We start from the raw sequence: 72089 nt of genomic DNA, 5'->3' as shown, positions 1-72089 counted from the left end.
TGACTCTTACCAGCCTTTTATTGCTGCAAACTGCCACTTTCTTTCCACTGTTATGGCCGCCGCCTGCAGGTTGCTGAACTAAGCCACCACTTTGCTCCTCGCTTGTCAGATCCTTTTTCTTCTTTAGCTGCTTCTGTTTCAGGTCAGGCCACTGAAAGAGGGTGTTTCTGCTGCCTAAGTACCACTTCAGCTCTTAAAGTGAACTGTGCCGACAACGTTGTCTCTTAAAGGAAACTGTCCCAATCATTCCACATCTTAAAGGGACAACACCTTACTTTGTGCGCCAACATAAGGGCCCCAACTAAGCCTTAACCTTCAGACGGTTTTCACACCCAGGGTCTATTCTTCTAACAATTCTGGTGTGCAGAAGGTTCAACAGATTTTCAGGCTTAAACCTTTACTCTTCTGATGGAAGGCCTGCAAGTGAGCTAGCCAGTTGTATACTTGTTATTCATATATGTCTCACTTGGGGAGTGATCTCCCAGGCTGAGGGCTTTTGTTTATGCTCTTGGTCCTCCAGGACATAGGTGGCCACACTTTAAAGGGTACTTGACTGTATTGTATTGGAACTGTGTTGACTCTGTGTTTAACAGCTGACATTCAAACTGTTGCTGTCACGTACCTGGTTAGTGAGCCTGGCGAGAAGAGGAAGGCCTCTCGTACAGCTCTGTAGTAGTTAGCCAGCAACCATGAGAGCATGGTGGGGTATGAGGGCCTGTGGTCAGTCCAGTAGTAGCAGTTGTCAGCGGGTAGATGTGGCAGCAGAACAAGCTAGTGACCGATGAGCTGGCACCAGGCTGGGTTGGGGGCAGACTGTGGAAGTGCAGCAGGAGCCAGATGAAGCAGGCTGGATGAGAAGGGTGCAGGGTCAGACAAGCAGGGTCGGTAACAGACAGGCAGATCAGGCATATACGGCAGGTTGAAGAGTAGTGGGGTCACAGGCCAATATCAGCAACGGTGTCAGGAAGGGCATGCCAGCAACCAAGATGGTTGCCACAGAAGAAATCCGGAATCTTCAATTCCTGTTAGAAGAATGCCCCAGGTGCGCCTACGTGCGCCGGTGCGCACTGGTGCGCACGCACATGCGCATGCACCTTGTGACAGTTCATGGTGCCAAAATAGGCTAAACTGGGTCAGCACCCAGACTCAATGCTGTCTGCTCTACAGCTTTCCCTGTGTGTCTCTGCCTTACCAGTATCTGATATCTGTTCCTGTTGTGACCTGGCTTGTTTCCTGATGTTCCTTCCTTCTGCCTGCATCTGAACCCGGCTTGTCCTTCACTCTGCACCTGCCTACTCCTTCTGCCACCTCGCTGCCAGCCCGTTGCCGATCCAGCCGGTACCCTGACTCTGCCCCAGCCTCTGCATTAGTTCCTGACTTGTCCGCTTGTGTATGACCCGGCCTGCCTGCACCTGGCTCCTCTCCAACCCATTGGGAGCATCCATCCCACCAGCAGCTGCATCTGCTCCTCAGCCTGTGGTGTTCCAGTACTAGTCTGTTCCAGCTTCCTGCTTACCGCTGTTCCTTGACTTCCGCTGTGTCGGTGTCCCTCCACAGTCCCACTAGGAGCTCCAGTCCAGCTCTGCTGTCAGCGATCCTGCCAGGCACTCGTACGACTCTGTAGAAAAATGGTGTAACAACCGCGCTATAAGAACCAAAGACAAAATTCAGAACAAAAAAAAAAAAGTGGTGGCGAGGTGATTAATACCCAACTCAGCACTGAGGGAGCAGCGATAGATATGTACAACATCAATACACAGACAAATTGGAAAAAAGGATAAAATCGCGCTACCCTAAAAAATATTAGTGAACATGACACACATGTGTATACAAAAACTGCGTGATAAATATGGCATGTATATAAAAACCAAAGCCAGTAGCAAACAGAAAAAATTGATGTATCATGCAGGTGATCATGAAAAATAATAAAAATAATGATAATAATTAACGTATGTAATAACAAATGACCAATGCTCAATGAACTAACAATATCCAATGGTCAGTGAACAGTGAACAAATTACTGTAATAAACACCAGTGAATAATAAATTGAAGTAAAATAAAGTCCATCAAAGTATGCAAAATGGTGTGAAGAGATTGGTGAAATGATTAATATCTTCAAATAATATGTGAAATCCACCAAGTCAGCAGGAATGCGCCCTTACCGGAATACCATGATCCCCCATTACAGAGGAACAGGGAAGGCATGTGTTGTGTTATACACCGGCTCCATGAAACTGCGGGCAGACACCAGATAGTAGGAAGTCACTTACAGCGGGGAAAAGTCGTGGTACATAGGAGGAAATAAATGCTCCAATAGTGTAAAACCAATGATTGTTTATTAAAAAAAAAGGATAAAACACTTACAAGAAAATAGATGTAAAAAAAGTCCGAACGTCTGTTGCGCTGGCCAGAGCACAAAACAGACAGCCCGTTCCTGGTGGATAACGAGTGGAGTACGAGGTGACGTCAGCGCGTCGCTCCGTCCTATGCGTTTCGTAATAACTTACGTCGTCCAGGGGCCTGGACAACATAAGCTATTACGAAACGCGTTTCGTAATAATTTTTTTTACTAGTAATGGTGGTGATTTTTAGCGGCATTGCGGTGGACAGATCGGACACTTTTTTGGGGACTGGTGACATTTATACAGCGAGCAGTGCTATAAATATGCACTGATTACTGTGTAAATGTCACTGGCAAGGAAGGGGTTAACACTAGGGGGCAATCAAGGGGGTAAATGTGTGTCCTAAGGGGGTGTTTGGAACTGTGTGGGGGGAGGGGACTGACTGGGAGTAGAGAGATCGCTGTTCCTGATCACTAGGAACAGCAGATCTCTCTCTCCTCCCCTAACAGAACGGGGATCTGTCTGTGTACATTGACCGATCCCCATTCTGGCTCTCTGTGGAGCGATCGCGGGTGGCCAGCGGACATCGCGCGCCTGCTGTATCTATTACACGAACCAACGTACCAGTACAGGCGATTTGCGCAATAGAGCCGACCTGCCGCCGTATATGTACGGTGCCTGGTCGGCAAAGTGGTTAATAACCATGGAACCTCTCCACCCAAAACGGTGGTCAAATGTGAGTTCCGTCCAATGGGCTAATAGAGATTGGATCCCTTCCAGTAATAATAAGGGGAGGAAAGGTCTGATGGTAACATCCATCTCAATGTGCAATCTGCCCGTCCATCCATCCATCCATCCCACTCAGCTGTACTGTATCAATTTTTAAACCCCATCAAAATCTGTCCATACATGCTAATGTAGCACCCTCCACCTTTAGGTAGGTGCTAGAGTGAGATTCTTCTGGGTTTAAAGCTTTCAGTGTAGGCAAATTTAGCCAGGCCTGTGCTTTAGGCTGGGCCTGTTTGTTTTCATTTGGGACTGGGAGTGTTTGGTGTAGTGGTGGGTGTGACCACCTGTGCTCTGGCCCAGAGGCGCCTCCCCTGCTTTCAGGAAGATTCTTCTGGAAGAGAGGTTGGACCTGAGGTTTGATTGGCAGGCAGCTCATGTGAGGAGCCCTGGCCAATCACCCTTTGGTATTGGCAGGGGGCAGGCCTCCCATATAAGCTGAGGTCACATGCTGCCAGGGAGGAAGGAATAATGGAGTTTTAGGAGTTACCGCAGGGCGGCCCCACGTGGGGGTGCGCCGGGCGCGGAGTAGGGATGGAGGAGCCGCCAGGAAGTAATCTGGAGTAAAGATCTTCATCATGGAATTGGTGTAAAGCTGCTGTGATCGGGGGAACACAGGACTTGTACACAGGAGAAGATCGGTAAAGGAGAAGCAGCAGTAAAGCGGAGGAGCGTAGATCTGGGTTCTGTGGCCGGGGAACACAGAACTTGTACACAGGAGAAGATCGGTAAAGGAGAAGTAGCAGTAAAGCAGAGGAGCGTAGATCAGCGTTCTGTGGCCGGGGAACACAGAACTTGCATTTTGGAGAAAGGTCAGTGTGAGAGAAACGAAGAAGGAGAAGTTATTGAGAGTAGTGCAGAATGCTGTGGCCGGGGAACGCAGCATTAACAGCAATGGACTGGCTGGGAACAGTAGTCCGCCTATTACCATGTGTCAGGCCGTCGGGGGGGGGACCGAGTATCTCTGGCCTGGTGAAGAGCATTGGTAATACCTTCCAAAAGACTGTGTGGCTATCACCTTTATGGTCTGCAAGCCGGGGTTATTCAGAGTGATCGCTTCTTGTTTCAATGGAAGTGAAGTAATAGTAATCTAGGAGTTTTGCAGTGGAGGATTTGTACAAGAGAAGTGATATTCTGCAGGATTCAGTGCAGAGGAGGAATAGTCTGCAGAGGAGATAAAGCAGAGGAAATAGACTGTGAATGTTAGAGATGCTTCATTTCAAGACTAAAGCTGCTAATTAATGTCCTATCAATGTGAGGACAATTATCCAAGAACCATGGGCATCCCATATCTTCCTTTACCCCACCCAAGTTGTATCCTGCAATAAACGTAACAAAACTACGCAAATGACTGCTCATTGTCTCAAATGATAGATGGGGGTCTGGCGGCAGGGTGATTGGCGGATTGTTTGTCAGGAGTGCTCGTCACCATGGCTACACTACTTTATTATTCTTATTATTCTTATTGTTAATATACAGAATTTATATAACACCAACTTTACGAGATTAAGGGGTACAGTGCGATTACAATGCAGTTCAATATACGAGGAATAGGAGGGCCCGGCTCATGGAGCTTACAATCTAAAGGGAGGGGAGAGGTGGTACAAAAGGCAAAAGCTACGGGGGGTGGGGGGTCTGATAGAGGTGACTCGGGGACAGTTGTTAGGTGGGGTGTGGGATAGACTTCCCTGAATTAATGAGTTTTCAGGGATCTCCTAAAGGTGGACAGGTTAGGAGCTGACCGGACATCAGGCCTGTACTGGCCATCGGGACTACAGAGAGTTTCCCGGTGGGCCGATGGCTCAGTGGGCTGGTTTCAGTGACAGCCTGTCAAAGTAATGGCTTTCTTGGTTCGCCCTCAACTTCACACAGTGATGTGAGAAAGATGAGAAAAATACAGAGGAGAATAAGTGAAATAGTAAAAGAGGTTAGTGAGGACGCCTTATGTTATGCTACTTATGTTTTTTTTGCACAATTGCGTATAGTTTATATACTGTTTTTGTGCTTGTTTGCACAAATAAAGTGGGCCGGTCTGGATGAAGTCCAGGGCCAAATTTTTATCCCAGTCCAGCCCTGCCGGACATACTGGGGTGGGAAGTTCCAGAGGATGGGAGAGGCTCTGGAGAAGTCCTGGAGGTGAACACGGGAGGAGGAGACAAGGGAGCTAGAGAGCAGGAGGTCCTGGGAGGAACATCGGAAACCCCTTAAAGGGCCAGGAGGCCCCGGCACTAAGGGGTTAAACCACAGCTCCCAACTGTCCCTGATTTGGAGCAATGTCCCTCTGTCCCTCTTTCCTCCTCATTTGTCCCTCATTTTGATCTGATCCATATAGTTGTATATAAAATGCACCTTTTATCTTTCAAAAGTGTTTCCCAACGCTAAACCTTTCATCCGATTTCTAAATTGCTGCATTTGTAAATTTCAAAAGCCAATTTAGTAGTGGTAAAAAAAAAAACTTCTGGGTTTAACAAATCGTTTTTTTGTTGTATAATTCTCCTTTAAGAGGCGTGCCAGGGGGTGTGTCCTATCCCTACATATATTTGCTGATAGGTGTCCCTCGTTCCCATCTCAAAAGGTTGGGAGGTGGGGTTAAACTGCATTCTATTTTTAATCTGATACAAAATATAACTTGTAAAAACACAAAGAGACTTCATGCAGAAAATAAAGAGCAGGCAATAAGGAAATGAACAGGAGAAACAAAGGAAATAAATTGTGCTTCACTCTGAATGAAGGAGCAATAAAAAGCACCTTTGGACAGCACCATTGTCAATCTGGGGGGGGGGGGGGGTGTTAGATGTACTAGCAGACTTCTATGCATGAAGCTAAAAATAAAACTTCTGTATTCAGCAGCCCCCCCCCCCCCCCCATACTTACCTGAGCCCCATCTCCATCCAGCAATGCGCATGGGAGCCTCGGCTCTACCTCCTCATTGGCTGAGACAGCCATTGGCTCCCGCTACTGTCCATCACTGCCAGTGAACCAATGAGGAGAGAGCAGGGGGGGCGGGGCTGAACCACGCTTTGTGTGTATAAATGGACACACAGAGCAGCGGCTTGGGAGTGCGCCTGCTCAGGTGCCCCCCCCCCCCATAGCAAGCTGTGGGCACTCGGCAGGAGGGAGGGGCCAGGAAGCACCGGTGAGGAACTTGAGAAGAGAATCGGGGGCTGCTCTGTGCAAAACCATTAGACAGAGCTGGTAAGTTTAACATGTTTGTTATTTTTAAAGAGAGAAAAAAAAACGAGACTTTAGTATCACTTTAACCACTTAAGGACCGGTCCTATTTTTCTAACTTGTTGTTTACAAGTTAAAATCATTTTTTTTTTGCTAGAAAATTACTTAGAACCCCAAAACTTTATATATATATTTTTCACACACCCTAGAGAATAAAATGGAGGTTGTTGCAATACGTTATGTCACACCGTATGCGCACAGCGGTATTACAAACACAATTTTTGGGGGAAAAATACACTTTTTTAAAATTAAAAAATAAGAAAACAGCAAAGTTAGCCCTATTTTTTTTTCTATAATGTAATAAATGATGTTACGCAGAGCAAAATTTATACCCAACATGTTACGCTTCAAAATTGCGCCCACTGGTGGAATGGCAACAAACTTTGACACTAAAAAATCTCCATAGGCGAAGTTTAAAAATTTCTACAGGTTACATGTTTAGAGTTACAGAGGAGGTCTGGAGATAGAATTATTGCTCTCGCTCTACCGATCGCGGCGATACCTCACATGTGTGGTTTGAACACCGTTTTCATATGCGGGCGCTACTCACTGCGTTTGCTTCTGCGCGTGAGCTCGGCGGGACGGGGTGCTATGATTTCTCTTTTTTTTCTAATTTATTTTACTTTTTATTTTTACATTGCCCCCTTAAAAAAAAGTTTTGGGTCACTTTTAATCTTATTACAAGGAATGTGAACGTCCCTTGTAATATAAAAAAAGCATGACAGGTCCTCTTATATATGAGATCCGGGGGGTCAAAAAGACGTCACATCTCATATTTACACTAAAATGCAATAACAAAAAAAAAACTCAACTCACAGCCTCAGAGGGGAAAGGATCCGATCATCGCCGCTGCTACCGATGGCTCCCGAAAGCGGCTGAGATGACCGTAATGCGCCAGGAGGGGGGGCGGGGGGGCCCACTTATCCCACTGTGGATAAAAGTGATTTTGCGGCGAATCCGCCACAGAGACCGCTTTTATCTTAAAGAGGACCGCCCGCCGTTTCAGAAAATATTGAAGCCAAACTCCCGCTCACATTTTATAATCAGTTACAGTAACAGTTTTCTTTTTTTTTTTTTCCTGTTGGGGATAAAAGGTTTCACATCAGTAAAAGCTGATCATTGTAAGCACCCCTGTCAGTGGCAAATGGTTTGTCCCATCCCTGTAACCGATACATTCTGCAGGAGGGTTTGTTCTTTTTAGAAAAAACAGACTTACTCTCAGGATCACCAGATGGAAAAATAGAAGAAGGAAAGCCTTAAAAAAAGAAAACGAATGCGGCCGCCACATCTAAGAATTGGTGAGCCGCAATATTTTGGGTTAAAAAGTAAAGATTTCCTGTGTGTGGTCTGTAAATATTAAACGTTGTATCGTGGTGTATCGTGTATCATGTTTCGTGTATCGTTTATCGTGTATCGCGTTTCGTGTATTGTCTTGCGGGTGATTGGAGCCGCATTGAATAATGTCCGGTATTGTATTTTTAGGAATATTCGGAGGGTCTTTCCTCTTCTTCTCGAACCTCAAACCAAGCAGATTAGAAAAAGGGGCACAGAGAGGAGGGGGGGGGGACACCCCAACATATAACTTTTATCAGCTCATTCCCCACAGTTATAACCTTTTGTACCACCTGCCCCGCCCTATTAGATTGTAAGCTCTTCTGAACAGAGCCCTCTTAATCCTCTTGTATTTTATTGTATTGTCTCCCTTGTATATTGTAAAGCGCTGTGTAAACTGTTGGCGCCAAATAAATCCTGTATAATGATCAAAAAAGTACAAACAAAAAAAAGTATCACCGTCAGAGAACTCGGTTACAATGTATCATGTAAAATTGTAGCGCACAGTCTTCCATTAGTTCCGGGGCTCAGCACCTTGTGAGTTCACTGTATTGATGGACTACAAGTCCCAGCGGGAGATGCCATTCCTTGTAATTCCTCATCAGCTGGGGAGCCAAGATTGCTCTCTACTTGATTCTGCAGCCTTTCATTTATTAGAGGTGGAGGAAACCGGCCAAAAGGGTTTTAATTTATTTCAGTGGAACTTTGCCACCACCTAGTGGTGAAATATGAGAACTGCACATGACTAGAGTTTGGTGTGTACACTGTGGGATCAGATGGAGCAGACATCTGTTTTTTTGTTTTTGTATTTATACAATCTGAACATCCCCAGAAGTTTTATTCTATATGAACTCCTCATCTTCATCTCTTTGGCATCAACCTATACCATGGCGGCGCCGGCGATGGAGAACGGAGCGAGGGGTATACAGCAGTGGCGGCTGGTGCTCAAAATGTTGGGGGGGGGGCGCAACAAATGCTGCCCATCAAATGCAGCCACTGTGCCCATTAAACGCTGCCAGTGTGCCCATTAAACGCTACCACTGTGCCCATTAAACGCTACCACTGTGCCCATTAAACGCTACCACTGTGCCCATCAAATGCAGCCACTGTGCCCATTAAACGCTGCCAGTGTGCCCATTAAACGCTACCACTGTGCCCATTAAACGCTACCACTGTGCCCATTAAACGCTACCACTGTGCCCATCAAATGCAGCCACTGTGCCCATTAAACGCTGCCAGTGTGCCCATTAAACGCTACCACTGTGCCCATTAAACGCTACCACTGTGCCCATTAAACGCTACCACTGTGTCATCAAACGCTGCCAGTGTGCCCATCATATGGTGCCACTGTGCCCATCAAACACTACCACTGTGCCCATCAAACACTACCACTGTGCCCATCAAATGCTGCCACTGTGCCCATTAAACGCTACCACTGTGCCCATTAAACGCTACCACTGTGCCCATTAAACGCTGCCAGTGTGCCCATCAAATGCTGCCAGTGTGCCCTTGAATGCCCCCAGTATGACCCCCGCCCGCTCGCCGTCTGCCTGGCACTTACCCTGTCTTGGTGGGGCAGCGGGTGAAGGCGACGAGCGAGGTCCTCCGTGAGTCTCCTGCCATCCTCATCTCCCCTCCTCTCCTCCTGATAGGCGTCCAATAGCGGTTCCTGTTTTTTCAGTACTCCTTTGGTGTGTCTCCAGCACGATTTTGGCCCCACAAACTTCAATAGAAAAGCACCAAAAATGCTGGGGCGGCCCGTCCATACAGAGCGCAGGGGCGCTACTCCCACCCCCCCCCAATCCATGCGCCCAGCCCCTAATCTACATGCGGGGCGCTGGACACATGGATTTCAATAGTTTTTTTTTTTTTGAAGCACATGATTAGAGCCTGAGGCTCTAATAGTCTTCAAAAAAAGGTGGGCTAGGGGTGCAGAGCACTGCGTCCTGAGCCCACCCAGTAGTGTGACAATAGCGAATTAATATTCGCTAATGTCTTCCTGTTTCTTCTCCCGGCCAATCAGGAAGCAGGGCCTGAGACCCCATTGGTTGGGAGTCTTAGAGCAGGCCGGGGAGATGAAGAAGGCTACGAGCAGAGCAAGAACAACAGGTGCAAACTCGGTATCAAGAAGCCTTAGGAGCTGAGGTCCTTGAGGCTGAGCATCAACGCCAGAGAGAGGAGGAAGATGCATGATGAACGATGCCTTTGACAGCCTCCGGTCCGTCATCCCCTATGCCCACAGCCCATCCGTCTGAAAACACTCCAAGGTTGCCAGCTGCCTGTTTGCTCAGGAGGAGAAGCCCCGACTCTCCTCCCGGAGCAGCTAGAGCGAGGAGCCTCCTTATGGCATGGCCTCTGATCTCTGCCATCAGGGGGGGTGGTGGGTGGTGGCAAAGGTGTGAGTAAGGGGGGAGGTTTGTTTGCCGCCCCCCCCCCCCACCAAATATTGAGCACCAATCGCCACCGCAAAAATGAATATACTGTATATTGTCAAAAGTATTGGGACACCTGCCTTTACACACACATGAACTTTAATGGCCTCCCAGTCTTAGTCCGTAGGGTTCGATATTGAGTTGGCTCCACCCTTTGCAGCTATAACAGCTTCAACTCTTCTGGGAAGGTTTCCACAAGGTTTAGGAGGGTGTCTATGGGAATGTTTGACCATTCTTCCAGAAGAGCATTTGTGAGGTCAGGCACTGATGTTGGACGAGAAGGCCTGGCTCGCAGTCTCCACTCTAATTCATCCCAAAGGTGTTCTATAGGGTTGAGGTCAGGACTCTATGCAGGCCAGTCAAGTTGCTCCACCCCAAACTCTCTCATCCATGTCTTTATGGACCTTGCATTGTGCACTGGTGGGCAGTCATGTTGGAACAGGAAGAGGCCGTCCCCAAACTGTTCCCACAAAGTTGGGAGCATGAAATTGTCCAAACTGATGCCTTAAGAGTTCCCTTCACTGGAACTAAGGGGCCAAGCCCAACCCCTGAAAATCAACCCCCACCATAATCCCCCCTCCACCAAATGACTTGGACCAGTGCACAAAGCAAGGTTCATTGATGGAGGTGGAGAGGGAAGGCTCATTGATGAAGGTGGGGAGGGAAGGCTCATTGATGAAGGTGGGGAGGGAAGGCTCATTGATGAAGGTGGGGAGGGAAGGCTCATTGATGGAGGTGGGGACGGAAGGCTCATTGATGGAGGTGGGGAGGGAAGGCTCATTGATGGAGGTGGGGGAGGGAAGGCTCATTGATGGAGGTGGGGAGGGAAGGCTCATTGATGGAGGTGGGGGAGGAATGCTCATTGATGGGGGTGGGGAGGGAAGGCTCATTGATGGAGGTGGGGAGGGAAGGCTCATTGATGGAGGTGGGGGAGGAATGCTCATTGATGGGGGTGGGGGAGGGAAGGCTCATTGATGGAGGTGGGGAGGGAAGGCTCATTGATGGAGGTGGGGGAGGGAAGGCTCATTGATGGAGGTGGGGAGGGAAGGCTCATTGATGGAGGTGGGGGAGGAATGCTCATTGATGGGGGTGGGGGAGGGAAGGCTCATTGATGGAGGTGGGGAGGGAAGGCTCATTGATGGAGATGGGGGGAAGGATCAATGATGGAGGTGGGGAGTGAAGGCTCATTGATGGAGGTGGGGGAGGAATGCTCATTGATGGAGGTGGGGGAGGGAAGGCTCATTGATGGAGGTGGGGAGGGAAGGCTCATTGATGGAGGTGGGGGAGGGAAGGCTCATTGATGGAGGTGGGGAGGGAAGGCTCATTGATGGAGGTGGGGGAGGGAAGGCTCATTGATGGAGGTGGGGAGGGAAGGCTCATTGATGGAGGTGGGGAGGGAAGGCTCATTGATGGAGGTGGGGGGAAGGATCAATGATGGAGGTGGGGAGTGAAGGCTCATTGATGGAGGTGGGGGAGGAATGCTCATTGATGGAGGTGGGGGAGGGAAGGCTCATTGATGGAGGTGGGGAGGGAAGGCTCATTGATGGAGGTGGGGGAGGGAAGGCTCATTGATAGAGGTGGGGAGGGAAGGCTCATTGATGGAGGTGGGGGAGGAATGCTCATTGATGGGGGTGGGGAGGGAAGGCTCATTGATGGAGGTGGGGGAGGGAAGGCTCATTGATGGGGGTGGGGAGGGAAGGCTCATTGATGGAGGTGGGGAGGGAAGGCTCATTGATGGAGGCGGGGAGGGAAGGCTCATTGAGGGAGGTGGGGAGGGAAGGCTCATTGATGGAGGTGGGGAGGGAAGGCTCATTGATGGAGGCGGGGAGGGAAGGCTCATTGAGGGAGGTGGGGAGGGAAGGCTCATTGATGGAGGCGGGGAGGGAAGGCTCATTGATGGAGGTGGGGAGGGAAGGCTCATTGATGGAGGCGGGGAGGGAAGGCTCATTGATGAAGGTGGGGAGGGAAGGCTCATTGATGGAGGCGGGGAGGGAAGGCTCATTGAGGGAGGTGGGGAGGGAAGGCTCATTGATGGAGGTGGGGAGGGAAGGCTCATTGATGGAGGTGGGGGAGGGAAGGCTCATTGATGGGGATGGGGAGGGAAGGCTCATTGATGGAGGTGGGGAGGGAAGGCTCATTGATGGAGGCGGGGAGGGAAGGCTCATTGAGGGAGGTGGGGAGGGAAGGCTCATTGATGGAGGTGGGGAGGGAAGGCTCATTGATGGAGGTGGGGAGGGAAGGCTTATTGATGGAGCTGGGGAGGGAAGGCTCATTGATGGAGGTGGGAAGGGAAGGCTCATTGATGGAGGTGGGGAGGGAAGGCTCATTGATGGAGGTGGGAAGGGAAGGCTCATTGATGGAGGTGGGGAAGGGAAGGCTCATTGATGGAGGTGGGGGAGGAATGCTCATTGATGGAGGTGGGGGAGGGAAGGCTCATTGATGGAGGTGGGGAGGGAAGGCTCATTGATGGAGGTGGAGAGGGAAAGCACATTGATAGAGCTGGGGAGGGAAGGCTTATTGATGAAGGTGGGGAGGGAAGGCTCATTGATGGAGGTGGGGAGGGAAGGCTCATTGATGGAGGTGGGGAGGGAAGGATCATTGATGGAGATGGGGAGGGAAGGCTCATTGATGGAGGTGGGGGAGGGAAGGCTCATTGATGGAGGTGAGGAGGGAAGGCTCATTGATGGAGGTGGGGAGGGAAGGATCATTGATGGAGATGGGGAGGGAAGGCTCATTGATGGAGGTGGGGGAGGGAAGGCTCATTGATGGAGGTGGAGAGGGAAGGCTTATTGATGGAGGTGGGGAGGGAAGGCTTATTGATGGAGGTGGGGAGGGAAGGCTTATTGATGGAGGTGGGGGGAGGCTCATTGATGGAGGTTACATAGTTACATAGTTAGTCAGGTTGAAAAAAGACACAAGTCCATCCAGTTCAACCTTAAAAACAATAAATAAATAAAATAAAAAATATTGTACAATCCAATATACCCAATTGTATACCCTCAGTTGATCCAGAGGAAGGCAAAAAACCCCAGCAGAGCATGCTCCAATTTGCTACAGCAGGGGAAAAAATTCCTTCCTGATCCCCCAAGAGGCAATCGGATTTTCCCTGGATCAACTTTACCTATTAATGTCAGTACCCCGTTATATTATGCACATTTAAGAAAGAATCCAGGCCTTTCTTAAAGCAATCTACTGAGCTGGCCAGATCCACCTCTGGAGGGAGTCTATTCCACATTTTCACAGCTCTTGCTGTGAAGAAACCTTTCCTTATTTGGAGATGAGATCTCTTTTCCTCTAGACGTAAAGAGTGCCCCCTTGTCCTCTGGGTTGACCGTAAAGAGAATTACTCAACATCAAGTTCACTATATGGACCCCTTATATATTTGAACATGTTGATCATATCCCCCCTTATTCTCCTCTTCTCAAGAGTGACTAAATTCAGCTCCTCTAATCTTTCCTCATAGCTGAGCTCCTCCATGCCTCTTATCAGTTTGGTTGCCCTTCTCTGCACTTTCTCCAGTTCCCCGATATCCTTTTTGAGAACTGGAGCCCAAAACTGAACTGCATATTCCAGATGAGGTCTTACTAATGATTTGTAGAGGGGCAAAATTATCTCTCTCTCTGGAGTCCATACCTCTCTTATACAAGACTATATAGTCTTGTATAAGTCTTATAGACTATATAGACTATATATACAGGACTTTGCTCGCTTTGGAAACCGCAGCTTGGCATTGCATGTTATTATTGAGCTTATGATCTACCAAAACCCCCAGAACCTTCTCCACTATGGATCCCCCCAGATCCTTCTCCACTATGGATCCCCCCCAGATCCTTCTCCACTATGGATTCCCCCAGATCCTTCTCCACCATGGACTCCCCCAGTTGTACTCCCCCTAGTATGTATGATGCATATTCTTAGCCCCCAAGTGCAGAACTTTACATTTATCAACATTAAACCTCATCTGCCACATAGTCGCCCAATTAGACAGAGCATTGAGGTTGGCTTGTAAATTGGAGACATCCTGTAAGGACGTTATTCCACTGCATAGCTTGGTGTCATCTGCAAAGACTGAAATGTTACTTTTGATCCCAGACCCAATATCATTTATAAAGATATTAAAAAGTAAGGGTCCCAGCACTGAACCTTGGGGTACACCACTGATAACCTTAGACCATTCAGAGTAAGAATCATTAACCACAACTCTCTGAATTGTCTTTTAGCCAGTTTTCTATCCATTTACAAACTGATATTTCCAGGCCTGTAGAGTTTACCTTACACATGAGCCATGTGTGAGGAACTGTGTCGAACGCTTTTGCAAAATCCAAGTATACCACGTCCACAGCCATCCCTGTGTCCAAGTATACCACGTCCACAGCCTCCCCTCTGTCCAAGTATACCACGTCCACAGCCTCCCCTCTGTCCAAGTATACCACGTCCACAGCCACCCCTCTGTCCAAGTATACCACGTCCACAGCCTCCCCTCTGTCCAAGTATACCACGTCCACAGCCACCCCTCTGTCCAAGATTTTACTTACCTCTTCATAAAAAGAAATCAGGTTTGTCTGACAACTTCTGTCTTTCATGAATCCTTGCTGTCTGTTGCTTAAAATGTTTTTTTCCAGCAAGAACTCATCTATGTGGTCTTTTATTAAACGCTCCAGTATCCTCCCGACTATAGAAGTTAAACTAACAGGTCTATAGTTACTTAGTAACGACTTTGATCCCTTTTTAAATATAGGCACCATGTTCACCCTGCGCCAATCCAGTGGCACTGTTCCCGTCATTAATGAGTCCCTAAAAATTAGATACAATGGCTTTGAAACTACAGAACTCAATTCTTTTAGGATCCGTGGGTGGATGCCATCGGGTCCAGGTGCTTTATCCACCTTTATTCTGTCTAAATAATTCTGGACCATATCACTTTTGAGCCATTGTGGATCATTCGGGGCTGTGTCACTACCACCCCCATTATGGACATGAGCTCCCCCATGCTCCTTTGTATACACAGAGCTGAAAAAAGTATTTAATAAATTTGCCTTCTCTTTGTCCCCAGTCACCACCTCTAGATTATTTTGTAAAGGGCCTACATGCTCAGACCTGACCTTTTTACTATTAATATATTTGAAGAATTTTTTGGGGTTTGTCCTACTATCTTTTGCAATCTGTCGTTCGTTTTGAATTTTTGCACCCTTGATTTCCTTTTTACATGTTCTGCTAAATTCTTTGTAACATTTAAACGACACTAGTGTTCCTTCATTTTTATATTTTTTAAAAGCTCTTTTCTTATTGTTTATAGCTTCTTTAACTTTGGCCGTGAGCCACATTGGTTTTGTTTTTAGCCTTTTAAACTTGTTACCCATGGGAATATACTTTGCAGAGAGGTCCCAAACAGTCTTTTTGAAGAATTCCCATTTCTGTTGTGTGTTTATCAATGCAAATATTCCCTCCCAGTCTAAATCCTGGAGAGCAGCCCTCATCCTTGGAAAATTTGCTCTCTTGAAGTTAAGTGTTTTTATCTTTCCCGTATGTATTTCAGGTGGAGGTGGGGAGGGAAGGCTCATTGATGGAGGTGGGGGTGGAAGGCTCAGTGATGAAGGTGGGGAGGGAAGGCTCATTGATGGAGGTGGGGCAGGAAGGCTCACTGATGGAGGTGGGGGAGGGACGATTCATTGATTGAGGTGAGAAGGGAAGGCTCATTTATGGAGGTGGGGGGGAGGCTCATTGATGGAGGTGGGAAGGGAAGGCTCATTGATGGAGGTGGGGAGGGAGGGCTCATTGATTGAGGTGAGAAGAGAAGGCTCATTTATGGAGGTGGGTTAAAGGCTCATTGATGGTGGTGGGGAGGGAAGGCTCATTGATGGAGGTGGGAAGTGAAGGCTCATTGATGGAGGTGGGGAGGGAAGGCTCATTGATGGAGGTGGGGAGGGAAGGCTCATTGATGGAGGTGGGGGAAAGGCTCATTGATGGAGGTGGGGAAGGAAGGCTCATTGATGGAGGTGGGGGGAAGGCTCATTGATGGAGGTGGGGAGGGAAGGCTCATTGATGGAGGTGGGAAGTGAAGGCTCATTGATGGAGGTGGGAAGTGAAGGCTCATTGATGGAGGTGGGGAGGGAAGGCTCATTGATGGAGGTGGGGAGGGAAGGCTCATTGATGGAGGTGGGGGAAAGGCTCATTGATGGAGGTGGGGAGGGAAGGCTCATTGATGGAGGTGGGGAGGGAAGGCTCATTGATGGAGGTGGGGAGGGAAGGCTCATTGATGGAGGTGGGGAGGGAAGGCTCATTGATGGAGGTGGGGGAAAGGCTCATTGATGGAGGTGGGGAGGGAAGGCTCATTGATGGAGGTGGGGGGAAGGCTCATTGATGGAGGTGGGGAGGGAAGGCTCAGTGATGGAGGTGGGAAGTGAAGGCTCATTGATGGAGGTGGGAAGTGAAGGCTCATTGATGGAGGTGGGGAGGGAAGGCTCATTGATGGAGGTGAGGGAGGGAAGGCTCATTGATGGAGGTGAGGGAGGGAAGGCTCATTGATGGAGGTGGGGAGGGAAGGCTCATTGATGGAGGTGGGGGGAGGGAAGGCTCATTGATGGAGGTGGAGGGGAGGCTCATTGATGGAGGTGGGGAGGGAAGGCTCATTGATGGAGGTGGGGAGGGAAGGCTCATTGATGGAGGTGGAGGGGAGGCTCATTGATAGCGGTGGGGAGGGAAGGCTCATTAATGGAGGTGGGGAGGGAAGGCTCATTGATGGAGGTGGGGAGGGAAGGCTCATTGATGGAAGTGAGGAGGGAAAGCTCATTGATGGAGGTGGGAAGGGAAGACTCATTGATGGAGGTGGGGAAGGAAGGCTCATTGATGGAGGTGTGGAAGGAAGACTCATTGATGGAGGTGGGGAGGGAAGGCTCATTGATGAAGGTGGGGAGGGAAGGCTCATTGATGGAGGTGGGGAGGGAAGGCTCATTGATGGAGGTGAAGAGGGAAGGCTCATTGATGGAGGTGGAGGGAAGGTTCATTGATGGAGGTGGAGGGAAGGCTCATTGATGTAGGTGGGGAGGTAAGGCCGGTCTTTGTATTCTGATCCAATAAAAGGACTACTGGAGCACAAATTGGTGAAAAAGGTGAATGCTGGTTCTAAAGAAAAGAAGTGAGGACACAGAGCATCGCAGTGTGTTGTATATGGGGCTGTGTAGCCGCAGACCAGTCTGGGTGTCCATGCTGACCCGTGTCCACAGCCAAAAGTGCTTACAATGGGCACGTGAGAATCAGAACTGAACCACAGAGCAATGGAAGAAGGTGGCCTGGTCTAATGAATGACGGTTTCCTTAACATCATATGGATAGTCGGGTGCGTCACTTACCTGGGAGGAGATTGCACCAGGATGCAGTATTGGAAGAAGACAAGCCGGCAGAGGTAGTGTGATGCTTTGGGCAATGTTCTGCTGGTAAACCTTGGCTCCTGCCATTCATGTAGATGTTACTTGATGTCCATGCCTCAGTGGGTCAGAGCTGTTTTGCTGGCAAAAGGGAGACCTACTCAACATTAGGTGGGTAGTCATATTGTTAGGGTCATAATGTTTGGGTGATTGGTGTATATCTCTATGGGCACCCTAAATATATATGCAAACCTACTCTCAATCAAACCAATACCCCATAACTTACAACACCAAGCTGCAAGCTAACATGACCAGTTGCCATGATAGTACATACTGCTGTGGTTGCTGCAAAATTTATACAAGAGGACATGTTTGGTGGGCAATACTGCCATTAAAGGTGACCCACTTGGCTGAGCCATTGTAGCATGGTATAAGTTGGTCAACCCTTCCTTTAGCACCAGTGAGTAGAGCTGCAATGTAGGACCCCTCTGCCCGATACAGCCCAACAGCCCGGGTCACAGTCTGGAGAATAAGAGCTTCATCGTCCTGAAAGGAATTCACTTCCACAGACCGATGTGCCATCCGAGGAGGAATATAAAGTACCTGATGCTGAGTAATGAGATGTCTACAGGAACATTTTCTGATGAGTAAGGGAACATTAATGTTGGCGGAGTCTGCCGTATAAGGAGCCCCTGCGGGAGGACACACATTAAATATTAACCCTTATGCTGCTGCAAGGTCTCATCTTCTTCACTTAATACTCTACAGAGAGAACAATGAGTACTAATCCTTTGTGACACTGGACGCATGACTGGCCTACACCCCGGCCTCGGGCCTTCCTTCATCTCTTCACGTCTCAGCTATTCTCTTCATTTCAAATGTTTAATGAGTGGCGGCAACATCAAAGGAAACCTGAGACCAAGATTTGTGTTTAATAAATATCAATTAGTACCAAAACAGCAATTACCATGAGTGGAATCACCAGACAAGCTATCGGTGACGACTTTCTCCAGCCTGCTTGTTGTAACAAGTTTGGTGAATGAAAGTCATCTCTATAATTTAGTTAAAATTGGAGCGTACAGTAAGCCGGCGGTGAAGAATACATATCAAGACAACCGGGAGACATGAGGTGTGCATTCTGAGAGTAGAGCCTGGGGAAGAGTGCAAGACATTGTATATAGACAGAGGACTATAGAAATGATACATTGTATATATACAGAGGACTATAGAAAGGATACATTGTATATATACAGAGGACTATAGAAAGGATACATTGTATATATACAGAGGACTATAGAAAGGATACATTGTATATATACAGAGGACTATAGAAATCATACATTGTATATATACAGATGATTATAGAAAGGATACATTGTATATATACAGATGATTATAGAAATTATACATTGTATATATACAGAAGACTATAAAAAGGATACATTGTATATATACAGAGGACTATAGAAAGGATACATTGTATATATACAGAGGACTATAGAAAGGATACATTGTATATATACAGAGGACTATAGAAATGATACATTGTATATATACAGAGGACTATAGAAAGGATACATTGTATATATACAGATGATTATAGAAATTATACATTGTATATATACAGAAGACTATAAAAAGGATACATTGTATATATACAGAGGACTATAGAAATGATACATTGTATATATACAGAGGACTATAGAAATCATACATTGTTTATAGGCAGATAACAATAGAAAGGATACATTGTATAATACAGAGGACTATAGAAATCATACATTGTATATATACAGATGATTATAGAAATTATACATTGTATATATACAGAAGACTATAGAAAGGATACATTGTATATATACAGAGGACTATAGAAATGATACATTGTATATATACAGAGGACTATAGAAATGATACATTGTATATATACAGAGGACTATAGAAATGATACATTGTATATATACAGAGGAATATAGAAAGGATACATTGTATATATACAGAGGACTATAGAAAGGATACATTGTATATAGGTAGATGACCATAGAAAGGATACATTGTGCAGTATATAGTCAGATAAATATAGAAAGGATACATTGTTTACAGAGAGATGACTATAAAAAGGATACATTGCATATAGACAGATGATTATAGAAAATATACATTGTATATAAACAGATGCCTATAGAAAGGTTACATTGTGTATAAACAGATGCCTATAGAAAGGATACATTGTATATAGGCAGATGATTATAGAAAATATACATTGTCTATAGACAGATGCCTATAGAAAGGCTACATTGTCTATAGACAGATGACTATAGAATTGATACATTGTATATAAACAGATGCCTATAGAAAGGATACATTGTATATAGGTAGATGACCATAGAAAGGATACATTGTACAGTATATAGTCAGATAACTATAGGAAGGATGCATTGTATATAAACAGATGGATATAGAAAGGATACATTGTATATAGGCAGATGACTATAAAAAGGATACATTGTATATAAACAGATGAAAGAAATGATACATTATATATAGGTAGATGACTATAGAAAGGATACATTGTATATAAACAGATGACTATAGAATTGATACATTGTATATAAACAGATGAATATTTAAAGGATAAATTGTATTTCGGTAGATGACTATAGAAAGGATACATTGTACAGTATATATAAATATAAAGTGATCAGCGCAACTTCTTAATCATAAACATCAATAATAATGAAAAACCAATACAAATATTGAATAACAGTGACACACTAGATGTTACAAACAATATGGTGCAAAGTAATTAATCTATAGTGCAAAAAGTTCTTCCAAGTGTTCCCGTGACTTCACACAATTGCTTAGTGTTCACAGAACTCTCACCTCTGTGTAATGTTGAATCAGCCTTAAAAGTATCTATGGTGGTGGCGGGCTTCCACTTCCAGACTCCTGATTACCAGGTCGCTCAAAGTTCCTGGTGTCATGTGAGAATAAAATAAATGCCTCCCATAGCGTAAAAACATTTAAATAACCAAAGATTTGTTGAAAAGCCAAATGGAATCTTACATAGATAAAATATTAAAAGCGCATATAAAGTGCAACAATGGAGTTCCACATGCCTCTTACGTCACTTCCGGTCCGTTCTGCACTTCCGGCCATGCCCTACGCGTTACATCACATGACTTCATCATAACCATTTGGCTTTTTAATACATTTTTGGTTGTTTAAACATTTTTACACTATGGGAGGCATTTATTTTATTCTCTCATGGTACCCGGAACTTTGAGTGACCTGGTAATCAGGAGTCTGGAGATGGAAACCCGTCACCACCATAGATACCCATAAGGCTGATTCAACATTACACAGAGGTGAGAGTTCTGTGAGCACTAAGCAATTGTGTGAAATCACGGGAACATTGTTTGTTTGCAGGAAAATTTTATTGGAAGGACCGTCTTATAGACACTTGGAAGAACTTTTTGTACTATAGATTAATTACTTTGCACCATATTGTTTGTGAAATCTAGTACGTCACTGTTATTCCATATTTGTATTTGTTTTTCATTATTATTGAAGTTTATGATTAAGAAGTTGTGCTGATCACTTTATATTTACATTTATCTTTGTGCATTGTGTACACTATAGGTCTAGCAGCAGTTTCATTTTTATCATTTTTTTGTTTTATTCACTTTGTAGCACAAGGGACCTCACTTTTCATTGTACAGTATATAGTCAGATGCCTATAGAAAGGGTACATTGTAATTAAACAGATGCCTATAGAAAGGATACATTGTAATTAAACAGATTCCTATAGAAAGGATACATTGTATATAAACAGATGACTATAGAAGGATACATTGTATATAAACAGATGACTATAGAAGGATACATTGTATATAAACAGATGACTATAGAAAGGATACATTGTATATAAACAGATGCCTATAGAAAGGATACATTGTATATAGACAGATGACCATAGAAAGGATACATTGTATATAAACAGATGCCTATAGAAAGGATACATTGTAACAAATTGTATAATAACTCTCCAGAGAGATTCTGACATTTCACAGAGTATGTAGAGGGATCTTCAGCCATTGAAGGAATTTGATGCACAGAATCTCCAAAGGATCAAATCTCCCCAGCACATCCGATGTGCAAAGCGCTGTTCTCCATTTGGTTGCCGGGGCGGGCTAAATTTTAAGGCTTGATATGTTTGGTAGATATTTACTTGACTCCACCTCATATTTTATTTTTTACCAAAAAGGTGGAATTATAATGAGTTGGAGAGCACTAAAATTAATTTCCACGTATCCTTACCCAAATATGATGAATTTGACCACATGTGCAAATATGATGCAATTTTTTTTTTTAAATACAACCTCCAGCATTGTTTACTACAGGGCCTCTGCCCTTTGGAAAATATAGATTTATTTGGGGGGGGTGTTAAGTTTTTAGCAAAAAATGTCGATTTTTTTAAACTCGTGTAAATAAATTAAAAAGTTGCTCTGGATGTGAAGTGGTTTATATGCTGTTTTCCCGGCCGTCATGCTGAGCCCATTGCTTCAACACTTTGAATGGCTGACCTGGAACAAATATGCATGGAAGGATTTCTATCCTTTGTATGACTCCTGATCTGCATACAGTCATATTTCCTACGTGACAAGTTCACTTTAAAATCGAGAAACCACTCTCGGCTGGCAGCACAAGATGGCGGACTCTAAGGCCAAGGCTAAGGCTCCACCAAAAGCCAAGGTCACACCAAAGGGCAAAGGAAAGACCCCTGGCACAGATCAAGAAGATACCTTCAGAACTAACCAAGGGAGGTCTTCCAGGATTCTACAAGAACTTGATGATGATGATTAGGGATGAGCTTCGTGTTCGAGTCGAACCCATGTTCGACTCGAACATCGGCTGTTCGATCGTTCGCCGAATTGCGAAAGATATGGGCTGTTCGCGCCAAATTCGTGTGGCGCGTCACGGCCCATAATTCACTGTGGCATCGCAGTGCATTGCTTGCTGATGATTGGCCAAGCATGCACTATGACCCGCATGCTTGGCCAATCACAGCACCGCCTTAACAGAGAGCCATAATTGGCCAAAGCCAAGGAGGCTTTGGCCAATTATGGCTCAGGGGATTTAGTACACGCCCCACACTATATAAGGCTGCCTGCACGGCGGCCCTGTGCAGTGTGTTCCGGTGTGCTTAGAGAGAGAGAGAGACAGTGTCATTTCATTTGAGTTAGCTAGATTAGGCAGGACAGTCAGTCAGTTAGCTGCACTTAAAGTGTATTGTGTATATATATGCATCCCAGGTGTTGCATATATATATATATACACTGTATTCAGTTTAGCTAGATCCATTCCTGTTATCTTCTAGACTATTTACATTTAGTGCAGTGCGTCCTGCTCACAGTGTTCAGCTAGATCCGTTCCTGTTATCTTCTTACTGACAGGCAGGCTTGTCTTGTTACAGTATTTTGAAGAAAATTACTGGTGTTCTTTTCATCCTATTAGTACCACAGTCAGGCAGCTAGACTATTTACAGTTAGTGCAGTGCGTCCTGCTCACAGTGTTCAGCTAAACCTACAAGTTAGTGGGGTGCGTCCACCTCACAGTGTTCAGCTAAACCTACAAGCTAGTGGGGTGCGTCCTGCTCACAGTGTTCAGCTAGATCCGTTTCTGTTATCTTCTTACTGACAGGCAGGCTTGTCTTGTTACAGTAAATACAGCTACGTGAAGAAAATTGCTGGTGTTCTTTTGATCCTATTAGTACCACAGTCAGGCAGCTAGACTATTTACAGTTAATGCAGTGCGTCCTGCTCACAGTGTTCAGCTAGATCCATTTCTGTTATCTTCTTACTGACAGGCAGGCTTGTCTTGTTACAGTAAATACAGCTACCTGAAGAAAATTGCTGGTGTTCTTTTGATCCTATTAGTACCACAGTCAGGCAGCTAGACTATTTACAGTTAGTGCAGTGCGTCCTGCTCACAGTGTTCTGCTAAACCTACAAGTTAGTGGGGTGCGTCCTGCTCACAGTGTTCAGCTAAACCTACAAGTTAGTGGGGTGCGTCCACCTCACAGTGTTCAGCTAAACCTACAAGCTAGTGGGGTGCGTCCTGCTCACAGTGTTCAGCTAGATCCGTTTCTGTTATCTTCTTACTGACAGGCAGGCTTGTCTTGTTACAGTAAATACAGCTACCTGAAGAAAATTGCTGGTGTTCTTTTGATCCTATTAGTACCACAGTCAGGCAACTAGACTATTTACAGTTAGTGCAGTGCGTCCTGCTCACAGTGTTCTGCTAAACCTACAAGTTAGTGGGGTGCGTCCTGCTCACAGTGTTCTGCTAAACCTACAAGTTAGTGGGGTGCGTCCACCTCACAGTGTTCAGCTAAAGCTACCTGTAGAAGGTTGGTGGTGTTCTCATACTACAGGCAGGCAGTTGATTTTGCTAGCTGCAGTATCAGTACATATATATATATATATATATATATATATACCCCAGCTTAGTGCAGCTACAGGCCATTAGTATGTCTGGAAGGCCAAGAAGGAGAGGCAGACAGTCACAAGCCAATAAGAGAGGGCAAGCAGGCTCTGTGTCTAGTGCTGGTCATGGAGACGGTGCATCCTCATCAGCACGTGGCCATGGGACACGCTTGGCCTTTTTTTCGGCAGCTGGCCATGTTGAGCCGCAACATGCGGAAGACTTGGTCGAGTGGATGACCAAGCCGTCCTCATCCTCCTCATCCTCTCTCACCCATGCCCAGGGTACTTTGTCTGGCAAAGCAGCGGCCTCTTCCCTCGGCTCAATGTCATCAGTGACTCCTTCCCTAGCCCCACCATGTCCTCCTGAGGAGTCCCTCGAACTGTTTGACCACAGTGTTGGGTACATGCTCCAGGAGGATGCCCAGCGTTTGGAAGGCTCTGATGATGATACTGAGCTCGATGAAGGCAGTAACACGAGCACGGACAGAGGGGGTGCCCAAGAAGGACAGCAATCTGGCAGTCATGCTCCCCCTGCTGCAGCATACTGCCAGGTTTGCTCCAGTGATGAGGAGGGAGGGGATGATGAGGTCACTGACTCAACGTGGGTGCTTGATAGGAGAGAGGAGGAGGAGGAGGAGGAGGAGGAGGAGGCGGCACATCACCAACGAGGCAGGATGCCCTCCAGGGGCCAGCCTAAGGGCAGCACATTGACTGCATCACACCCCAAAGCTCCACATGTGCAGGGCGCTGCAGTCTCTGCGCGTTATTCAAAAAGTTCTTTGGTGTGGGCCTTTTTTGAGACGAGTGCATCAGATCGCACCGCTGCTATTTGCAACATATGTCTCAAGCGTATCTCGCGTGGCCAAAACATCTCCCGCTTGGGTACCACATGCTTGACCAGACATATGTTGACCTGCCATGCAGTTCGTTGGCAAGCGTATCTAAAAGACCCACACCAAAGAACAAAGAGGACCTCTGCTTGCTCCTCATCAGCTGAGATTTCCAACCCCACTAGACCTTCAGTCCTCTCTGAGACCTGCACTGAGAGGAATGAAGGTGTAGAATTAGGTGTGTCACAGCCACGTACTTGTGGGCAATCTGATTTTGGTACACCGACGTCAGATTGTACCAGGCAAATTTCCCTGCCCCAGCTGCTGCACCGCCGAAAGAAGTTTGCTCCCAGCCATCCACATGCCCAACGGTTGAATGCTAGCTTGGCAAAATTGCTAGCACTTCAACTGCTGCCTTTTCAGTTGGTAGACTCTGCCCCCTTCCGTGAGTTTGTGGAATGTGCGGTTCCTCAGTGGCAGGTACCTGTAAAGAACATAGCACATATCATGAGGGACTCCATTTTAGTTTTAAGACACCATTTTAGTTTTACAGGAAAATTGAGAAAACTCAAATGTGAGTTTTAACTGAAACCAATATTATCTTTAAGCTGTTATCTATAGAAAACCTTCTCAAGGTTGCCTATACATTTTAGCTAGAATATGGAGTTTGGCCTAGCTCATGTTTGTTCTTGATAAGATTAGTGTGTCCTTCACTTGTTAAGAAATACATATATAGTAGAAATGATGCAAGATTTTGTCTTATAACACCAGCTAATAGTTAAATATTAACTGAACCTATTTTCATTTTAATGACATGTATAAGGTTAGTAAAACTCCTCCCATCCCTCAAACTGCATAAATACTGTCCCTTTTGACCAATACAGATTAGATGTCATAAAGTGGCTAAGCAAACCTGTCTCCTGTGTCACTTTATTGATATCTCCAGGCCTGGGGGTCAACGGAGGTCTTCCTGCATTACCTGAACCTATCTGGGTGGTCTTAGAAGCCGTAATCTCCTAACAGAACTGGGGGCTCGTCCTTTGGGAAAAAAAAAGCCAAAAAATCATCTGAAGGTAAGTCTCTATTTTGTCTTTATTGACGAAATATTTCTTGCCTCAGCTCTGATTAAAGCTTTTTAGACCCGTAAATTAGTAGGGGATAAGAACCACGCCAGAGGTTAATATTAGAGGGTTTTTGGGAAACCCACAAAGATAAGCAGTACTGCATACACATATATAGAGACATTCCTTTTGGGAAGGGATATGAAGTGGTTAATGAGGAAATAGACTCCGGTGACCCCAAAATCCTTTGCTTTTTCTTATCTATCGCATTAGAAGTTATAAGATAATCTGTTGTGTGTGTGTGGGTCAGAAGACTGGGTGGTAAGAACAGTCGACTCCCACTGTCAATATGGGTCAGAAACAAGGTAAAGAAGATCCTCCCCCTCTTCCCAATCCAGGAGAAACGTGTAAGGATTTTGTAGCCAGAATTTGTGGTACTAATTATGAATTCATAGTCCCATGGGTTTCAAATTTAGCGGGATGGACCGAAGCCATACACAGTGTAGACCCCTTTCCCCGGGATGGCGCTAATGATGAATTTCACATAGATATGATAAAAGGATTGTGTTTAGGAGATAAGAGAGCTTTCCCTTGGTACCCCGGGGATCCTCAATGGGATATGGATTATATGGAAAAGGGAGGAGAGAACTGGTTAAAATACGCCCCATATTGGTTTCAGAGGGATAATAAGAAACAGAAAAAGCCCACCAAATGTTTAAGTAAGGAAGATTATGCCCAGAAACATAGAGAAGAAGCCGATAAAAAGAGATTTGTCCCTGACCCAATAGCCTCACCCCTGCCAATAGTCAGTCATCCTCCACCCGCATATGTACATGTCTATCCAAGTTTAAGAAAGGAAGATATTGATCTTCTGGCTGGACATTATGCAACCAGACAACGGCAGGTCCCCCCCGCTCCACAACCACAACAGCAGATGCCTCCCGCTCCACAACAAGATAGACAGCACCCACAGAGGGCCCGAGTCGAGGTAGGGGAACCAGAAGATGATCAGGGGGCTATAGGAGGGGTAGTTTCACCACCTGGCCAAGAGCAGGAGGAAGAAGACGTTAAAGGGGATAGAATACTTAGTCCCCCTAAAACAAAGAGTGGAACTGTATATAGTAACACTAACCTTCAAACACCTTTCATGACCATTGGAAATGAATTATTAAAAAAGGTAATAGACATTGAGGACATTGACAGGATAGTAAAACATTGCCCCAAACCCACCGCCTCTGCAGGTGGCACTTTAACTTACTTAAAAAAGGCCTGTAAGGGTAGAAATTACACACAGGAAGACATGCGTCTTATCATTGATGGTATCATAGGACACACCAGTTCCTGGAACTGGACAAATGTTCCAAGTATAAACACTATTGACACTGGAAACGCGGGAGCATATGGGCTAAACACAGTACCAGGTAGGGACGCCATGTGGACAGAATTAGAGACTGAAATGATGAGAGTATTTAAAAATAAAAGTTCCCTCCCTACTGCCATAGCATGCAAACAAAAGTCAGGAGAAACTGTAGTTGAATTCTGGAAAAGGTTTCATGAAAATTGGACAACAGAAGCTGGATTAGCTACAACTACTGATGTGGGAGCTTTGTTTATTCAAACTTTTATGAATAATCTAAAACCCCAGTTCGCCTTGGTGGTGAAACAGATGATATCTGAATGGACCACACAGACGATTGACCAATTTCAGGAAACTTTAATACAGAAAGAAGCAGCAGGGTGTTTTGATGTAATAAAAGAGAAAGCAGTGAGTAGCCTTTATCAGGGTGGAGTGCAAACTCAGCCTCCCCAAGATAATGGTGGACAATGGGGCAGTGGAAACAGAGGCAGAGGAAGAGGAAGAACAAAAGGGAGAGGGCATGGTTTTTCCAGACCACCCCAGCAGTCCCGCACATGTTGTTTTAACTGTGGACAACAGGGTCACTGGAGAAATCAATGTCCTTATGAATGGAATAACCCAAATACTCAAGATCAAGATCAAATGCGTACACAGGGACCCCAATCTAGCCAACCGAATCAAGTTGCCCCAAAGCAACAGGGTCCCCGATTCCCTATACAGTGGAATCAACAGCAACTAAAATGATGGTTTAGATCTGTTACATTGGTTAGCAGACAATGGTCACAAGGTTTCTAAGAAAAAGCTACAATGGTGTCAGGAAACTGTTGAATACCTTGGTTTTGTACTCTCCAAAGGAGAAAGGAAGATCAGTCACAAGAGAGCTGCGGCTCTCGTGGGTCTGCCCCGCCCACTTACTAAGAAGGACATGCTATCCTTTCTTGGAATGATTGGTTACTGCCGCCAATGGATACCTGATTGTTCCTACTATGATAATCTCCTGAGGCAAGCCACAGGTACTGACATGCCAGATTGTGTGAAATGGAATGATGAAATGTACAATGCTTTTGTGTATCTTAAAACTGCAATGGTCACATCTCCTGGACTTGGACTACCTGAATATGGTAAAATGTTTCACTTGTTTGCAAGGGACAACTGTAAAACAATGGCGGGGGTCCTGGCTCAGGAGCATGGGGGGAAACTCCGCCCAATTGCGTTTTTTTCAAAAGTTGTGCCGATGCCAGTACAGGGCATGCCGGCGTGTCTCAGAGCTCTGGCATCCTGTGCGATGGTGGTGGAAATGGCTACATCATTCACTCTAGGGCATGCCACCACACTACACACCACTCACAATGTATCCATTCTACTAAAAAACATCCATACCCAGCACATGTCAGCCCAGAGGCTGAGCGGTTATGAAGTAATTTTACTTTCTAACCCAAAACTTGAGATCAAATATGCCTCTCCCACTTCTGGCCCAGCTCCAATCCTGAATGCCTTGCTAGGCTTGAAAGGTGAAGAAGATGAGGTAGTGCCTCAACATGAATGCATGGACCTCATCCACCAAGACACATCCCCGAGACCAGACATGTCTTCAACTGCTCTCCCTGGAGCACAGAATGTCTTTGTGGATGGGTCTTGTTCAAGACCAAATGATAACACATACCATGCAGGGTATGCTGTTGTACAGCTGCCTGATAAAATACTGGAAGCAAACCCTGTCCCATTCCAATCAGCACAAGCTGCAGAACTTATAGCCCTTACTCGAGCTTGTCAGCTTTTTGAAGGGCAGGATGTAAACATTTACACAGACTCCAAGTACGCGTACGGTGTCGCGCATGATTTTGGAGTCATATGGAAAAGGCGGGGCTACATAGCAGCAGACGGTAAATCCATCTCACATTCCACGCTTGTCACAAGTCTGTTAGAAGCTATACAATTACCAAGGTCCATAGCTATACTACACTGTAGGGCACATACAGGGCAACAGGATGACATAGCCAAAGGCAACGCCTTAGCTGACAAAGCAGCAAAAGAAGCAGCATCCACACAGCCTGCAAACATACAAATGCCATTACTCTCACCAGAAATTCCTCTTTTGGATCAAACATTGCGTGATCTCCAAGCATATGCCACAGACCAAGACATCCAGCAATGGAACTCAATAGGTGTGCAGACAAACCCAGAAACTGACCTTGTCTGCCAAGAGGGGAGACCATGTATCCCTGTAGCCAGTGCACCCATTTTTATTTCACAATACCATGGGATAGGTCACAGAGGGTGGAAAGTCACATGTGAACTTTTGGATAAGGATTTTTACATTCCAGGTCTTCCCTCTCTCGTTAAGGCATATGTTTCCAGATGCATCACATGCATTCGGAATAACCCTAGCAACCCTCACAAAGCAAAACACGAACATCTGATATATCCATCTACACCATTCACTCATCTGCAGATAGATTTTACACACATGCCCAAACTAGGTAAAAGACAGGAATATTTGCTAATAATAGTGGACATGTTCTCAAGATGGATAGAATTGTTTGTAACTACAAAGGAAGATGCACAAACAGTAGTGAGGATTCTGATACAAGAAATTATCCCAAGGTGGGGTTGCCCACTACAGATCAACTCTGACAATGGTCCTGCATTTGTGGCCAAAGTTTGTCAAGACCTGGTAAAAACACTGAAAATAGAATGGAAGTTTCATATTCCTTACCACCCCCAGAGTTCAGGTATAGTGGAAAGGATGAACAGAACCATTAAAGATAAGATCAGGAAGGCCACTGGAGGTACGTATGCAAATTGGAAGAAGGTCCTACCAGCTGTACTAGCCGAGGTAAGAATGACACCCTCTAAAAAGACAGGATACTCTCCTTTTGAAGTCTTAATGGGTAGGCCATTCCCCACCCCATGGGCCAGACAGCCACTTATGTTAGAAAGAGGGGACCTAGATCTTATTCAGGAAGAATATGTAAAAAAACTTATTGAAACTTTGGATAAAGTTGAAAGGAATGTTGCTCGCACCTCTCCTTCTTCTTCACAGGAACCTACACACCCTTTCCAGGTGGGTGACACCGTGGTGGTCCAGAGATTGAATCGCACCAAGAAACAAGAGTTTCCCTTCGGACCCCCAACCACAGTGATCGCAGTCACCCGCACAGCTATTTTGGTAGAAGGACAACAGGCCTGGATTCATGCAAGTTGCGTAAAGAAGGTCAACCAGGACCCTAAGAAGCAAGGCAAAGATAAAGCACAGAGAGGTGAAGCAGGTGATATAAATCCTCGAAAACAGAGTGAAGCAGGTGGTCAAGACTCTGAACAAGATGACGTCGCTTATTTCACCACGGACTTCTGGGAAAGCCTTGTGCCTCCTATGCTGGGCTGCCCTGATTGTGTTCCTGCCAACTTGGCTGATAACTAACTGTATTTATTATTCTGAAGATTTGGGACTCATAAAGGGTATTTGTGGGGCCTCTAACACTCTACAACAGAATAATACACATGACAGACACAAGAGAAATGAAAACTCAGAAAGTTTTACAGATAAAATGTTATTATTGAAGTTTAAATATAGCTACGCCCAGAAATCTGGATTTGAAAAATGTTGGATATGTAGTAAACTCCATCCTAGCACTGCTAGAATCCCCTTAATGGCAGTACCTCTAAACTTCACCCCACTCCTTAATGGCACACCTCCTGTCGTCCTCACAGAAGTCATAAGAACACTTTCAAATAATACCCTTACTTTCCAAATTACTGGTAGAAGTCATTCCCCAGACTGGTGTTTTAGGCTGGGAAACTCCACAAATGGAGCTGAAGTTTGCCAACAAGCTAATATTAACTTTTCAATGACTTCAATTGAAAGCCCTTTCTTTCATACTTCAGAACCTGCCCTAAACACCACTCTAATAAACTTTCTTAACTCCAGTTCCACTTCCACAGTAGGACAATTATTGTCGAGTTTAACTTTTTCCAGTTTTTCTGATGAAATGATGACAATATTCAACAAACGATCCTTAGCTCTAGGAAACAGTATTTATATTTGTTGTGGAAAAATCTGTCACCCTTGGATCCCCACCGAACCCCAAGGATGGTGTTATCTTGCATCCCTAGTCCCCATCATGGGCGTAGTAGGAGATAGCAAGGGAAGACACCTCCTTGAAGCTAGCATACATCCTAGGTACCCTCTCAAACACCGTAATACAAGGGAGTTATTTCTTACAAAAGATATGGCATGGGCTTGGTTCCCCTCATGGACTGGGTGGGGAATAGACTTAATGAAAAGGTTGAATAATTACACTGGAATCATTGATGAAATAATGGAAAAGAATTCTGATGATATTACTAAATTAAATATAGAAACTAGGGCAATTAGAAAACAATTAGAACTACACGAGTTAGCCATAGAAAGCATGAGTGCTGCCTTAACTGGGTTATGTGAAAACACAGAAGATTATGAGTGTTGTACCTGGTTTCATAACATAAGTATGGAGGTACCAGATTATTATGATATAATTGCACAACACCGGAAAGAAGTAAACAAATTACAAGATGAAGCTAGAAACATTGCTAAGACATGGGATCCTTTTGCAAACCTAAGTTCTGGGATAGGAATTTTGGCATGGATAAAGAGTGCTGCCATAACTATAATTATGATTGCTCTTTTTGTTTTGTTCCTATATGCCTGTTATAAGCTTATAATGTGTATAATTGTTAAGGCATCCCGAACCCCTGATCCTGCTGCTGCGAATAGAATTTATCTGAGTATGTATTATGATAGAAGAAAATTTACATAACTGTGAAAGATAGTGAGCCATATAAATGATGTCTCAAAGAGGGGATTGTAAAGAACATAGCACATATCATGAGGGACTCCATTTTAGTTTTAAGACACCATTTTAGTTTTACAGGAAAATTGAGAAAACTCAAATGTGAGTTTTAACTGAAACCAATATTATCTTTAAGCTGTTATCTATAGAAAACCTTCTCAAGGTTGCCTATACATTTTAGCTAGAATATGGAGTTTGGCCTAGCTCATGTTTGTTCTTGATAAGATTAGTGTGTCCTTCACTTGTTAAGAAATACATATATAGTAGAAATGATGCAAGATTTTGTCTTATAACACCAGCTAATAGTTAAATATTAACTGAACCTATTTTCATTTTAATGACATGTATAAGGTTAGTAAAACTCCTCCCATCCCTCAAACTGCATAAATACTGTCCCTTTTGACCAATACAGATTAGATGTCATAAAGTGGCTAAGCAAACCTGTCTCCTGTGTCACTTTATTGATATCTCCAGGCCTGGGGGTCAACGGAGGTCTTCCTGCATTACCTGAACCTATCTGGGTGGTCTTAGAAGCCGTAATCTCCTAACAGTACCCAAACGCCACTTTTTCTCACAGAAGGCGATTCCGGCTCTCTACCAGCATGTGGAAGGCAATGTCCATGCCTCGCTGGACAGGGCGGTCAGCGGTAAGGTGCATATTACCGCTGACTCATGGTCCAGCAGGCATGGACAGGGACGTTACCTAAGTTTCACGGCGCATTGGGTGACTCTGCTGGCAGCTGGGAAGGATGCAGGACAAGGTGCAGTAGTGTTGGAGGTTGTTCCGCCACCACGCCTCCAAAATGCTAATGATTGTGACACACCTCTCTCCTCCACCCCCTCCTCTTCTTCTTCCTCCATGGCCTCTTCCTCGGAACCAGCGGTGCTCCGTAGTCGTTCAAGGGGCTACGCAAGTACGCAGGCCAAAAGATGCCATGCGGTGCTTGAGCTGGTGTGCTTGGGGGACAGGAGCCACACTGGGGCAGAGGTTCTGTCAGCTCTGCAGGGGCAGGTTCAGAGGTGGTTGACGCCACACCAACTTAAGGCAGGAATGGTGGTTTGCGACAATGGCACCAACCTCCTCTCTGCCCTCCGACAGGGACAAATGACCCATGTGCCCTGTTTGGCTCACGTCCTTAACTTGGTGGTGCAGCGGTTCTTGGGCAGGTACCCGGGCTTACAGGATGTCCTGAGGCAGGCCAGGAAAGTCTGTGTGCATTTCCGCCGGTCATATAATGCCAGTGCTCGGCTGACGGACCTCCAAAAGGAGTTTAACCTGCCCAAGAACCGCCTAATCTGTGACATGCCCACCAGGTGGAACTCAACGTTGGCCATGCTGCAGCGGCTGCACACGCAGCAGAGGGCCATCAATGAGTACCTGTGTGACTATGGCACCAGGACAGGGTCAGGGGAGCTTGGTTTTTTTTCCCCACGCCAGTGGGCCATGATCAGGGATGCATGCACTGTCCTGTCACCATTTGAGGAGGCCATGAGGATGGTGAGCAGTGACAGTGCATGCATCAGTGACACTGTCCCCCTTGTCCACCTGTTGGAGCACACGCTGCGTGGAATAATGGACAGGGCACTTGAGGCAGAACAGAGGCAGGAAGAGGAGGACTTCCTTAGCTCTCAAGGCCCCCTTTATCCAGACAGTGTTCCTGCGTGCCCGCCGATCACACAGGAAGAGGACGAGGAGGAAGAGGAGGAGGAGGAGGAGGAGGAAGATTGTGTCAGTATGGAGGTGGAGCCTGGCACTCAGCATCAGCAGCAGTCTTTAAGGGATCAGTCCCAAGAAACACATGGACTTGTACGTGGCTGGGAGGAGGTGGCTGCGGACCATGTCGTCCTTAGTGACCCAGAGGACTCCGGACCGAATGCCTCAGCAAACCTACGCTGCATGGCCTCCCTGATCCTGCAAAGCCTGCGTAAGGATCCTCGTATTCGTGGTATCAAGGAGAAGGACCAATACTGGCTGGCAACCCTCCTTGATCCACGTTACAAGGGTAAGGTTGCGGACCTTATCTTGCCATCGCAGAGGGAGCAGAGGATGAAACATCTTCGGGAGGCCTTGCAGAAAGGTCTGTGCAACGCGTTCCCAGAGACTGGGAGGTTACAAACTCCTGTTTCTGGACAACGTGTTGCTGAGGCTTCGGTCAGTCAAAGAAGGAGCGGTGGAGAAGGTGGCCGTCTGACCGATGCGTTCAGACAATTTTTTGGTCCGCAGCCCCAAGGTATGATTGGTTCCAGCAACCATCGCCAGCGTCTGTTTTACATGGTGCAGGAATACCTAGGGGCAAGATCAGACTTGGACACCTTTCCCACCGAAAATCCTCTGGGTTACTGGGTCTTGAGGATGGATCACTGGCCAGAGCTTGCACAGTATGCAATTGAGCTACTGGCCTGTCCTGCATCCAGCGTTCTTTCGGAACGCACATTCAGTGCTGCTGGAGGCGTGGTAACCGATCACAGGGTGCGTCTGTCCACTGACTCGGTCGATCGACTGACCTTCATAAAAATGAATGAGTCTTGGATCACCACCAGCTACCAAACACCTGATGCTGATGTAACCGAATAATTTTTTTTGAAATCTCAGATCCCTTCAAAGACTGCCTATGCTGATGCTGAGTGACTATCCCTGAGTAATTATCCTCTTCCTCCTCAATCATCACGCTGATAGCGTGTAAGAACATTTTTGGTTCTGGGTGCCACCACCAGTGCCTAAGGCACAATTTTTCAGCCCCTGTTTAACAGGGGCGTGTAATTACGATTTTTGATGTAATACTTTGCAGCAGGGCTCGTTCCTGCATTCCAACTAGAGTGTCTGTGAGGGGTTGCAGTGTTGTGGCACCAGCACCAGTGCCTAAGGCCCAATTTTTCAGCCCTCGTTTAACAGGGGCGTGTAATTACAATTTTTGATGCAATACTTTGCAGCAGGGCTCGTTCCTGCATTCCAACTAGAGTGTCTGTGAGGGGTTGCAGTGTTGTGGCACCAGCACCAGTGCCTAAGGCCTAATTTTTCAGCTCCTGTTCAACAGGGGCATGTAATTACAATTCTTGATCTAATATTTCACAGCAGAGCCCTGTGAGGGCTTACAGTGTTGTGGCCACAGCAACACCTAAGGCCCAAATTTCTGCTGAGTATATAGGGCAGGACCCTACTTTCAAACAACTAACTTACAAACGACTCCTACTTGCAAACGGAAGGAGACAACAGGAAGTGAGAATAAATCTACCCCTAGGAAGGGAAATTCTCTCCTGTAAGAGTTAATATGGGAAAAACATTTCTCCTTTCCACTGATGCTTTCCAATCCATTGGGACAAAAAGTGAGGTGAAATCTTCTGAAGAGGAGGAAAGACAGCAAAACAAATGTCACAGGGGTGATAACCCTTCCCTATGTTTTCCAAAAAGCTTAAAAAAGATTTTTTGGCTGGAGCTAAACACGTTAAAAATGTACTCGTTCTAAATTACAAAGAGATTCTACTTAACAACAAACCTACAGCCTGTATACTGCTGTTCAGAGTATATAGGGCCTGGTGGCCCCACACCTTTCCTTATTTTAATTTGGGTGCGGAGTTCCCCTTAATATCCATACAAGACCCAAAGGGCCTGGTAATGGACTGGGGGGTACCCATGCCGTTTGTCTCACTGATTTTCATCCATATTGCCAGGACCCGACATTACATTAAACCCGCAAGCAGTTTTAAATGAGATTTTTTCCTTTAAAAATGACATTTGGTGCAGGGACTGTTCTAAACACGGGAAACACGCGTCACTTTACAGGCATACTATAGACACCCCTGACTCGGTTGAATTGATGATAGGCAACTCCTATCCTCATATTGATTAGTGGTTCCAAATTAATAATAACTACTGCAGTAGGGAACAGACACAAAAGATACGCTCAGCATCTTTCCAAATTACTGTTCTGCTTTATTATGACGCAATTGAAGGTTTTTATGCACATGATTACGTAGGTATCACATTAATATTACAATTGTACATTTATGGTAACAAGGGGAGATACATAGGCAGGCTTATTCTAATCAGGACTCGAAAGAATGTAAACATTTACTGAAAACATTATTAGTGCTGTTGCACAGTGAGGGCAGTGTGCAATACATACAAAATACAATACAATTATATACAGAACTTACAAATTTCCATTACAGTCTCCCCTCTTTTGATCAATATTTTGATCACTAACCATACCTGCTATCACCTTTAACCTGGAACCTCCACACGCTTAGGTAGAGGTAGTCCTGGCCAAAGAGGCAAAAAACTCCATTGTGGAGAAAATAATAGCTGAGCAACTTTTTCATTACAAAATGACTTTTCATTGTGAAAAACAAATGATTGATAAGACATATTTACAGAGTACTGGCTGTACACTCCTGTGGCCAGAATGGCCTTCTAGCTGAATTGTGGACATGCTGACTTATCAGCACATGTAAACACAGACAATTCTACATGAAATGGAAGACGCACAAAAGACAAATATGACTTCAACTTGGCTGAACTACTTTTCAAATATATATATATATATCCCTTACAATTAAAGTAATTGAATAAAAAAGTACCCTAGACTGTGATCACAAGAGGGAAACAAATCAAACACAGAGATTTCTTTAATTAAGTCATTTTTGCAGTGTCTGGTGTGGATCCAGGTGACTTTTCCTTCAAGTTTTGCAAAAACTGTACATGAAATAGATGCTGTATTGAGTCTCCAAACATTTCCTTATATATAAATGTCTCTTAACAATCCAAAAGTCACCTGGCTTTAGTTTTAGATCCTTCCAAACTTTTAGGATCTGGAATTAGGGAGAAAACACATAAATGAGTTTGTAAAAAACCTTAAAAGATCATCAGCATTCTCCGTGAGATCCGAATGGAGGACTTCAGCTGCTGAGACAAAATATAAGCAAGTGAGTAACACACTCCCAAACCAAATCCCATAGGGAGAGAGTCCAACATCCCCCTTAGGGGCTTCATAAAATATAAGAAAACATTCAGGCAAAAGTTTTCTAGTTTCTTACTCTACTTTGTCTGATACATTGTAGACAGTAGGGGGTGTAAAAATAAAACCTCAAAACTTCTAGTAAGGACTCTCCTATAAAAAATTATTTCCTCTGTTACTCTCTGTACTTTCTGCACCCTATACTTACAAACTACTTCTGATAACACTTTTTACTGTGGCCTTTGCAGTAGCATTTGCCACTGGACATCCACAAAACATGTCCATACAGACAAAATGCATACTTGTAAGATCCTAACTTGGGCATCTGGATTTATCTTTTTTGTAATCTCTGGAAGGGATGTTCAGCTTTTGGTAACACCTTTGGTAACAGGTAAAACAAGAAGTGGTGTGTTATAAAAACAACTGCGGAGAACCCTGGCTCTATCCCATGCTCATTTACTAAGGCAGCCATAACTTCTTGTGACTGATGACACGGTCCATGTGTCAAGCTGAAGGGAAAAGAGTGGCTGACAGACATAAATGATCACCTTTTCCAAAGTCCTGTTTCATAAGAAGTTGCCCCCTGTGGACCACTTGTTCTTCTCGTTCTGGGGTCCTTAAAGTTGAATTATTAATCCCAGCTATACTGGGCCAGAACTAGGGTGGAATCTGTGAGTTGCACAGACCCATCAAGTGTCCGGGGCTGTAAATGCAGCATCCTTAGAGTCACCTGGTCTGCTTCCATGTGTGAAAGTTAATATGGCTACCTCAGCAAGAACCTGGAAGGCTGAAAACAGCCAATCAAATTAACTTGGCATGCTTGGTTGGTTTACCTGCCGAAGTAAAAACAAACTTCTGGCCCTTCAAATGGAACCAAAAGCTCTCTATATCTTGACTATCTATATAAATATACACTCTTTTTATAGCTCACAGGCTTTGCTAAAACATGGAGCTCTGTTTCTTGAGCTGGGGAAAAAGGATCCAATGACTCTGAATACAGAGTATCCTTCTGGGTGATAAACTGCATACTCAAATCTACAAAAAATGTAATATCTGGGTCTTCAGGGAGTGTGTCCTGCACTGGGCTCACAGCAGCTGATTCCCACATCAATTTAACACATGTGTCTTTTCCTTTCTTTTGAATAAATGTACGCATTTTTCATTGTTAGATTTGTACATAAACTCATATTTTAAACCTTTCATTAAACAAACATTTAGTTAGCTGTATATTTGCTGCACAGAATGTCGGACCATTAAAAATTAAATGTTTGACCAAAACAATATCTAACTTTGTCTAATAGCACCTTTGCATAAACCTGCAGCTCTGATATATCAGGATGAACCTTTCATTACTGGGTCCAGCTTCCATAAATATATTACAATGGCTTGTTTTCTATCACGCTATTTGTGTAAGAACTCCAGTCTCATGTTTCAAAAGACAACTTTTTCCTGGCAATATTATAATAAATGATAACAATACCCTGCGGTCATGCAGAGATGCCCATAAATCCAAAATATTCTTCTGCTTATACCACTGTACTTACAAGAAAAAGGGGCGCATCATTTCACAATCCACACATTCTGCTTTGGATTTCAAAAATAAAAATAAATAAAAACAAAAGGATCAACAATCTGTATGATGGACCAGAAAGCATCAAAAACTATAAAACAACTGGCTGCAGGTGCCGTCTATCCTAACAGGGTGTGTGGACTTGATGTGATGGGTCTGTTATATTTAAATTTTATTTATAACAACTCTCACATCATGGACTGACATCAAGTTATTATCAAGAACCTTGAAATTTCATTTTTGTAGAAAAACTTCTTATGTATTCCATCCATCTTGGCTTTGTTAAATATTATGGCAGCTTTATTCAAAATAACAACCTCATCTTAATCTTTTTTTTCTCTCAATAAGGGCTTATTGAATAAATGTAAAATTGCAAAATTGTTATCTTAATCTAAACTAATCCCATTCATTACAAATTTCCCCATTAACCTGGATTTCATTTCCAACCAAAGGTTGTCTAAACCAGTTTCAATATATCTATATTATTAATAAAATTGTTAAACTCATATTAGAAATTAATACTCATTATTACTTAATTTTACTTAATTTCCCTTTTTTAAATGCACTGTTTCCACTATCAAAGGATATTCAATTTGTGTAATACATGGTTAAATGTAACCTTCATTTTACCATGTTTGGAAAACAGATTCAAAATAATTGTGATCACATTGTTTACCATTAGATTCGTTAACCCGGCACATTTTGTTATAAATGTTTTGTCTAAAAAACAGAAATTGGCATGGTGTCCTTCCAGCTTATCACTGACCTCTCATCCCAGCCACATTTCTTTCAGGAGAGCACAAAGGAGGGGGTCACATCTGCGTACATGACACACACAAGCAATAGAACTAAAGGTCCCAGCATTCGCACACACATACACCAATATCTCTCTAAAATCGCTTACATTTTTCCCATTTGTACACAACACATGCATATCATTCTCTCACTTTCTTTTAACTCTTTAATATTTCCCTGCCTAAATTCTGCTTTCCTTATTTTGTTTAAATAACTTTTATATCTAGCTTCTATGATTCTATGATCAGATGGGGAGCCACAGTGCTCATCCCATCTTCCCTCTCTGACAACATATAAAGTATTCTGTTTTACCTCTCATTTCTCTGTTTCTGACTCTAATAGTTGTAGTGCCTGACCCCAAATTCATCCCACAACTTAACATGAAAATGTCCCTTTCTGTCTAGTGTTAATGTCACCCTTGATCCATCCTGCTCACATAGATAGCTGTTTCTCTAGCTGTTTACTCTGCATGATTCTTAGTCCCTGTGGACCTTGGTAACCCAGTTACCCATTGTGGACCCATGTCCACTCTAACCATTAATCTAGGGGCTCAGTATAGGCGGAACCGCACCTTCAGTTCATATATAGCGCTCCTCTTCGCTGGGCATTTTTGAGGGTCTGTTACCCTTCATTCCCTTACTTAATTCAATGCCCATAATGACTGGCCAGTCTTCTCTCTTCTCTACGTGTGTCTATACCCTCTTGCCTCTAAACTACTTTATCTAGCAGATGTACTACATATACCTGTGAACAGCACTATTCTTCCCTTTCTTATCTATAACACTCCGATGGACAATAGACAGGGACAACATAACATATAACCACCAATCAATACAGTTCGATTAAGGGGAGTAAAATAGGTACCCTTTGTCCCGAAAATGCCTTACCGATCAAGGAAGTCTGATAACTCAAATGTAAGCAAAAGGCTTACCTCAGCCGGCTGATTATCAGAAATTCCCGGATCGTCTCAAGCTCCTCGTTTCGGAAACTCAGGGTCACCTGGAATCCCCTCCTAAGGCAAAGCTCGCCATGCTGACACGGTTAAATTGATGATAGGCAACTCCTATCCTCATATTGATTAGTGGTTCCAAATTAATAATAACTACTGCAGTAGGGAACAGACACAAAAGATACGCTCCGCATCTTTCCAAATTACTGTTCTGCTTTATTATGACGCAATTGAAGATTTTTATACACATGATTATGTAGGTATCACATTAATATTACAATTGTACATTTATGGTAACAAGGGGCGTTACATAAGCAGGCTTATTCTAATCAGGACTCGAAAGAATGTAAACATTTACTGAAAACATTATTAGTGCCGTCTGCACAGTGAGGGCAGTGTGCGATACATACAAAATACAATACAATTATATACAGAACTTACAAATTTCCATTACACCCCTCAGGTACGATATTTAAAGGAATATTTCACTTTTTTTTTTTTTTTACTTTAAGCATCATTAAAATCACTGCTCCCGAAAAAACGGACGTTTTTAAAACTTTTTTTTGCATTGATACATGTCCCCTGGGGTAGGACCCGGGTCCCCAAACCCTTTTTAGGACAATACCATGCAAATTAGCCTTTAAAATGAGCACTTTTGATTTCGAACGTTCGAGTCCCATAGACGTCAATGGGGTTCTAACGTTCGTGCGAACTTTCGGTCCGTTCGCAGGTTCTGGTGCGAACCGAACCGGGGGGTGTTCGGCTCATCCCTAATGATGATGATGGGTGATGGGTTCAAGGCTCCAAGTCATGTTCTGGTCCTAGATGGCAGATCACATCTCCTTGGTCAGCTCACCACCATTGTTGCTAAGCAAGTTTTGCTTGGATGTAAAGTGGCTGTTGTGAGATGTGAAGGTATCAACATTTCTGGCAGCCTTTACCACAATAAACTCAAATACCTTACTTTCCTGCGTAAACGAAGCAACACAAACCCTTCCCGTGGTCTATACCACTTCAGAGCACCTAGCCGCATCTTCTGGAGGACTTTAAGAGATATACTGCCACACAAGACTAAGTGAGGACAGGCCGCTCTGGAGCGACTGAAGGTCTTTGATGGTATCCCACCTCCTTATGATAAGAGGAAGCGTATGGTGGTCTCTGCTGCCCTGAAGATTGTGTGCTTGAAGCCAATGCGTGAGTTTGCTCTCCTCAGCTGCCCTTGCCCATGAGGTTGGCTGGAAGTACCAGGCAGTCACTGCCACCCTGGAGGAGAAAAGGAAAGTAAAGGCCAAGCTGCACTATAACAAAAAGAGGCTGGTCATGAAACTGAAGAAGCAAGCAGCAAAGAATGTTGAAAGTAAAATTGCAAAGTACACAGATGTCCTCAAGAAATATGGTGTCCTCACTTAAACATGCCCACAGACCTGGAATAAAATATTTGGAAAAAGTAAAAAAAATGTAAAAAACTGTTTATTTACCAGATTTAATTGTAATAATCTGAAGCCCGAGATGACCCCACTACTGGCTCAGAACATTTCTGTGTGCACAATGGCTGACATTATAAGGGTTGGCGTTCGTAAAATAAAATGTAAAGTCAAAGTTTTAAAGCTTCTTGTGAGGCTGATGAATTATTAAGAGAAAGAAACTCCTACGTGTGTCTGGGAAGGAAGGCTGACAGTGACAAGGATCGGTTCTTCTGTGTCTTCTGCACTAAGGAACAATAGCAGAGGAGGTTTGCAACATAAAGAATATAAAACAGCAAGACTGAAAAAGAGAAAAAGGAGGAAACATTCACATTGTAGATTTTTCGTTTTCATTTCCAATATCAGTACCGGATTCTGACCAATGGCCGCAATGGAAAGCCAAGCTCCGCCTTCATTTATGTCTTTTACAAGAAACAGACCAACCTCCGGACTTCATTCCTTGCAATGAAGAATCCAGTTATAACAAAATCTCCACAGATGGATTTTATAAAATATAACAAATGTATGTGGGGTATCAATAAAAGATAAATTGTCTATTAGGTCTTAGATGTCACCCCCCCCCCCCCCAATTAAATAAAAGGGCCCTTGTGGGCCACTGAGGCAGCCTGGCGGGACTAAGTCATTGAATCGTATCTCCAGGCAAAAGCTTTGATTTTAGTTTTGGAGGGAGGGAGAATGGTTAGACCCTCTGTCAATGTTTTATTGTTGTGCATGTCCCCCATTGAGAAGATCCCATTGGTATCCAGTTGAGGACACTGGACATGCTACACACGCCCCCCCCCCCCCCCCAAAAAAAAAGTCCTCAAAGTACACAGGCTGTGTGTAGTGTGACCAGTCCTTCTGCTCCTCGACTGCACCCCCCTTCCCCCCATCCCCCACCCATATTGCTGGCAATTTTCAGCTCTGACAATGAAGCCAAGAGTTGCTGTGTACATACTGCAGCTGTCAAAAAAATGACCATCTGACTCAACACAGTTCAGACAGGAGATAGAGAGATACAAAGTAACATTGTTTATAAACATTGATCAGATGAGAGATACAAAGTAACATTGTTTATAAACATTCATCAGACAGGAGATAAAAAGGGACATTGTTTATAAACATTCATCAGACAGGAGAGAGAGATACAAAGTAACATTGTTTATAAACATTATTCAGAGGGGAGATAGAGAGATACAAAGCAACATTGTTTATAAACATTGATCAGACAGGAGATAGAGATAAAAAAGCTACATTGTTTATAAACATTGATAAGACAGGAGATAGAGAGATACAAAGTAACATTGTTTATAAACATTGATCAGACAGGAGATAGAGAGATACAAAGTAGCATTGTTTATAAACATTGATCAGACAGGACATCTGTTTCTATATACAGCAATATAGAATAGAATTGCCCTTATAGAATAGTTCTCACCTCCTCGTTGATTTGGAATGCTGTGTTTGTACAAATGCTCCCCCATTGGTTTGTCCATGGTTTAGGTCAGACATGGTAGTAATATTCACCCAAGCCAGAAAGATTAGGAGGTTGTGCATCTCTCTATGGGATTCAGAAGGCCGGCATACAGAATACACACCTAATTCCAGCAGACGCTCCGTATTCTATGTTCATCTTTACAAATATCAGGCTGAGGAAAGGAGTTGCGGTAAGTCGGAGATACAGGAGAAGAGGGATTTTCTCTGGAGAGGAAGATAATGAAAGGTGGGATGTCTGCAGGAGACAAACTATTAGAGAACTTCTGATTCTATATTCAACAAATCTCCTTAAGCTCCCCTAATACTGGCACGATGGGGAATTGGGGTGAGACATTGTTTTTTCACTGCACCATAAAACTGGAAATACAGCCGATTCCACGAGGAATTTATATCTTTTCTGTGATATTGCTCAGAATGTCTTGGACTGTTCCTGCTGTCCCAAGGGAATAAACGATGAGATGTTCCTTACAAAGAGATACGTGTGCCTCTCCTTTACTTGGATGTATTTCTTCCTTTTTTCAACACAGAAAAGCCACATAGTGAGTCAGTGGTAGGGATGAGCGGAACATACCGGGGTTCAGCTTGTGGGAGGTTCACCAAACCGTGCCAAAATTCTGAACCCCATCAAAGTCAAAGGGAGACAAATATTTCAAATCAGTTCTGACTATAGGTGTGCGCAGCCTATTGCATTAGGATGTGCACCCCAAAACTCAAACACACATGAGTGTGGCTATGTGTGTATATATATATATAGAGAGAGAGAGAGAGAGAGAGAGAGAGAGAGAGAGAGAGAGAGAGAGAGAGAGAGACAGAGAGAGACAGAGAGAGAGAGAGAAACTCTTTTAAAGAAATGTAAACAAACATTTTGAAATGTATAAAAACATGTTTTTAATGTTTTAATACTTTTTACATCTTATGGCAGAGCCAGTCAGAGGGAGAGAGAGAGAGAGAGAGAGAGAGAGAGAGGGATGAGAGAGATGTGGAGAGAGGAGAAGAGGGGGGAGAGGGGGTGAGAGAGAGAGGGAGGAGGGAGAGAGAGGGGGTGAGAGAGACATGGAGAGAGGAGAAGAGGGGAGAGAGGGAAAGGAGAGAGAGGGGCGGTCAGAGAGATAAGCAGATGAGAGAGGGGTGTGTGTGTGAGAGAGAGAAAGAGAGAGAGAGCAGTGGCGTCTCCAGCTTTCATATTTAGGGGGGGCACATGGGGGGACAGGAACTAAAGTAGGGGGCAACTATAAAATGCAATTATATATTATATATATATATATATTATATATATATATATATATATATATATATATATATATATATATATATATATATATATATATATATATATATATATATATATCCTGGGGCCCTTTACTACAATCCCACAACAGCCCTTTCACATGTTCTGCGGTGAGCTCCCTTCCTACTGTATTGGGGCCCCCCAGGGTGGCAGAAAACAAGAGATATATGTCACCAGCATACCAAGAAAATATAAGGGTCCAAAGCAGTGGGAGAACTATCAGGGTTGCAAAGGTTCTCTTGCCACCGGGCCCTGGTGTTCTGCCACTGTGGGGTTCCCCAGCCTCCTCTTGCTGTCCTGCCTCTGCTATTGACAGCACTGGTCTGGCATCTCTTGGAATTTATAGGCTGGTTCTCCTTTCCTAAGGACGGGAGAAATCAGTCTGTTTTTTCAGTAACTGAGAGTCCTGGTGGAGTCCTTCCTGCAACTCGCTCTTCTCCCTGCCAATGAGGATGCAGGGGAAGGAGCAGATCGGGCGGCCGTGGTTGTGTGAGCGCTCGCATTATGCAGTGTCAGCGAGCAGAGGGAGGGGGGAGGAATCACCCGCAGGAGCTGACTGGGGACGCTCTCCCTCTTAGACATTACCTTTTTGTAAAAAAAAAAAAAAAAATGTTTTTTTAATTGGAGGGGCACATGGTGGGGCACAGCATAATGTTGGGGGGTCAGGGCCCCCTCTGGCCCCCCTAGGGACGCCATTGAGAGAGAGAGGGGGTGACAGAGAGAGAGAGACACCAAGAGAGAAGAAGAGGGGAGAGAGGGGGGTTAGAGAGAGGGGGAGGTCAGAGAGAGAGGAGGATTTGAGAGGGGGGGTGAGAGAGAGAGGGAGGAGAGAGAAGAAGGTGGGAGAGATGGGGGTGAGAGAGAATGCGGGTGAGAGAGACATGGAGAGAAGGAGAGGGGGGTGAGAGAGACAGGGGTGAGAGAGAGAGGAGGATTTGAGAGGGGGGGTGAGAGAGAGAGGGAGGAGAGAGAAGAAGGTGGGAGAGAGATGGGAGTGAGAGAGAATGCGGGTGAGAGAGACATGGAGAGAAGGAGAGGGGGGGGGGGAATGAGAGAGGAGGGGGGAGAGGGGTGAGGGGGTCAAAGAAAGAGAGAGGAGGGTTAATGAGAGGGGGGGAGGGAGAGAGAGGGGAGGGGTGAGAGAGAGAAGGTGTTCAATATGACTGCAAGTTACAATTATGGCCCAGGCCCGAGTGCTTTCCCACTGGAGCGGTGCGCTTGCAGGACGATAAAAAAAAGTCCTGCAAGCCGCATCTTTGCAGCGCTGTAGAAGCGGTGTATACACCACTCCTAAAGTGCCCCTGCCCATTGAAAACGATGGAGGAGTGACGCCAAACCGCCGGCATAGCGCTGCAGCAGCGTTTTGTGTGCGGTTTTAACCCTTTTTCGGCTGCTAGCGGGGGTTAAAACCGCTCCGCTAGCGGCTGAATAGCGCCCCTAAAAATGACGGCAAATCGGCGCTAAAAATAGCACCGCTTTACCCCTGATGCCCCCAATGCCCCAGTGTGAAAGTAGCTTTATTTTCCTCTCCTTAGGCTCTTTTCTTCTGTTTCTTTTGTCCTTTTTGCTCTCTTTCTCTTTATATATCCCCCCTTTTTTTCTGTCTGTTCTCCTTCCCTCCTCCCCCCTTTCTTATCTCCTTTTTGCCGCCATTAATCTTTATCTGTTTACACTTTCCTGTGTCCTCCATTACTTCTTGGTCTGCCTTTTCTCGTTTACCCGTTTTCCTTCTGTGTCTCCTTTCCTTGTATGCACTCCCGATCTGATGGCTTCACTTCTCTCTGCATTTTACACTCACGTTTGCCGTCTCCTTCTCTCCTCTTGGTTTTTTGAATGGACGTAATCTGCCTAGGTGGGCGGGGTCTCCTGACGTCATACGTTTCCATGACATCAGCAAGCCCCAGCCCTGGCAGCGTCCCCCGTTGCCTAGCTATCGCCGACCGCAGTGCGTGTGCGTGGATAGCGATCGCTGTTTTAATTGGATCCGACCTGCTGCCTAGCAACCAAGGATCCCTGCACTCACAGCTGTCAGCGTTCAGATCTCCGGCTCCTCCTCCTGCTCTGCTGATAGATGACATCTGGGAGGAGAGCCTGGAGAGGAGACACAGGCACGACCGCAAAGTGGGAGGTGAGCGGCGACCGCGGCCTGTGTTAACCCTATCCAGGCTGTGTTCGCCGCTTACCTCCTGCTGTGTGGCCCGGTCATCAACATGCATCGGATCGCGGCCCCGAGGTTGAGCCCAGCTGTTCTGCCGAGAAAGTTCCGCTCGGCGTATAAGTTCCCCCCTCTACTGCACCTGCGCAGTAGGTATCAGCGGAAATAGCCGAAGCAGAAAAGCCGTACACGGCGCCTGTAAGAGGGCCCCTCGCGGGCTCGCTTCGCTCGCCATGCTTCGCTCGCCATGCTTCGGGCACGGCCTCGCTGCGCTCGGCACTTTTAGATTCCCCCTCTAGGTACACTTGGATGGTGGGGAAGGAACCTGGACCCAGAGCGCAGGCGCTGTGTACAGCTGATTGAAGCATTTGAGCTTCGGCTATCTCCGGCGGCTGAGAGTAGTATGTACTGCGCAGGCGCTGCGCCTGCGCAGTACAAGGGGGGAACTTATCCGCCGAGGGAACATTCTCGGCAAGACACCGGCCCACCAGGCAAATGCCCGGTGTGCCCTATGGCCAGTCCAGGCTTGGTCTAGGTAGATATGGAGAATCATGGAGTAGCATCTAGAAATAAAGCCCTTGAACTTAGACACCCCAGCCATATATTGGAATGTGGGGGTCGGAGATAGATTCCACGGAGTCCCGCTTGGCTGTGCCGCGACCGCATGTTGCAGCTGCAGATAGTAAAAAATCATCGACTGCGGGAGGCGAAATTGCTCCCTTATTGAAGAAAAAGAGCACAGTTTTCCAGAGGGTGCGTAGCCCCATGCCTCCTCCACCGAGCCCCGCACTCCAATGACTGCAGCTCCTCATAATAGCCATTGACCCAAATCGGGCTATAACTGGTAAAGCCATCGACCGCCTGCAGCTGTCTGAGCTTATTCCACACTTTTTGCATAACGACATATGTCGGGAATCGTTTATTGGATTTAGCGTAGGCCAGGGCCTCCAATTCCATAGCTACATCGGTAGTCCCAGTGGCATGGCACATAAAGGCCCTAATGGGGTCTAGGTCTCCATTCCCCTCTCCCTTTCCTGGCACCTCTGGCATGGTCCGGGCAATATGCTGCAGCTGAGCCGCTAAATAGTTTTATTTTATTCGATAGTCTAATTTCTGGCACCTTTAAAGTCCCACCCTCATGCAAGGTATTTAGTACAGTATTTTCATCATTACCATTTTTTTTTTTTTTTTGGTAGTAAATTATGGTTTCATCTTTTATTGAGAAAAGATTGGCCAGGACATTGGAAAGCCCAGGGACCAAGCAGCTCTGTGCCATGGATCCTAGAATGAGCTCTGAAAGACAGATGATGCTGTCCCCAATCCTCCCCGATCCTCCAGTCCCAGTTGGGAATATTCTGTAGGTGATCCTAATGCCGCGTACACACGGTCGGACTTTTCATCTACAAAAGTCCAACGGACGCTGACGGACTAAAGCTGGCTGGTAATCCGATCGTGTGTGGGCTTCTCCGGACTTTCAGCAGACTTTTTCAGCCTCAAATCCGACGGACTTTAGATTTGAAACATGCTTCAAATCTTTACGTCGTAACTACGACGGACCCCGAAATCCGCTCGTCTGTGTGCTAGTCCGACGGACAAAAACCCACACTAGGGCAGCTATTGGCTACTGGCTATGAACTTCCTTATTTTAGTCCGGTGTACGTCATCACGTACGAATCCGTCGGACTTTTGTGTGGTCGTGTGTAGGCAAGTCCGTTCGTTAGAAAGTCTGCTGCAAGTCCGCCGAAAGTCCGCCGGAAGTCCGCCGGAAGTCTGTCGGACAGGCTGTCGGACTTTTGTAGACGAAAAGTCCGACCGTGTGTACGCGGCATAAGACAAGAATTGTTGAAGGTCTACATTGTAAGCTATTCCTACGATGTATGACTTCAATGATAACCATTTGCTGCCCTCTAGTGTCAAAGGAAACAAACTGAGGGAGTATAGGAACTATTCATAAAAGTTGGGAATTGGGGCGATAATTTTACTCGGGTAGAAATACATGTCTATGGTAAACGTACTTCTGTGCTGTGCACTCTACAAATTGTGGACAAAAACAAGTTCCTTTAGGAGCAAAAGCCACAATGCAAAACATCAAAAATGATAATTTACAAAACGAAAATTATGTACAATGACAGTAGCAATGACTCGCCTGGTGAAAGTTCCAGACATTTGTCGCCTGGTAAACGTAACTCCGGCAGTGTTAAAATAAGAAAGGGGGAGACGAAATCCATATTTGGTGGTCCTGTCCCCCGCTTTGATTGAATTCTGTTTTTTGGGGCTTCTGTTCACCCTTTTCCACATACCCATCCGCAAGGACACCAGTCTAGCATTGCTTCATTGTCCGATCGCGGGCCTCTTTTCCGATCAGCAGAAATTGGCCACCTACCTATTCATAGCTGCTAAACATACAATAGTGAGGGCCTGGAAGAAACCGTCTGTTTCGTTTGCAGAGGTGAAGAGCACTTTGACGACCCTCATGATCCACAAAAAAATGTCAAGTATCCTCCAATGATACTCATGCTAAATACCTTAAAGTGTGGAATCCATGGTGGTCTTACGTCCTTCCAACCCTGTGCCCAACCACCCTAGGCCTGCCAAACCAATCCTCCTCAACCCCCAACCTGGGGGAACTCCCCTCCCTTTCCTATGCTAATCTGTCTCTCATCGCTCCCCTTTTCCTCTCTGGACTCCCTGTCCGCCACTCTATATTTCTTTTATTCTATTTGCCTCCTGCTTTACTTAACAGTCCCCCCCCCCCTTTTTTTTTCTTTTTTAATTTATTTATTTCTATTAGTATTATTTTTTTTTTTTTTAATTCATTCATTCATTTCCTTTTTGTTTTGGTTTTGGTTATCCCATTTTTGCCGTACACGTCTGCTCCCTTTGCTTACCTTAGGCCCTGAGTCTTACAGCTCAGGCATTATGCATTGGTCCCTGAAATGGGATTCAGCAGTAATTGCCACATTATTTAATGCGGTAATTTACCGCATTTCGCTGGTTGTTAAGGAGCGGGCCGGGAAGCCGGCCGCTGCGTCCTTAACAACGGATGACTCATCAGCTGTCAGCGGGTTTACGGATGACTCATCAGCTGTCAGCGGGTTTACGGATGACTCATCAGCTGTCAGTGGGTTTACGGATGACTCATCAGCTGTCAGCGGGTTTACGGATGACTCATCAGCTGTCAGCGGGTTTACGGATGACTCATCAGCTGTCAGTGGGTTTACGGATGACTCATCAGCTGTCAGCGGGTTGTCCATCAGAGGACAGCAGGAGAACACTGCCAGGAGTTCCACGGAGGCAGCCAGGTGGGCTGGTGAATGACACACAGTCAGGAGGACTGGGAGGTTGCAGTCTGAGATGGGTGCGGAGCCAGTGGAGTGGACTGTGGTGGCAAGGGCAGTGGAGAGAGGCAGCTGCAGCCAGGAGGGCTGGCAGGGCTTGAAGATGTGGTGCTGGGATCCAGTAGCCATGTGGACAGCTAGCACTAGGACTACCTACATTTTTGCTACACCAAAGGGGGCTGCAGTCCCTGCCTGCAAAGGGCATTTGCTAAGGGCAGGCCTAAACTTTAGTGCTAGTTGGTCCTGGAAGTGAGATCAGTAGTCAAGTGATGGTCTGGAGCTGGAAGTGAGGAGGTGTATATACAAAGAGTGTATATAGTTGAAGTCCCAATTCTTTATTTCTTCAATCGACTGGGCATCCCATACTTACCCTTACCCCATCCAAGTTTAATTTCCCTCAATAAAACATAGAAAAACAAAGTACAAGGACTGCTTCTTGACTCCTGAGTGTCTGAAGATTGTGTGCCTGGCTGTGCAGGGTGAGAGACGGACCTACGGGGGTACCGCTACCAGTATACGAGTGGATAATACCGCATCTTTCCATGAGAGATTGGTTGGCTTGAGGGTTTATTTTGTGGAGAGCATTCTGAACAGCTCATTATCCCCGGATCATTTCAGATCTGGGTAGATTCAGCATTTCCACCTATCCAGTGGCTGTAGGAAAAAAAAAATAGAGATTCCTGGGTCTATTTGGTATTACCTCCATGATAAAGCAAAGAAGAGGATAAGAGGCATTTCCTTCTTTTGTTCCTTGTTGACCACTAGTCCTGCGATGATCGAAGATATTGACATGTTAAAATGGGAAAAGGGTTTTTTCCACAAACTTTCCCTTTAGATCAATGGAGAAAGGCTAGCTGCTTAAGCTTTAAGGCCTCATCATGTATCGACCATTGGAATATATATTTGGGGGGCCTTCACCCCGCCCATTGGGTCATCAGGTCAGATCGGGTCCAAAGGCGGCCGGTGGAAATATTTTTTTTGGGGGGGGGGCAAACAGTATGTCACCCGCCCCCCCCGGGTCAATTGGTCGGTAGGACTTACCCCATTACCAGCTGCTTCTCCTGCTGTTCTCCTGCCGCCTCTTGTTCTCCGGGTCATCACGGCGGTGGCAGCGGCTTCCGTTTCCTCCCTTTTTGGCCAGTCGGAAAACGTGTCTCACACCTGCTTCTGTTTGGCCGGGTTGAGGATCAGTGTTTCAACAGCGAATATTCATTTGCTGTTGTAACACAGCTGGGTGGGATCGGATTGCATCCTCAGCGTAGCCTATTGGAGCCTCTGGCTCTAATCAGGGGCTTAAAAAAAAAAAAAAAACACCCCGCCCCTGTAATTCGTGCACCCGGTGCCCTGAAAGGGGCCGGACACATGAATAGGGGGTGGGCGTGGCGGCCATGGATTGATTCATGCCATGCATGAATCTATCCATTGCATATGGTGGGGTGGAGTGGAGAGAGGGGGCGGTGCCCGGGCGCCCCTAATGGACGGGCCGCCACTGGTTGGGTCGGTAGGTGCACTTACCCCATCCATGGCGGACAATCACGGCTTCCCTGGCTCCCCTCCGTGGGCATCATGAGCAGCTTCTCCTTCCCCTGCTCGGCCTCTGGCTCTAATCGGTGCTTCAAAAAAAAAAACAACCCCCCCGTATTGGAATCCATGTGCCCGGCAAAAAAGGGACCAGGACGCAAGGATAGGGGGGTGGCGGCGATGGATAGGGGAGGCGGCGCCCTCTATGGACGGGCCGCCCCTGGTAGCAGAGCTGCATGATGATGTAACTGGTAACAATTCTCCTATTACGCCAGAGATGGCGCTTCTCAATCTAGGACTTGCGATACAGGGGAACTGCGGTTAACGAACGGCTCGAAAGACGAGCAACTTTTTTTTTTTTAATCCTGACTCAGTTTGCGAGTGTTGTCTCGCAAAACGAGCAGAATTCAAGCTAAAGGGGCGTGCAGTACTGCATTTGACCAGAGGTGCAGGGGGCGCCGGTGACACTCGGAACAGTTCGGAGCCATTCGGAAATACTCGGAACCACTCGGAAATACTCAGAAACACTTGGAAATACTCCACTCCCGAGTGTTTCCGAGCCTTTCCGAGGGTTTCCGAGTTCAGCCGAGCTGCCCCCGAGTATTTCCGAGGCTCTCTGGCACCCCCCCACTTCTGCCCACATGCGGTATTGCATGCAATAGAAGTCAATGCGGAAGGAATTATCTTCGTTTCCATTGACTTCTATGGGGAAAGTCGCTTTGATATGCGAGTGCTTTGGATTACAAGCATTCTCCTGGAAGGGATTATCCTCGTAATCCAAGGTTCCACTGTATATCCCATGCCCCAAAAACCAGCAGTCACTCCTGCATTATTTGCAGCCCGAATTATTATTACTATCCACTGGAAATCTCCTAAACCTCCTGAGCTGAATGATGTTGTAGCACGTTTAACTGTACAATGTCAACATGGAAAACTATTGGCCTATAAAAATTTTAAAATATCTCCCTTCCATAAAAAAATTGATAATTTGGTTATTCACTTGCCAGCCGTATAACATGTACGGCTCTCCTGTGCTGGATCACATACTAGGTAAATGATGCGGCATTTCTGGGTAGGGGTCGTGCGCCCGCTGGCTTCAACCCGGCTGTGCTGTGATCAGTGCAGGCCGCTCCATATGGGGTGCAGGGGCACCGCCCCCCCCCCCCCCAATCCATGCACCCGGCCCCCAATCTACATGCAGGGCACCGGACACATGGATTTCTATGGATCTTTATTTTTTTTTAAGCACATGATTAGAGCCAGAGGCTTTAACTGGCTTCAAAAAAGGGCGGGCTTGGGGCGCAGAGCACTGCCCTCCAGCCCACCCACTTGTGTGACAATAGAGAATTAAAGGGGTTGTAAACCTTCGTGCATCCTATGCATTAGGGTGAAATAACACCTGGCAGTGACCAGCCCCCCCCCCCCCCCACCCCCGTTTTACTTACCTGAGCCCTGGAATTTCACCTGGCAGATACGTTCTTCCTCTGCCCAGGCTTCTCAGCTCTTGATTGGATAGATTGATAGCAGCACAGCCATTGGCTCCCGATGCTGTCCATCAAATCCAATGACGGGGGCGCCAGGGGGCGGGGCCGAGTCAAGCATTCGTGTCTATGCACGAAAATGCTGGACTCGGGAGCGTGCCCATGAGGTAACCCCCTCGGGGGGAGGGCTTCCCCTAGGGGGTTATCTGATAAGAGGAGGCCGCCGGGGGACCCCAGAAGAGCAGGTTCGGGGCTACTCTGTGCAAAACGAGCTGCACAGTGGAGGTAAGCATGATATGTTTGTTATTTAAAAAAAAAAAAAACCTTTACAATCACTTTAATATTCGCTATTGTCTTCCTGCTTCTCCTCTCGGCCAATCAAGAAGCGGGTCAGAAGACCTGATTGGATGAGAGGAGAAGCGGCCGTATTGGCTGGAAGCGGGGGGGGGGGAGGAGCGCCGAGGAGGAGATGCAGGTGGGGGGGCCACCGAAGCTGCTTGCAGCCTGGATGGGGTAAGGGCTGATAGACGGACGGATGATCGACCAAGCGACGGGGGGGGGGGGGGGAGTTGACCGACCAAGTGAATAATGGGGGGGGTGCTGGGTTTGGCCGAGCAACAGGGGGGCCCAAAAAATGAGAGCACCAGCCGCCACTGGCTGTGATTATATACAGCAGATGACGGTGAGTTGGTGGCATTCAATGGATGAGCGCCGGCACCTGCAGATCGTTGGGAAGACACACAGGACAGAGATCTTCTTATGTAAACAAGGCAGAGTTCTGTCCTATCAGCGGGGAAGTCATGGATTTGTTCCCACCCCCCCAAAGCAGGGAATAAAATCCAGCACATCGCTTGGCAAAAGCAACACACGCAGTACACAAAAACACTGGCTAGGCACACGTTTAACCCTTTGATCGCCTTAGATGTTTAACCCCACTCCCAGCCAGTGTCATTAGTACAGTGACAGTGCATATTTTTAGCACTGATCACTGCATTAGTGTCACTGGTTCCCACAAAGTGTCAGTTTGGTGTCTGATTTGTCGGCCGCAGTATCACAGTCCTGCTGATCACCGCCACTACTACAGGTAGTAAAAAATAAATAAATACATAAATAAATAAATAAAAATTCCAGTATTTATCCCGTAGTTTGTAGACGATATAACTTTTGTGCAAACCAATCAATATACACTTATTGGAATTTTTTTTTTTTTTACCAAAAATACGTAGCAGAATACATATTGGTCGAAATTTATGAAGAAATTTCATTTTTTAATTATTTTTTTTTATTTCATTGGATTTGGTTTATAGCAAAAAGTAAAAAAATATTGTTTTTGTTTTTCAAAATTGTCGCTCTTTTTTTTGTTTATAGCGCAAAAAAAATAAAAAGCCTCAGAGGTGATCAAATACCACCAAAAGAAAGCTCTATTTGTGGGGAAAAAAAAGGGACATCAATTTTATTTGTCTACCGCGCAATTGTCAGTTAAAGTAACGCAGTGCCGTATCGACAAAAAGTGGCCTGGTCATGAAGGGGGGTAAATCTTCTGGAGGGCAAATGGTTAAACAATTCTAAAGCCTCTAAACGTCTCAGAGAATAATGCAGTGAACAAATCTCCTCTATTTGTTGTGGGATGTACAGCATGAATAGTTGGCTATGTATTGTAGAGCAAACCGTAAAGGGTACTAAGATTGTGGAACCCGTTTTGTGCTCATTTCATATAAAGTCTTACTAAATCCACACCAGTAAAATCAGTCTGTATATGCAGTAAAGCATGCTTGTTATAATCACTGTGGCACCTAAGGGGTTAATCATCTGCATTGTGTAAAAAGGCTGTTTGATCCTGTCTTTTCTGATCCTCCTCTTCTTCCACTGTCCCCAATCCATCTTCTAATAGTAGAGAACCTTGGGGGCACTCTGCACATGCTCAGTTTGTCGTTGCTAGAGAGTTTTTTTGTTTTTTTTGGGGGGGAGGGTGCATGTGATCAGCACTGTCCAGACAGAGAGTCAGGGGTCCTGCAGCCTCATAGGACAGTCATAGAATAATAAAAACTCCTCCTACAAGCTTTAACCAGACACTTATAGAAGTCACAAGACTGCTATATACTGCTGATGAGAAAAGCTATTTAGCAGTTTATATTTACTAAAATAATCACATTTTCATGTTCTGTGTACTGTGGGAGATCAGATATAGTGAATGCAGAGTCCTGGGGAGGGCAGATATAGTGAATGCAGAGTCCTGGGGAGAGCAGATATAGTGAATGCAGAGTCCTGGGGAGAGCAGATATAGTGACTGCAGGGTCCTGGGGAGGGCAGATATAGTGAATGCAGAGTCCTGGGGAGAGCAGATATAGTGAATGCAGGTTCCTGGGGAGACCAGATATAGTGACTGCAGGGTCCTGGGGAGGGCAGATATAATGAATGCAGGGTCCTGGGGAGAGCAGATATAGTGAATGCAGGTTCCTGGGGAGACCAGATATAGTGAATGCAGGGTCCTGGGGAGGGCAGATATAGTGACTGCAGGCTCCTGGGGAGATCAGATATAGTGAATGCAGGGTCCTGGGGAGATCAGATATAGTGAATGCAGGGTCCTGGGGAGGGCAGATATAGTGAATGCAGGCTCCTGGGGAGATCAGATATAGTGAGTGCAGGCTCCTGGGAAGATCAGATATAGTGACTGCAGGGTCCTGGGGAGGGCAGATATAATGAATGCAGGGTCCTGGGGAGAGCAGATATAGTGAATGCAGGTTCCTGGGGAGACCAGATATAGTGAATGCAGGGTCCTGGGGAGGGCAGATATAGTGACTGCAGGCTCCTGGGGAGATCAGATATAGTGAATGCAGGGTCCTGGGGAGATCAGATATAGTGAATGCAGGGTCCTGGGGAGATCAGATATAGTGAATGCAGGGTCCTGGGGAGGGCAGATATAATGAATGCAGGGTCCTGGGGAGAGCAGATATAGTGAATGCAGGTTCCTGGGGAGACCAGATATAGTGAATGCAGGGTCCTGGGGAGTGCAGATATAGTGACTGCAGGCTCCTGGGGAGATCAGATATAGTGAATGCAGGCTCCTGGGGAGATCAGATATAATGAATGCAGGGTCCTGGGGAGGGCAGATATAGTGAATGCAGGCTCCTGGGGAGATCAGATATAGTGACTGCAGAGTCCTGGGGAGATCAGATGTAGTGACTGCAGTGCCCTGGGGAGGGCAGATATAGTGAATGCAGGCTCCTGGGGAGAGCAGTTATAGTGAATGCAGGGTCCTAGGGAGAGCAGATATAGTGAATGCATGGTCCTGGGGAGGGCAGATATAGTGAATGCAGAGTCCTGGGGAGAGCAGATATAGTGACTGCAGGGTCCTGGGGAGGGCAGATATAGTGAATGCAGAGTCCTGGGGAGAGCAGATATAGTGACTGCAGGCTCCTGGGGAGATCAGATATAGTGAATGCAGAGTCCTGGGGAGATCACATATAGTGAATGCAGAGTCCTGGGGAGAGCAGATATAGTGAATGCAGAGTCCTGGGGAGATCAGATATAGTGAATGCAGAGTCCTGGGGAGATCAGATATAGTGAATGCAAGGTCCTGGGGAGGGCAGATATAGTGAATGCAGAGTCCTGGGGAGAGCAGATATAGTGACTGCAGGCTCCTGGGGAGGGCAGATATAGTGAATGCAGAGTCCTGGGAAGATCAGATATAGTGAGTGCAGGCTCCTGGGAAGATCAGATATAGTGACTGCAGGGTCCTGGGGAGGGCAGATATAATGAATGCAGGGTCCTGGGGAGAGCAGATATAGTGAATGCAGGTACCTGGGGAGACCAGATATAGTGAATGCAGGGTCCTGGGGAGGGCAGATATAGTGACTGCAGGCTCCTGGGGAGATCAGATATAGTGAATGCAGGGTCCTGGGGAGATCAGATATAGTGAATGCAGGGTCCTGGGGAGGGCAGATATAGTGAATGCAGGGTCCTGGGGAGATCAGATATAGTGAATGCAGGCTCCTGGGGAGATCAGATATAGTGACTGCAGGCTCCTGGGAAGATCAGATATAGTGACTGCAGAGTCCTGGGGAGATCAGATGTAGTGACTGCAGTGCCCTGGGGAGGGCAGATATAGTGAATGCAGGCTCCTGGGGAGAGCAGATATAGTGAATGCAGGGTCCTAGGGAGAGCAGATATAGTGAATGCATGGTCCTGGGGAGGGCAGATATAGTGAATGCAGAGTCCTGGGGAGAGCAGATATAGTGACTGCAGGGTCCTGGGGAGGGCAGATATAGTGAATGCAGAGTCCTGGGGAGAGCAGATATAGTGACTGCAGGCTCCTGGGGAGATCAGATATAGTGAATGCAGGGTCCTGGGGAGGGCAGATATAGTGAATGCAGGGTCCTGGGGTAGGGTTGCCACATCATCCCTTTAATCCAGGACACATATTAATTACACAGGTTCTGAGGCTGATTTAATGCAGATAGGGCACCAAGTGAGTTTAATTACCACCTTAATCAGCCACAAAACCTGTGTAATTAATGCGTGTCCTGGTTTAAAGGGATGATATGGCAACCCTATCCTGGGGAGATCAGATATAGTGAATGCAGAGTCCTGGGGAGACCAGATATAGTGACTACAGGGTCCTGGGGAGAGCAGATATAGTGAATGCAGGCTCCTGGGGAGACCAGATATAGTGAATGCAGGCTCCTGGGAAGTCCAGATATAATGAATGCAGGCTCCTGGGGAGATCAGATATAGTGAATGCAGGCTCCTGGGGAGAGCAGATATAGTGAATGCAGGCTTATGGGGAGATCAGATATAGTGAATGCAGAGTCCTGGGGAGACCAGATATAGTGAATGTAGGCTCCTGGGGAGATCAGATATAGTGAATGCAGGCTCCTGGGGAGATCAGATATAGTGAATGCAGAGTCCTGGGGAGATCAGATATAGTGAATGCAGAGTCCTGGGGAGATCAGATATAGTGAATGCAGGCTCCTGGGGACATCAGATATAGTGAATGCAGAGTCCTGTGGAGATCAGATATAGTGAATGCAGAGTCCTGGGGAGAGCAGATATAGTGAATGCAGAGTCCTGGGGAGAGCAGATATAGTGAATGCAGGGTCCTGGGGAGATCAGATATAATGAATGCAGGCTCCTGGCGAGAGCAGATATAGTGAATGCAGAGTCCTGGGGAGATCAGATATAGTGAATGCAGAGTCCTGGGGAGATCAGATATAGTGAATGCAGAGTCCTGGGGAGATCACATATAGTGAATGCAGAGTCCTGGGGAGAGCAGATATAGTGAATGCAGAGTCCTGGGGAGATCAGATATAGTGAATGCAGAGCAGAGTCCTGGGGAGATCAGATATAGTGAATGCAGAGTCCTGGGGAGATCACATATAGTGAATGCAGAGTCCTGGGGAGAGCAGATATAGTGAATGCAGAGTCCTGGGGAGATCAGATATAGTGAATGCAAGGTCCTGGGGAGGGCAGATATAGTGAATGCAGAGTCCTGGGGAGAGCAGATATAGTGACTGCAGGCTCCTGGGGAGGGCAGATATAGTGAATGCAGAGTCCTGGGAAGATCAGATATAGTGAGTGCAGGCTCCTGGGAAGATCAGATATAGTGACTGCAGGGTCCTGGGGAGGGCAGATATAATGAATGCAGGGTCCTGGGGAGAGCAGATATAGTGAATGCAGGTTCCTGGGGAGACCAGATATAGTGAATGCAGGGTCCTGGGGAGGGCAGATATAGTGACTGCAGGCTCCTGGGGAGATCAGATATAGTGAATGCAGGGTCCTGGGGAGATCAGATATAGTGAATGCAGGGTCCTGGGGAGGGCAGATATAGTGAATGCAGGGTCCTGGGGAGATCAGATATAGTGAATGCAGGCTCCTGGGGAGATCAGATATAGTGACTGCAGGCTCCTGGGAAGATCAGATATAGTGACTGCAGAGTCCTGGGGAGATCAGATGTAGTGACTGCAGTGCCCTGGGGAGGGCAGATATAGTGAATGCAGGCTCCTGGGGAGAGCAGATATAGTGAATGCAGGGTCCTAGGGAGAGCAGATATAGTGAATGCATGGTCCTGGGGAGGGCAGATATAGTGAATGCAGAGTCCTGGGGAGAGCAGATATAGTGACTGCAGGGTCCTGGGGAGGGCAGATATAGTGAATGCAGAGTCCTGGGGAGAGCAGATATAGTGACTGCAGGCTCCTGGGGAGATCAGATATAGTGAATGCAGGGTCCTGGGGAGGGCAGATATAGTGAATGCAGGGTCCTGGGGTAGGGTTGCCACATCATCCCTTTAATCCAGGACACATATTAATTACACAGGTTCTGAGGCTGATTTAATGCAGATAGGGCACCAAGTGAGTTTAATTACCACCTTAATCAGCCACAAAACCTGTGTAATTAATGCGTGTCCTGGTTTAAAGGGATGATATGGCAACCCTATCCTGGGGAGATCAGATATAGTGAATGCAGAGTCCTGGGGAGACCAGATATAGTGACTACAGGGTCCTGGGGAGAGCAGATATAGTGAATGCAGGCTCCTGGGGAGACCAGATATAGTGAATGCAGGCTCCTGGGAAGTCCAGATATAATGAATGCAGGCTCCTGGGGAGATCAGATATAGTGAATGCAGGCTCCTGGGGAGTCCAGATATAGTGAATGCAGGCTCCTGGGGAGACCAGATATAGTGAATGCAGAGTCCTGGGGAGAGCAGATATAGTGAATGTAGGCTCCTGGGGAGACCAGATATAGTGAATGCAGGCTCCTGGAAAGTCTATATATAGTAAATGCAGGCTCCTGGGAAGTCCAGATATAGTGAATGCAGGCTCCTGGGGAGTCCAGATATAGTGAATGCAGGCTCCTGGGGAGACCAGATATAGTGAATGCAGGCTCCTGGGGAGATCAGATATAGTGAATGCAGAGTCCTGGGGAGATCAGATATAGTGACTGCAGGCTCCTGGGGAGATCAGATATAGTGAATGCAGGCTCCTGGGGAGATCAGATATAGTGAATGCAGAGTCCTGTGGAGATCAGATATAGTGAATGCAGAGTCCTGGGGAGAGCAGATATAGTGAATGCAGAGTCCTGGGGAGAGCAGATATAGTGAATGCAGGCTCATGGGGAGATCAGATATAGTGAATGCAGAGTCCTGGGGAGACCAGATATAGTGAATGTAGGCTCCTGGGGAGATCAGATATAGTGAATGCAGGCTCCTGGGGAGATCAGATATAGTGAATGCAGAGTCCTGGGGAGATCAGATATAGTGAATGCAGAGTCCTGGGGAGATCAGATATAGTGAATGCAGGCTCCTGGGGACATCAGATATAGTGAATGCAGAGTCCTGTGGAGATCAGATATAGTGAATGCAGAGTCCTGGGGAGAGCAGATATAGTGAATGCAGAGTCCTGGGGAGAGCAGATATAGTGAATGCAGGGTCCTGGGGAGATCAGATATAATGAATGCAGGCTCCTGGCGAGAGCAGATATAGTGAATGCAGAGTCCTGGGGAGATCAGATATAGTGAATGCAGAGTCCTGGGGAGATCAGATATAGTGAATGCAGAGTCCTGGGGAGATCACATATAGTGAATGCAGAGTCCTGGGGAGAGCAGATATAGTGAATGCAGAGTCCTGGGGAGATCAGATATAGTGAATGCAGAGCAGAGTCCTGGGGAGATCAGATATAGTGAATGCAGAGTCCTGGGGAGATCACATATAGTGAATGCAGAGTCCTGGGGAGAGCAGATATAGTGAATGCAGAGTCCTGGGGAGATCAGATATAGTGAATGCAGGGTCCTGGGGAGGGCAGATATAGTGAATGCAGAGTCCTGGGGAGAGCAGATATAGTGACTGCAGGCTCCTGGGGAGGGCAGATATAGTGAATGCAGAGTCCTGGGAAGATCAGATATAGTGAGTGCAGGCTCCTGGGAAGATCAGATATAGTGACTGCAGGGTCCTGGGGAGGGCAGATATAATGAATGCAGGGTCCTGGGGAGAGCAGATATAGTGAATGCAGGTTCCTGGGGAGACCAGATATAGTGAATGCAGGGTCCTGGGGAGGGCAGATATAGTGACTGCAGGCTCCTGGGGAGATCAGATATAGTGAATGCAGGGTCCTGGGGAGATCAGATATAGTGAATGCAGGGTCCTGGGGAGGGCAGATATAGTGAACGCAGGCTCCTGGGGAGATCAGATATAGTGAATGCAGGCTCCTGAGGAGATCAGATATAGTGACTGCAGAGTCCTGGGGAGATCAGATGTAGTGACTGCAGTGCCCTGGGGAGGGCAGTTATAGTGAATGCAGGCTCCTGGGGAGAGCAGATATAGTGAATGCAGGGTCCTGGGGAGGGCAGATATAGTGAATGCAGGCTCCTGGGGAGATCAGATATAGTGAATGCAGGCTCCTGGGGAGATCAGATATAGTGACTGCAGGCTCCTGGGAAGATCAGATATAGTGACTGTAGAGTCCTGGGGAGATCAGATGTAGTGACTGCAGTGCCCTGGGGAGGGCAGATATAGTGAATGCAGGCTCCTGGGGAGAGCAGATATAGTGAATGCAGGGTCCTAGGGAGAGCAGATATAGTGAATGCATGGTCCTGGGGAGGGCAGATATAGTGAATGCAGAGTCCTGGGGAGAGCAGATATAGTGACTGCAGGGTCCTGGGGAGGGCAGATATAGGGAATGCAGAGTCCTGGGGAGAGCAGATATAGTGACTGCAGGCTCCTGGGGAGATCAGATATAGTGAATGCAGGGTACTGGGGAGGGCAGATATAGTGAATGCAGGGTCCTGGGGTAGGGTTGCTACATCATCCCTTTAATCCAGGACACATATTAATTACACAGGTTCTGAGGCTGATTTAATGCAGATAGGGCACCAAGTGAGTTTAATTACCACCTTAATCAGCCACAAAACCTGTGTAATTAATGCGTGTCCTGGTTTAAAGGGATGATATGGCAACCCTATCCTGGGGAGATCAGATATAGTGAATGCAGAGTCCTGGGGAGACCAGATATAGTGACTACAGGGTCCTGGGGAGAGCAGATATAGTGAATGCAGGCTCCTGGGGAGACCAGATATAGTGAATGCAGGCTCCTGGGAAGTCCAGATATAATGAATGCAGGCTCCTGGGGAGATCAGATATAGTGAATGCAGGCTCCTGGGGAGTCCAGATATAGTGAATGCAGGCTCCTGGGGAGACCAGATATAGTGAATGCAGAGTCCTGGGGAGAGCAGATATAGTGAATGTAGGCTCCTGGGGAGACCAGATATAGTGAATGCAGGCTCCTGGGAAGTCTATATATAGTAAATGCAGGCTCCTGGGAAGTCCAGATATAGTGAATGCAGGCTCCTGGGGAGTCCAGATATAGTGAATGCAGGCTCCTGGGGAGACCAGATATAGTGAATGCAGGCTCCTGGGGAGATCAGATATAGTGAATGCAGAGTCCTGGGGAGATCAGATATAGTGACTGCAGGCTCCTGGGGAGATCAGATATAGTGAATGCAAGCTCCTGGGGAGATCAGATATAGTGAATGCAGAGTCCTGTGGAGATCAGATATAGTGAATGCAGAGTCCTGGGGAGAGCAGATATAGTGAATGCAGAGTCCTGGGGAGAGCAGATATAGTGAATGCAGGCTCATGGGGAGATCAGATATAGTGAATGCAGAGTCCTGGGGAGACCAGATATAGTGAATGCAGGCTCCTGGGGAGATCAGATATAGTGAATGCAGGCTCCTGGGGAGATCAGATATAGTGAATGCAGAGTCCTGGGGAGATCAGATATAGTGAATGCAGGCTCCTGGGGACATCAGATATAGTGAATGCAGAGTCCTGGGGAGATCAGATATAGTGAATGCAGAGTCCTGGGGAGAGCAGATATAGTGAATGCAAAGTCCTGGGGAGAGCAGATATAGTGAATGCAGGGTCCTGGGGAGATCAGATATAATGAATGCAGGCTCCTGGCGAGAGCAGATATAGTGAATGCAGAGTCCTGGGGAGATCAGATATAGTGAATGCAGAGTCCTGGGGAGAGCAGATATAGTGAATGCAGAGTCCTGGGGAGATCAGATATAGTGAATGCAGGGTCCTGGGGAGATCAGATATAGTGAATGCAGGGTCCTGGGGAGATCAGATATAGTGAGTGCAGAGTCCTGGGGAGATCAGATATAGTGAATGCAGGGTCCTGGGGAGATCAGATATAATGAATGCAGAGTCCTGGGGAGATCAGATATAGTGAATGCAGAGTCCTGGGTTTAGTAACACTTTAAGTGAAGGTGATTTTTTGTCCATCGCCTTTCTGTCTATACTGACCGGTCGGCTCATCCCTTTACCTGGTTGTGTTTTCTCCCGGTGGAATCAACTATGTCTCATTGTATATTTTCTTTGATAAATCTCAATAAAAAAATGGTTAAATAAACCATAGAGGAACCACCAACATCATTTAAGTGAAAAATATTTTTCTCAAACTCTGACAAAGTTTGGAGAACAAAGTTGAATGATTCCAGAGCCAGCCATGGATGATTGCGGTTTGGAGTCTATTTATTGTTTGAAGAAATGATATTAATGATGATTTTGAATCCTCCGGAATGCCGCCTATCCAACAATCTTCAGATTAATGAATCTGCGATGTTAATTTGCGGCTCATTTCACTATTACCTGTCAGCACACATCCAGGAGGACGTTTCTCAGAGTAACAATGTGTTAATGAGAAAGCTTTACACGCAGAAATCCCACTCCGACTTGTCATTGCCGGAGTATGAAACTTTAATTAAGTAGCGAGTGTCAGGAGCTCGTTAGCGGAGTATAGAATGTGTGATAGGTGGGGGAACCGACGAGTCCTACTGGAAGGTGAGGAGCTCCATACACACTATAAGAAAGGAGAAGGACAGTGGATGAATCGAATGACAATGTAACACATGGAGGACGACTAATAGACCAGAAAACAATCTGCTGATCTTACTGATCAAAACAAGAAATCGTAACAAAAAATCAACACATAATATAAATAACAGAAAAGGAAGCCAGACCTAAAGGGAACGTATGACGTGTTCCATATATTTCATTTATTATGATCCGGATTAAAGATTAATTCGGTTAATTTTTTTTCTTAAAGGAGAAGTACGAGGAAAGCTGCTTTGGCTGTACTTCTCCTGTGGACTGCCGTTCGTTCTGCACTCCTGTGATCCGTTTTCAGCAGACAGCGGGTTAAAGGCTGTCGGCTGACGTCACAGAGCCGGTCCAGACTCTGGAAAGATCGCAACCATATGGATCCGCCCACATCATACTGTTTTGGAACAGACCAATCGTCTGATGGGTATCTGCCCCCATCCTGATTAACCCTTAGTGCATGCACGAGAAAAGATCACACTGAAACTGTTCTCTGATTGATGATACTCTCTTTATTGGTTCCGGATTCATGGGGGTTTTATAGGTAAGCTACTAAGGCGGTGAGCCTATGTATCATTAGCACAATGTTATCTAGGTATTAGTAGTTTCTGATTGGTTGTGTCCATGTAAGGTGAACTTCCTCCGTGATCTGGGCGTCACCAAGTCGGGCCTATTCCTGGGTGGAGGCGCCATATTAGTTTCACATTCCTTTGACACGATGGGAGGGGGTGCTACTAGTGGCCATTTAGAGCAGGAATATAAAAGCAGTTTATATATACAGAAAAAATATAGACTTTATAGTAAAAAAAAGATGCATAGAAAAAGGGGATTTTACCTGATCCATCACAATACTTGCCAACGGTCCCGATTTTCCCGGGACAATCCCGATTTTTGGACCCTCGCCCCGATCTGAGGCCGTCCCGATCAAAATCCCGGGATTTTGCTTTTGTCCCGGGAATCGGGATTGTTTTTGGCACTGAAAGCAGCTTCTGGCTCTGAAAATATGTCCGCCGCCGTGAGATCTCTTTCCCCGTGTGTTCAGTGGCGAGGGGAAGGGCCTCTGATCCGTGCAGCCAATCAGCTTCTATCTTCAGTGTACAAGTATACAATTCGCTTGTACACTGAAGCCGGTTAGCTGGTTGGATCAGAAGCACCTCCCCTCTCCACTGTTAACACATGGGGAAAGAGACCTGCAAATGGAGCTGCCGCCAACCCCCCGCCCCCCATGGCCTGCTGCCAATGAGAGTGAGTTTGTTGTCCCCTCAAAATAACTCAACACACAGCCATTATTGTCTAAACCGTTGGCAACAAAAGTCAGTACACCCCTAAGTGAAAATGTCCAAATTGGGCCCAATTAGCCATTTTCCCTCCCTGATGTCATGTGACTCCTTAGTGTTACAAGGTCTCAGGTGTGAATGGGGAGCAGGTGTGTTAAATTTGGTGTTATCTCTCTCACTCTCTCATACTGGTCACTGGAAGTTCAACATGGCACCTCATGGCAAAGAACTCTCTGAGGATCTGAAAAAAAGAATTGTCGCTCTACATAAAGATGGACGTTATCATGTTGGCAATCTTCTTATAGCCTAGGCCATCTTTATGTAGAGCAACAATTCTTTTTTTCAGATCCTCCGAGAGTTCTTTGCCATGAGGTGCCATGTTGAACTTCCAGTTACCAGTATGAGAGAGTGAGAGCGATAACACCAAATTTAACACACCGGCTATAAGAAGATTGCCAAGACCCTGAAACTGATCTGCAGCACGGTGGCCAACACCATACAGCGGTATAACAGGACAGGTTGCACTCAGAACAGGCCTCGCCATGGTCCACCAAAGAAGTTGAGGTCACGTGCTCAGCGTCATATCCAGAGGTTGTCTTTGGGAAATAGACGTATGAGTGCTGCCAGCATTGCTGCAGAGGTTGTAGGGGTGGGGGGTCAGCCTGTCAGTGCTCAGACCATACGCCGCACACTGCATCAAATTGGTCTGCATTGACACTTTGGGCCCAATTTGGACATTTTCACTTAGGGGTGTACTGACTTTTGTTGCCAGCGGTTTAGACATTAATGGCTGTGTGTTGAGTTATTTTGAGGGGACAGCAAATTTACACTGTTATACAAGCTGTACACTCACTACTTTACATTGTAGACAAGTGTCATTTCTTCAGTGTTGTCACATGAAAAGATACAAGAAAAGATTTACAAAAATGTGAGGGGTGTACTTACTTTTGTGAGATACGGTATATACACATATATAAATATACATATAGTAGTTATACCAGGATCATATCTGCAGGTCCCCCTCACCAACCATTGTGGTTCCCAGGCTCTCCCATTCCTCCAGGTAACCCAGGACCATAGTAAGCAATTGGGACGACTCCTCGCAGAGGAGATGGAGGAACATCCATTCGTTGATCTCCTCAGTGACTTACAATCCTGGAAGTGATGTGGATTTTGGGGGCTAACAAGGCTTGTCAGGAAAGGTGGGGGGATGAGCGAGCCCCCCCCCCCTCCCGAACCATACCAGGCCACATGTCCTCAACATGGGGGGGGGAGGTTGCTTGTGTTGATGAGGACAAGGGTCTCTTCCCCATGACCCTGGGTGATGGTTGTGGGACTCTCCGGGCGGGGGGCTTTTCATAATTGAGAAGCCCCCTTTAACAAGGGGGTCCCCAGATCCTGCCCCCCCCCCATGTGAATGAGTATGGGGCACATAGTACCCCTACTCATTCACCAAAATAGTGTAAAAAGGAATAAAGACAGTGCACAAGTTTTTGACAATTCTTTTAGTAAAAATTAAAAAAAAAATGTCCCCCCGATGTAGATCCATCATCAATCACTTGGCCGCCGCCCAGACCCGAAAAAAGAAAAGAAAAAAACTCTGGCCCCGTCCAAGGCTCCCTGCCGACTGCCTGCTTCTCCGTCTGACATTTCTTAAATAGGTAAGGGGCGGAGTCCTGTTGACGTCAACCCCCGCCCCCTTGTGACGTCACTGACTGCTCCTTCACACAGAATTCAAATTGTTCCAAAAATGTTAAATTCGTTAGAAAACGAATAAACTAAACAAATTTTAATGAATTTCATTTAAATTCATTACCATTTAATTTGGAGAATTGGATACAAAATTCAAAGCAAATTGCACATGTTTAATTACAGACTATAAGACTAAAAAGCAAGAGAACGCTCTTCTCTGAGCTAAGCTTCTCAGAAACAATATTTCTGCTGAGCTTCAGGATACAGTTCTCCTTGAGAGACTAAGAGAAGGCCAGAGGTAGGACCCCATGCAAGCAGCCCTCCCCCCACTGATACCCCAATAGTACACAGTCACCAGGATCTGTACTCATAAGGCAATGGGGCAGCGGCACATTCTTAGCTTCCTCCAAGTGCCTTCCAGTGAGATTCTTTTAGACCGAATAATCCATCAGGTGAGATCTTGGGGTATCGGAGATCATTTCTGGTGTATGCCCCCCCTCCCCTCCCCCCCCCCAGCTCTGCCACAGCTGGGACCTCGATAAATATCAGCTTGAATTAGTATAAATGTCTGCAAGAGGGGGGTATCAACCCCTACCCAGGCTGGTGGAATCCCTGCAGGAGGAAAACCCTTCTGTTCTAGAGCCCATGCTATTTATTAGCCTCTCCAGCCACCTGCTGGGCACACCTCCCAGGGATTGGCTGGCACCCAATAAATATTTAGAACTGCTTTTTGACTCTCCCCTCCATGTTCTGGAAGCATCCAGAACACAGAAGGGGGTAATCAAACCTACAGCCTGTGAACTCTAGAACAGCCCAAATCCATTGAAGGCCTGTCCACTGATTACAGTGCAACCAAAAGAACAAATGTACCCAACATCCGAGCAACCCATCTAAGAGGGTGCAACATTAGTGTATCTTTCCCTGAAAATTTACATTTGATAGATATCTGCGCACATATCGTGCAAAACAAAAAATGCAAATGCCACCATTTTATTCTTCAGGGTCTTTGCTTTCAGATAATAAATACATATGAGGAGCTTTAAAGTCAATTCAAGCAAAAAATGCATATTTTTAACTGGTGTGTGAAAAATGTAATAATTGAAAGGGTGTTGAAAATAGAGAATTTTCTGTTTACATAATCAATCCTCAATGATACGTGTCATACCAGGGAGATGATGTCACCGATCCTCAATGATACGTGTCATACCCGGAAGATGATGTCACCAATCCTCTATGACACGTGTCATACCCGGGAGATGATGTCACCAATCCTCTATGATACGTGTCATACCCGGGAGATGATGTCACCAATCCTCAATGACACGTGTCATACCCGGGAGATGATGTCACCAATCCTCTATGATACGTGTCATACCCGGGAGATGATGTCACCAATCCTCAATGACATGTGTCATACCCGGGAGATGATGTCACCAATCCTCTATGATACGTGTCATACCCGGGAGATGATGTCACCAATACTCAATGATACGTGTCATACCTGGGAGATGATGTCACCAATCCTCTATGACACGTGTCATACCCCGGAGATGATGTCACCAATCCTCAATGACATGTGTCATACCCGGGAGATGATGTCACCAATCCTCTATGACACGTGTCATACCCGGGAGATGATGTCACCAATCCTCAATGCTACATGTCATACCCGGGAGATGATGTCACCAATCCTCTATGACACGTGTCATACCCGGGAGATGATGTCACCAATCCTCTATGGTATGTGTCATACCTGGCAGATGATGTCACCAATCCTCAATGCTACATGTCATACCCGGGAGATGATGTCACCAATCCTCAATGACATGTGTCATACCCGGGAGATGATGTCATCAATCCTCAATGACATGTGTCATACCCGGGAGATGATGTCACCAATCCTCTATGATACGTGTCATACCCGGGAGATGATGTCACCAATCCTCAATGACATGTGTCATACCCGGGAGATGATGTCACCAATCCTCAATGAGACGTGTCATACCCGGGAGATGATGTCACCAATACTCAATGATACGTGTCATACCTGGGAGATTATGTCACCAATCCTCTATGACACGTGTCATACCTGGGAGATGATGTCATCAATCCTCAATGACATGTGTCATACCCGGGAGATGATGTCATCAATCCTCAGTGATACGTATCATACCTGGGAGATGTCACCAATCCACAATGACACGTGTCATACCCGGGAGATGATGTCACCAATCCTCAATGACACGTGTCATACCCGGGAGATGATGTCACCAATCCTCTGATATGTGTCATACCTGGGAGATGATGTCACCAATCCTCAATGCTACATATCAAACCCGGGAGATGATGTCACCAATCCTCTATGATACGTGTCATACCTGGGAGATTATGTCACCAATCCTCATACCCGGGAGATGATGTCATCAATCCTCCATGACACATGTCATACCCGGGAGATGATGTCACCAATCCTCTATGACATGTGTCATACCTGGGAGATTATGTCACCAATCCTCAATGCTACATGTCATACCCGGGAGATGATGTCACCAATCCTCTATGACATGTGTCATACCCGGGAGATGATGTCACCAATCCTCTATGACATGTGTCATACTCAGGAGATGATGTCATCAATCCTCTGACACGTGTCATACTCAGGAGATGATGTCACCAATCCTCTATGACACGTGTCATACCCGGGAGATGATGTCACCAATCCTCTATGACACGTGTTATACCAGGTAGATGATGTCACAGGTAATCTACCTGTAAGGCAGAGTTCCACCTGCAGGGGGCATATTTCCACGGCAGTCCTGGTAAAGGTGAAGACGTTCAGACTGCCGCAGAGAAGTCAGGGCACGGTGGTTGCTGTTCAAGCCGCTCCTAGCAGTGAATATCAGTCCTGACATACTCCCTTCAGTCTTATCAAATATTTATTTTGCTGATTTATTTCTTTCCGAGAGAAAGAAAATATTTTATAAGGAATTGTAGAGTCGCACAGTGCTGGTGATGAAGTCACACAAAGGAAAAGTCGTATCGCCGTCATTATTTTGGAAGCGTCCCCCTGCTCGGGGTCTGTGCAGAATTTGTAAGATATCGCCATCGCAGCATCCGCCCGTTCCATCCGTCACAAAGAAGAGAACTTTCTATTATCTGAGCAACTTTTCTGCCGCTCTGCAGATTATTCTCTGAGTGTTGGTGTCACCCGCGGTTCTGGTGTCGGCCCGCCTCGCTGTGCTGAATAAATCATGAATCCCCGCCGCGGTCAAGCCGCTCATTCTTTAGGTTTCCTTGCTTGTGGTTATTATCCTTTATTCGTAAAACACCATTTGTATTGTAGAGACTTACAAGAGACACAAAAAAGAAAGCGAAGAAGACAAGTCATCCCAGATACAGCCAGTAAAATAAGTATAGAACACCTCATAATTTTTCTCAGTAAATCTATTGGTAAAGGTGATATTGGCATGAAATGTTCCCCACATGTTGGTGACAACCCATCCAATTCATACATACAAAGACACCAAAACTAATCCCTTCAAAAATGAAGTTCTGTGTAATAAAATGGAAGGACACAGAGAAAAAGTATTGAACCCGCTAAAACGAGTCGCATGCATTGCTCAGGTGTGATTTTGGCCCATTCTTCCACACAGTCTTCAAATCTTGAAGGTTCCGTGGGCCTCTTCTATGAACTCCGATCTTTAGGTCTTTCCATAGATTTTCTATTGGATACAATTCATGTGATAGGCTGGGCCATTCTACCTTAGGGTATTACACTAATAATACTGAACCTTGGGGTACCCCACTAATAACACTGTACCTTGGGGTACACCACTAATAACACTGAACCTTGGGGTACACCACTAATAACACTGAACCTTGGGGTACACCACTAATAACACTGATCCTTGGGGTACACCACTAATAACACTGATCCTTGGGGTACACCACTAATAACACTGATCCTTGGGGTCACCACTAATAACACTGAACCTTGGGGTACACCACTAATAACACTGAACCTTGGGGTACACCACTAATAACACTGAACCTTGGGGTACACCACTAATAACACTGAACCTTGGGGTACACCACTAATAACACTGATCCTTGGGGTCACCACTAATAACACTGAACCTTGGGGTCACCACTAATAACACTGAACCTTGGGGTACACCACTAATAACACTGATCCTTGGGGTACACCACTAATAACACTGATCCTTGGGGTCACCACTAATAACACTGAACCTTGGGGTACACCACTAATAACACTGAACCTTGGGGTACACCACTAATAACACTGAACCTTTGGGTACACCACTAATAACACTGAACCTTGGGGTACACCACTAATAACACTGATCCTTGGGGTCACCACTAATAACACTGAACCTTGGGGTACACCCCTAATAAATTTGAACCTTGGGGTACACCACTAATAACACTGATCCTTGGGGTACTCCACTAATAACACAGAGCCTTGGGGTACACCACTAATAACACTGAACCTTGGGGTACTCCACTAATATCACCGAACTTTGGGATACACCACTAATAACACTGAAACTTGGGGTACTCCACTAATAACACAGAGCCTTGGGGTATCCCACTAATAACACTGAACCTTGGGGTACACCACTAATACGTTGGCACCAATGACAAAGTCAGAGGCAGATGGAGTGTCCTAAAGAACGATTTTAGGGACTTAGGAGCTAAATTGAGGAAAAGGACCTCCAAGGTAGTATTCTCAGGAATACTACCGGTACATCGAGCCACACCAGAAAGGAAGAGGGAGATTAGGGAAGTAAACAAGTGGCTGAAGAGCTGGTGTAGTAAGGAGGGGTTTGGGTTCCTGGAGGACTGGGCCGACTTCTCAGTTGGTAACCGGTACTATAGAAGGGACGGACTGCACCTAAATGAGGAGGGTGCAGATCTGCTGGGAAGGAAGATGGCCAAAAAGTTAGAGGGGTTTTTAAACTAGGCGATGGGGGGGAGGGTCCAGAGGCAGAGATAGCCAGCGCGGAAGATATTCCAGAGGCTAGTATTGGGGGCATTAGTGGTAGGTTAACCAAAGCACAAAAACACAAGGTGAGTATAGTAGCAAGTCCTAGTTGCAATCTCGAAACACCCAATACGAGGACAATATGCGACCGGTCTAAACTATGTGGCATGTTCACC

At 46.0% G+C, this 72089-nt stretch overlaps 1 pseudogene; it reads left to right on the top strand.

The window, feature by feature from the left end:
• The first annotated feature begins 22199 nt into the window (after nt 1-22199).
• LOC141131173 (large ribosomal subunit protein uL13-like) lies at nt 22200-41733 on the top strand (annotated as a pseudogene).
• The last annotated feature ends 30356 nt before the right edge of the window (nt 41734-72089 follow it).

Source organism: Aquarana catesbeiana, linkage group LG03 (assembly GCF_042186555.1).
Source record: "Aquarana catesbeiana isolate 2022-GZ linkage group LG03, ASM4218655v1, whole genome shotgun sequence".
Lineage (NCBI taxonomy): Eukaryota > Metazoa > Chordata > Amphibia > Anura > Ranidae > Aquarana > Aquarana catesbeiana.
The sequence above is the reverse complement of the archived record's forward strand: the minus strand, read 5'-3'. Positions and strand labels throughout refer to the sequence as shown.